A 72,089-nucleotide genomic window follows, 5' to 3' on the forward strand; every position below is an offset into this window, starting at 1 on the left:
GATCGAGCCACAACCGAAGCAAGGCGTATACAGGAGGGAGCTTTTTTAAAGTGATCCATTAAGCGTGATGATGTGATGGTGTGCTTGAAAAGTGACCAACAAATGTTGAAAAAAAAATCGAAAATTTTGTTAAAATGAAATGGTGAAAATGTTAAAATTTACTGCAATAATTTTTCCACAAAATAGTTTTACTGTTAAAATTATTTAAATTAAAAATTAATTTATAAGAGAATATTGCGATCGCCTTATTATATATGGTGGATTAAACCAAACAGTAATATTTAATTTAATTCTGTTAAAAACACCTGTGCACATATTATGCCTGGTCACTTTTAGAGCAACCGTTCTGTCCCCATCGCAAACGATTCCAGCAGGAAGATCAGTTTAGCTCGTGTACCGGCCCATTTTCATGGCGGTGTGATTTTCTGCTCAAAGATGATAGTGTTGATAGGGCGCAACCGTCCTCAGCTCCACAACAACCACCCCCGTCTTCCGCCCTTCCCTATTCACCGATCCAGCTGGCAGATGTGAAAGGCGACTGAGCCAACAACGACGCGTCTCTCAGTCACGGTCGAGGTCGAGGATGCGATGCAAGCGAGGACTGTGCTTCTGTTTCGTGGACCGTTTCGTCGTTCACTGTCCGGTCACCCGGTTGACAGACGGCGAGAGGGTTGCGTAGGCGTAAGACGAGGCGAGTACGCTCATATGTATGGGGCAGGAAATCGAACGAACGGCAAATAAAAACGAACGCAACCCGTGTCGCGCTCCACGGAAACGGAAAGAATGAAGCATAATAATTCATAATATAAGTGTAAGTAGCAATAAATGAGCGAGCGTTGTATATTAATCGATGGCAGGTTTCATCCATTGTCCGGGATGGATAGGGAGGGTGGAGAGGGAGGTTAGTGGAGGTGTGGTGATGGTCTTTTGAAGCTCATTTGCAGGCGTTTGTATGGGGGCTGTACGGGAGTTGTATCGTACGTTAAGCTCATCTGCATGTGAAGAGGAATCATTCCGATGAGTAATGAGAGAAACGCTACACAAAACAATGCGATGCACTGTGTAGCAGATCAACCTTCGGGATGAGTTGAATGTAAGTAGTAAAAAAAATTGCACGAAGGTTTGTAACAACAAGATTCATAGTGTTTTTAATTAATTTTATAAGTTTCTTGTGTTCTTTCATAGTTCTTTGTAAATCATTGTACTAAAGATTATGTTTTTTTTCTTTGTTTGAAGTTTTGTTTTTATTTTGTCGACGAATTTTAGGTAATTTCATTGTTTTTTCCATAACTTTATTAACTTATACTGAAACACTTTTAGCAAGCTTAGAACACAGAATACAATATTGCACAATTTGAAAAACATTCTTCTTCAATTTACGCAAAACACAGCTTCTACTCTCAGCCGTCGGTAAACTCTCATGCGCACGGTAAAGACAAACTGCACCTTTCGAACCATCGCTTGCGTTCGTTCGCACTAGCGTCTGATCTCTTTCACACAGACACAAAAAACACACCCCAGCTCGGAGTTCTCATTTGCGCTCACAGAAGGGGGTGGGAGAAAATAATCAACCTCCACTTGCACCAAACTCCTCATGCACCCCCATGCAAAAGCTCAACAAACCAACCCCCTGCTAAAAAGGGGTTGCAGTCGACCGCATGCGTCCAATCACAAGCGCTCCCGTGCACGCTTTATGGCCACGTGGTCACCTTCGTGTGCTCTTTTGCGCCTGTGCCACACGGTTCGGTCTGTCTCGGTCGCTCCCTCAGGGTCGTACGGCCAACGTACCGGCATACCGCGGTCGGTTGGCTATTCCACTGTCCTCCATTTTCTGCTCCTACGCACACGCTAACGCAAACGACCGCAAAGAGCCGAAGCAGGTTTGAGCCCGTGCTCACGGGTGCTTGAGTTTGCTCAAACCTTTGGTGCTGCTCGTTTCCTGCTTAGCTTCAGCGTTCGTTTTCAGTCATTTCTCGATACCTGTACCGTCCGCATCCTACACGCGCGTTGGTTGTTTGTTTGTTTGTTTTTTTCTTCTGTCTGTCGGAATCGCTTAGTACGCGTTCGCTGCCCGTGTTGTTTCTGCTCGATGCGATGCGTGTTTTGTGATGTACGGTGTGTTGATCGTACAATGATCGAATGAAAAATAGAAGGTTCGTCACTTTGAGTCTTTCGTTAAGTGTGCAATTAAAAAGTGAGCAAGTGTGGCAAATGATATTACTGCATGTTCTTTAGCACAGTGAACTACAAAATAAAAACGTTCTTAAAAAGTGATACAGTGCGTGTGATAAAAAGCTCCTAACAAAATCTCTTTCCGAGGTTTTCTTGGGATGCTTTCAAAATAGGCAACTGTGATTAGAAAAAGCCTACCAAATGTGACAGTGGTGTGAAAAAAATTGTAACAAACATTTCCCACCCGGTGTTAGGGACACTTCCAACTGCTACATCTAAACCAGTTTATCACGACTACGACTACGAAACAAACATTGATGATCGGTGTATGTGTCGCTGAAGGTGTCACTAAATGCATCTGCTTACCGTCGGACGTGCAGAAGAAGTTATAATAAAAAAACAACCTTCATTAACCTAGTTACCAACGAGCATACCAGCTCACCAGCCTGGGGTGCTCTGTGGCATATACAGCACACAAACCTGCACACACGCAGCTGCGATGAAGTGTTCAACTCTCGTCAATACTGAGCTGCCCCATTTTCCGTTGCACCGTCCGATCGCGCGAAAGTCTAATTAATTAATTAATTATTTCTGGCTCGCAAAAATCGATCTCACACTAGCCGTACATTTTCCATTTCTCTCTCTCTCTCTCTACTGTGACTGGGACGTCATTTCTACTTCACCGGATGACACCTTATGTGATCGGTCCCAGGAGGGAAAACTAAAATGCGTCGTTGACCAATTAAGTACATCCCGGAACATTTCCAGAATCGTACGGCTGTTGATGAGATTCAAATGACACTTCGTTGAAGAGTGCAGTGTAGAAGAGAATGTGTGATGTGGAATTTCTGCTTCGCTTTGCAGTCAAGTTGTATCATCAAGTTTCGTGATCATCAAACAGTATTACATTTACTGAAACATTTAAAAACACATATTTTAATATCGTAAAGTATATGAGATATTAGAATGTGTGCTAATTTCATTTAAAGCTCTACGAAAGCTTCAAAAAGTGATTTGAAACGGAAATCAAGTGATTTTAATGTTCATTCGTCAACAATTCTAATTTTCCTCCCTTTAGATCTAATGCAAATAACGCAAATAAAGTATGAAATGAAAACAAAGTGAATGTGAGTGATTACAGGAAGAAATACCATTAGCTAAGAGACGCCAAAATCATAACAAACAATTTGCAATTCGTTGCACTCGTCGGCGGTGCCATCTAGTGCAATTCGCCCGAAGTATAATGTTGATAGGATCTGCGATCGGTAGTGAGTTCGCCCAATTACCGAGTGCCCCGTGGAGCATGGAACCTCCGAGGGCTCCACTGCCCGGTCAAGGATCGCTTCCTCCTCCGCCGCCGACGCTCCAGCTCTCACCAACCGGTAAGTGAATGGAATAAAAAAAGAAATTGTCCGAAATCCATTTTGCCGACGGCAAAATAGCAAACCTCCTTACCGATGGAGGAGCAGGGGGGAGGGGCTGATTGTGGCCTAAGTAATTAGAGAAAACATAAACATTAGTTAGTGGAAAAAAGGCCCCCTTTGTGGTGTTACATTTCCCTCTGCGGAATGCATTTTAAGGGTAATTATCATAAGCGCAAACTGGCTATCGAGGACGGGCTCATACCGCGCGGTATGCTCATGTTCAATGCACATATGCACTGCAGCAGCACATCCAGAACATGCAGCAAAAATACTTGACTCGTTCGTGGCTGGACTGATAAAACGGACCAACACACGGTCACCCGGTTGCCAGGTAGGCGAATGTTTCGAAAGCGCAGAAAAATTAGCCGATCGTTTCACCGGAACATGGTGCAGGAATGGAGCGTACCCGCATACGCAAGCCTGCCATGGGGAGGACTCCATGCATGCGTATGCCTTTGGGACGAGCATAAAAAATGCGCCGGACGGGATGACTGTTGGTTGTTTTTTCTTCATCTTCAAATTGATGATCAATTGTGTTCAATTGTGTAAAGGACTTGTCATCTTTCGTGTTGTAAACGAAACACAACAAAACGATGTACGATAGCGGGGAACCGAGCGAGAAAGAGAGAAAGAGAGAAAGCTGTATAAACATAAAATTAGCACTCATTTGCACGGGGCTGTCTGTCTTATCGTTTCGATCAGTTGTATGATACATTATCAAAATTAGCACTCAATTATGAAGGCCATATGAAGGAAAGACTTTTTATGATGAGTTGTTTAAAGTTTCTCTATTAAGAAGCTTACCAAAAAAAATGAATATATTGCCTAATATTCAAGTGTTTTCAATTTTATTTTTTTCTATGAATGAACATGCTGAAGTACTGTTCAGAAAGTCTTTAGACTTTAATATTAAATTTCATGTTGCAACCAAACTAAACGCATGCAGCCTGAGTCGGACCACTTTTACCAGAACAACTCACTGCAATAATATAAAATCAAGTTTCACAGCTTGTTTTATGTGAAGAAATCAATCATTCACCCAAAAAAACCGACCGCAACCAAAAGAGCATAAACATAACTGGGAACGATGAATGTGGAAGCAACAAAAAAACAACACCAAGCAAAACGCACAACAAACTTCACACAAAAAGATCGATTAAAATTCAGCACGAAATTGATTTCCGGCGCACAGGACGTGGAGAAGCGTAATCGGGCTGTTGAACAACCGAGGGTACAGAGATGGTAGCGACCACCGGCGCTGTTGACAGCAGCCCCAACATTAACCCCAGCGGGAGATTTCGCATCCTCGCAGAGGAGGAAAAATGCGTTGCATCTCTGCATCCGTAGCCGACATTGTGTCAAGTTTTGGGCAGTGAAACAACTTGTTAACGTCCAGTTGGGATTGGAGAGAGGTCTGCTATATAATAAATAAAAACGCAAATCATCCACATTTTTTTCCCTCTTTGTTACTCTTCTCAACATCGCGTAAGAATCTTTTCCATAAGGTGCTTTTCGATCGCTTCTCTTTATCATGCATGTGTGAACGACAAATTGATCATAAATATTGAACCACCGCGTACGCTTTTCACGCAAGTTTTCCACTTTCTTTTCGCACATTATGAGTCCCGATCTCGATCGTCACTTTTCCGGTACAAGTGTGTGTGTCTGTTTTTACATTTTATGTTCCGTTCCATGTCCATCCTGGCCTGGGATGGGAGTGTTTTTTTTGGGAAAACGTTTCACCCCATCGTACGAACCCTTGCACGAGCGTCTGCATTTCTCGTGCACATGCACTGTAAGCGATGTAAGTTTTAATTCGATGTGAAACGGCCCATCTTCGGAGCGCATCATAATGGTCAGCTTGTCAGCTTGACGACATGACATCCTCGTCTGCGAAACATTCCTCCAAACCCCACCGAACGCCCTTTCCATCCCGGGGAACCTTCGTGAAATTTCTTTTAATTAATTAATATTTATATATTCGCACAAAAAGGCATCCGCTGGTTGGTTCTGCTACCGAGTGGAACTTCTTCGCCACTGCAGACTGCAGGAGAAATGTTGCCCAACAAGGGACAAAGCTGGTCGAGAAGTTTTATGGATCCGTTCGATGGAGAAGTGTTGATGTGTTAAAGTGTAATGGTTGCACTTGTTGATTCGATATTATCAGTCCATTTCTTCTTCTGCCTTTTTCAACGCATGGAAGTACCGGGTTAAAGGGTTGACGGAGTTAATGAAAATTACTTGCAGGTCACATCTGTTAGTAGAATTCATTCAATTTTATGACTCCAAAGCATGCGGGAAAGGTTCTCAAATCCTTTTAAAAATGTTGAGAACTTCAAAATATTGCTGTTTAAACACGACTGGCGAGTAAACACAAAAAAGAAGGGAGAGACATTTAATGGGACAGCTACTGTCATTCCGTTCGCTGTTATTCATCCACACATTGAAGATCGTTGTGTCATTTTGTGGATTGTTTTTTTTTTTGTTTGAGGCAATTTTAAAATTCACAGCATCGCTCATAACTACCCAGCGTGCTCTTCTGCCCCAAAATCAACGAATAAACCTTCTCCCGCCGAGAAGTGTTAATGTCCTAACGACAATTGCCATTGACGGCAATCCAGGACTGGTCTCAATGTAATTGAATTTCACGTCACTTATGCACCCGCTCGAATGCATTTCACCCCATTCCCCGAGGGAACACCAATCGACGGAAGCCTCACGGTCGTGGTGCGTTTTGGGGCAGTTGTGAAAAATTTTAATTTCAAATTAATTTTAATTTTTCCCGCATTCTTTCGGCTGCGGTACCAGGATCGAAATGAAAAACAAAAAAAAACATGAAACAAGACGATAAAAAATTGTCAACAAAATTCGAACTCGTCTCGCATCGAGTGAGAAAATTGTCGACCAAGGGCGAGATCCGGCGAAAAACCGGGTTAATGAATTTAATGTGTCACCACTGGTCTCTCGTCTGGCCTGTGTGAGGATTCGGATGCTGGCGCTGTAGTAGCTCGTGGTCCATTTAATGGCACACCAAATGCTGCTGGCCAAATGTGTCTTCGGACCTGTTTTGATTGAAGTATAGGTAGAATACGTGCTCAAAAAAAAGCACATTCCTTTCGTACAACTAGAAGCTTGGAAAGAAGTTCCTAAACTTCGCCCGAAAGAGTTCATCGGGAATGTTGATTCTGATGAGCATTATGCTTTGCCATTTCATAAGTGCAATTCTTCATTCGATTGAACATGGGCATGATTTATGACAGCTTTGACGAACTTGGTCACAGTTCAAGCGCAAAAGGGTGCTCGGAGATAAAAAATAGTAGCACCATATTTGGAAGTATTTTACGGGTTTTTAATTAATTTCCATATTTAATGCAGTTGGAATTGTTTGGAAGCACATATTGAACATGTTGAATGAAGTTATTGAGTTCTTAATGCATCATATTTATTACTTTCCATCTTCCATGAACTGCAGATACTATGTTTATATACTTCAATTCATAATAAACAGTTCATGAATTCTTGTTTTTTTCATGTAAATGATTAGAAAAATGGATCTCTTCCTATCGATTTAATATGTGCCCTGGCTGACATCGTTCCCAGGCCAGTTATTAATTCCACAAAACGCACTGCTGTGGCGTCCTACGTCAATACATGCGTTATGAAATTCCGTTGATTAGCGGTGCTAGGCAATTAAAGAGCAACCACTCACATTCCCACCGTTCGAGCTCGATTGGAACTTTACCCATTCGTATCGATAGCATGCACCATGTTGAACCATTTTCACAAATTCATCCAAACACTTGCTGGTGTATGTAGTACGATTTCCTGCAGGTTTTTTTCCTATGAATTCCAACAGGAAACGTTAGCTATTGCCAACGTTGAAAGTCGCACAAAGTCGCACCAGCGGGTATGCCTCCATTACCAACATCGATGATTGATTCTAGACACCTCCCTTAGGCTGCCATAACTATGCCTCCGAACAGTACCTTATGGTACCATTACATCGACACCGACAAATTAATTACATACCGCCTTCCGTGAGTTTTCTGTATTTTTCCCCTACGCTTCCGAATACCTTTCCCGAAAATGGCGCACACAGTCACACACACGGAAGGTACAATTTCCACGCATCGGCCTCGGGATGGGAAAGAGTGCCCAAGTCGTGTGTCTACTCGGCGACGACAACGATTCGGGCGTAATTTTCTCCACAGCGTGCCAAATGGAGGGTCCCGCTGGATAATTACCATCGATCCAGCTCCATCATCGCTCGCACCCCGGTGGCACAATACCGTTCCGAACATGGTCCGCGTGCACGTACAGATAGATATCATCGTGCTCAGATCGTGCAAACAAAATGGCGTTCATCGCCATGCTTCCGCGCGCAATTATGAATTGACTATTTTCCAACCCGCGGCACCAGCTTTCTTCGGCGTTGCGGTTGTGGAGTTCGTGAGTTATTGCTTGGTGTAGGCCATTTTTTCTTCTTTCTTTATTATTTAGTTCAAGCCAAACAACGCCTCACGCACACGAAACTGGTCATGAAAAGCTGCAGGGTTTGATGTCGTATTATCGACAGAGTGATGGTTTCTTTTTTACCATCTCCTAGGGGAAGGATTTTCTCTATCATCTTGCGTTATCGATTTTGTGTGTGTGTAAAACTGGAGCATGACTGATACGTGGTCGTGGGAATCAAGAGTCATCGCCTTGAAAATCAGTATTATTTGATAGTATTCGAATGCTAGAATCGTCATATCCTTGCGTTAATCTAAACACCAAATAGTGCTCTACACATGTACAAAGTTTCAACGCGGAATGACACCTGCAAAAGGAATTTCATACTCTATCACCTTCATTCTGTTACGCACTGTAGATGTGTGAGTGTATGTTAAAGCTACATGAATCACAGCGAACGCAAAGGAGGCGCACAAGCCGAACCAAAATGGTAATTGTGGTCTAGCTGCAACCGGTAATACGATATCCGCCGCAGTATCAAACAGTCGCTGGGTGTGAGTTTTCCTACCGAGTTTTATCACTCTTCCCAATGGTTTCACACCAATTCAAAAACGGTAACGCCCTGGAGGGATTCACCGGCTATCTTTTAGGCTCGGGCGTCGCGTAAACCTATGATCAATTTCATTGCCTTTTTACACCCCACCACGGGGGGGGGGGGGGGGGGAAGTTACGCTACCGTCGCTTCCCAATTGAGCCAAGCTTAATCTGATTATCGCGCCTTGATTCCACGTGTTGGAAATGTGTTGGAATAGGGGTAGATAGAGTGTCAAGGATTGGTTGGGATTTTCACCCGGTGCGATTAACGGTCATACAAATAGAAACTCGAAGCTGTAGCTGAAGGGAGCTTCTACGCAAAGGCTATTCAATTACCAACCTTGGTGTGCGTTATCGTCCTTTTGGGCAGGCTTAAAAAAATTCGCTAAACAAACAGCAAGCACTAATTAACGGTGATACTTAATCCAATAGAATTAGAAACACGTAGGAAGGAGCACTATTTTGTACGGCCAGAAGGAAAATTTTTTTTGGAATTTTTTAGAACTGTGGCAGAGCTGTCCTTTATAGATCGGAATTTAGCTGTTTAGTAATTGTGGTAATTTAAATTGTTTTTTTTAAACATTACATCATTTCCTATAACAACAAACAAAGAAGACGTTCATGATTCTCGTTAGAAATTTATTTCTCATGTATTTATAGAACGAGCTGTATGATTTTCAACAGTACAATGTACACATCACACGTTACGTTACAGTCGCTACCACAACCAAACGCTTCTGGAAGCATTCACGATCGTAGCTCACTTTGTCGCGCATCGTGTTACATTTCATGCGCATGTTCACACGTTCCTGTGGCTTATTAGAGCCGGCGATCACACTCGGCAAAACGCACCACCTGAATGCCACCGGCATCGGAAACAATGGTCTCTCTAACCAGTGTCTGGGAATTGAAATATGGAATTCCATAATTGAAGAGTAAGCCATCATAACGACAGCAATCAACCAGCTCGGTTCCGGTGGGACGTGTCTCTATTTTGGCAAATGGTAGCAAAGAGAGCAAAAAACCAACATAACAGTCCGCGCCAAGCGCCAATGTGCCCTTTTGCGCTTCATTACACGGCCCGCCCGACAACGGTGTTGATGATTGACCGTTTGTTCGATCGCTACCGAAAGATAGCCCTGCAAAACGCGAAGTACGCGTTTTGCGATTACGCACCGTGAAGGGCCGATACGTCGCCGGTGGGCTTGAAGGAAAAGCGAACAAAAAGGGCGCTACGTGGTAATTTTTGTAGCGCATCCTGCATAGCCGACGATCATTCCAGTGCATATTCGGGCAAGGCATTACTACGAAAGACATCAACGACCGCCGACAAGCGACGAACCCGCGCGTGGGAGCAGTGTTGCAGACGGAATCGTTCCACATTGAAGCGGGATGGAAAGTAAAAAAAAATCGTCATCACCAGTGCAAACTGTTTGCATTTCATTCCTTTAGGAAGCACAAACAAAACGCCATCCGCCCAAAAACTGCTGTTTTGCGCTGATCGATATACTGACGCGACATGATTGTTGTTGATGCGAGGAAGTTGATAACGCGTCATACACTCCGCCACACCGGGCCCGGGAGCCACACACAACGCATTGTGCAGAAAGCGTTCGGGGTCGGATCTCATTTAACAAATACGACGCCACACAAACCACCGACCACCGGCGTATCGGGGAAGGATTTTTGTGTTTTCCCTTTTGTTATGCTGCATTGCGCTTTTGTAACATTCAAGCGCACCGCGATCGATTCGCTGAACGATTCGGATCGGATTCCGGCAGATTCCGCGTGCAGCGTCGAGCTTTGATGGAATTGTGGTGCGTAGCACTGTTTTTGGCCAAGCGAGACATTCCGTCCGTCTCGTACGATTCGTTTCTCACATTGGTCTCTGTCATCCCCGCACGCAAGCTCTTTTTCGCCGAGCGGACGAACGATTGATTTTGATGCGCGATAGCTCCCGTGTTTCGGTTTTCGAAGCGCTCGTCAAACCGTCTGCCGCCCTGTTGGTGGAAACGGGTTTTTCGGATGAAATCTAACAAATTAATGATGCCCCTTCTATGTCTCCGTTGGTGATTCGTACGTATGTCGCCCGTTTACTGGTCTCCACAACGGACATACAATTTTCCTTCCCCGGGTTGTTCTCCACACTTTAGATCGTTTCTCAACCTGCTCACTCCACTTGATCGACAAGCTTACGATGGAGAGCAGTTGTCTTTTTTTTATGCCACAGATCTACAGCGGAAAGAGACATCTGTTTGATGAGCAATCGGATGAACTGGACTGGTTCGAACAATCAATGTCACACAGAGGTACGCTACATCCCCGTAAAAGGGATGCGACTGGGTGAGATAGTTTTGTGTGTGCGTACATTTGGGACACATTATTATTATTTGGTTGATAATTAAACAGGTCCATAAACTCAGTTTCCTTTTGCTGTTGGAATCATTTAGAAAAATCTTCTTTTTTTCCCCCCAGACCGTGTGTCTACTTTGCTTAAAGCAAGCCACCAAAAATCATGTGTCCGCAAGCAACAATTTCATTCGCGTTTGGAAAACGAGTCGCACGCATTGTGGCCCGCATCGGGCCCGCAACAGCTCCTTACGGCGATGCAAATCGCACACACTACTTGCGTACGGCATTTATTATCATAAATTATTGTTCGCCTTATCGCGATAACGATCTTTATGATGTAATTTACGGCAAATTAGTCACATTACTGTAGCGCAAGTGCTACCACCGAGTGCTAGGTTGCTGTTGTCACATCCATCAGCGCTACTTACCGTAAACGGAACCCAACCGGACAGGGAACGCGTTTCGTTCGTACGGTTGTTGTGGATGTTTGTTGATTTTTTGATCGTTGGTCACTAAATAAACATGAGCAAACGGAAGAGGCACGTACGCACGTTAGCGCCTGTAAAGGGGAGGAAGAAAAGGTAGCAACAACAACAACAAAAAATGAGATGATAATCGGACGATTTTGAAACCGAACACTCTTGGGGAGATTGGTCGGTTCATCGCCAACCACCGAGCAACCATCGAAGTCTTTCGTTTTCGTTGCGATCGTTTCTTCTTTTTTTCGGTTCTCTTTAAAAAATAAAGAAAGAAAATGAAGGTGTTTCGCTCATAAACCCTCGTCCTCGAGGTAGGAATAATTTACCATCGAATCTTAACCATCGATCGCATCGATTAGCGCCTTATCGGAGATGTTACCGTTCCTATAGGCCGTCTCCACAAACTCGAATGCTCGATGACAGCACGGTGACAGTGGTGGTGAAGATTCCGACAAAAATTATGACTAATTACCGGCACGGCAGGACACCCAATCAGTGACACCGCAGGCGTTTAAATGACGGCAGCACGGCACGATACCCGGGGATGGGGAAATAATTTAATTTTTTCCGATCTGTGATAAAAAGCACCCAAAGAATGAAGTGATGATAAGTGTCACTGGGCACACGGTTTGGGAGGCAGTACGATCGCACAATGATCACAAAACCCCATCGCCAGCCCTCGGCGGGGAGTCGAGCAGCGCGCTACTTTTCATCAGCGGCGCGACAAACCGCGACCCGCGATTGTCGCGCATTCAGCCGAGATCCGTTCGTCCAGTTTCGCCTCCCCAAAATGAACCAATCGTCACCTGTGGTGCGCCCCACCACCCATCATAGCTGGTCAAACACGCCTGGCTGGTGGCTGTAAACAGTGAAAATTATGTGCCGACTCCCGGGTGCGCATCGGGTGATTCGCTGATTGTAAAACCCGTCGGCATGCTCATGTTTTCGGCTTTCTTTTCGCTTCGCTTCGATTAGAGTGTGTGGTGGTGTTGTTGCTGTTGTTTTGTTTAAATATTCCATCACAGCTTCGAAGCATTCCGAAGCAATGTTTTGCTAATCAACGCTAATGTTGTGAACTCGTGCGAGATGCGTTAGACTCCATGTCTAACTGAGGGAAAGGCATTATATTGTAAGCATTTTGATAGAGTTTTATCATCTCTTTGTGGTGATGCTTATACAAGCTTGTTGACAGATTTTATACGCTATTATTGTGCACTAAGCATTCCTCAAAGTGTTTCGATATTTGAGAAATTTGATACATGGATCATGGAAATGGTACTGAAACTAAGAGTAAAAATACATAAAAATATTTGGATGAATCATACGATCACTTTTTCCAATAATCAGCTTGAGATAACATATCATCCGATAAATCTTCCAAAAACTTAAATTAAAGCTTTCCGATTGAATTCTGATGAAAAGATGTACCGGTCCTTATTCCCAACAAAACGAATAATTGTGTTTCAATTTCGTCAACGAAATTCCCTAAAGTGATGCTTTTCCCCATAAGTGAGCAATTAATGCCATTTTCCGGTGCCATCCTACCACTGATAACGTGTCCTTGCTTTGACAGTTCTCTCATCCTTCTGCAACAAAGCAGCAACCTTTTTCGCCCCAAAATGCACTCTCCACACACACACAAACCCAGCTTGACCGTACACCCACCAATGGTATGCCCATATGCGTGTCTATGTGCGTTCGCAAACTCCCCAGAGGCTCATTCCTGAACGATGCCTCTCGGCCACGTCAAACTGGTCGCCTGTTTTGAGGTTTCGCACTTACTTCTAAAGGAGCCCCCTTCTTGCTCATGAGCAACGATTTTTGTTGCGTGCGCAACATAAATTATTCTCAATCTTTCGTCCCCCATTCCCTCGGTGTCTTCCAGCTTCTTCAAGAACGGCACCCCGAAGCGTGCGCTTGCGGTGGAATATTTCGCAAAATAGTGTAAATGGACCAACTCACTCACCCAACCTTTCGGATGCCATTCCGATCAGGGTGGGAGTTTTGGTCTGCTTCGCCCGGTAGACGGTGGGAAAACGAACAACTTTCGACAGAACGGTGTGCAGTGCAGAGGAGATGATGGGAAGATGAGAAGAACTGGACAATGTACGGATGTTGGTTCCCGAGTCTGGTGTCCGGTTTTTCGAGGCCACCGGTTCTCCGGTTTCGGTTCGAAAAAATTCCAGGAAATCTCCATACCGGGTAGATTACTCCGTAGAAGTCCCACTCCGCGGTTGTAAAGTTGCCTTCGGTTGGGTTGGGTTTTGTCTCGCACGAAGCGTCCCTGGGGATGCATATTATTATTGGTACACATCCGTACCAAGACGCCAGCAAGGGAGTGAAACCTTCCCCGACAACAGTGGAGCTAATTCTACCACAAGGAGCAGTCCGAGTTGCGCACCGGTCGCGCTTAATATGAAGTTAATCATTGTCCACGGCAAACTGTAGGCGCGCTTTCAATTGTTCCCCTTTATTGTCTTCCGCATCGGCAGGCTGCTCCTACAGCCCATGCGAAAATCATATTAGACTCTACAGTTCCTCCACTCATGAGAGCCGTTTCACTCATGTTTGTTCTTATTCAATGCTCCAAAACGCGTGCAATTCATCAGCAACAATCCAGCATCACATCATTAACCATGATGCAATTCATTCCTCTCTCCGTTACCACGTTCCTCTTCCCCCACCATCCCCATTTCCCCTTCTGTCTACTGATGTATCGTAAATGCATTAAAAATGTAGTTTTGCGACATAGCCCCTCCATACCATCCCCATTTTCCGACCTCTCTTCTTCTACCACCGCTTAATTCTTCTCAGGATGCACATTTGTGCATTTTCTTCGTCGCCTGCTTCTTCTCATCGCGGTTTGCCATTACTATTTTCTTCATCCTTTCTCTTTCTTACGTTGGATAACATTCCTCTCCGCTTCTCTTTGCTCCATCCTCAATAAGCTTGAAATAAGTAATACAAAAAAATGCGATATGTGGGCACAAATTATGCACTTTCGAAGACCCCATGCAACTCGTGCACCCACCCAAATGCCCTTCAAACTTCTTCCCTTCCCTTCCCATATCCTTTCGCTCGCTCCCACCAGCTGGGTCGGACGCGATCGTGATCGTTGCGTCGAGGGCAGTCATCATAATTATTATAAATAAATTAAAATGCGATTAACCTAACGTTTGCGCACGGTAATTCGCAAACGATCGCCGCTCCATCGAATGCACCCATGCACATCTCCTCCACTCCGTATGTCTTCTCGGTATGGAAGGTATGAAATGGGATCAATCACAACGCAGTAACCGAACGGAATAAGACCGTAAGAGCATGCTAACGTTTGATTTATTGGTTATTGTTTTTGAAAATATTTTTCTTTACGTGTTGTAAGTGTATTAAAAAAAATGAAAAAAATACAATTAACAACTTTAAAACAAATTCTGGTGTAACATAAAGGAAGAGACGACAAATATTAATCAAGCTGCAATAATTAAAATTATTAACTTTCTAATTGTCTTCTATTCGAATTTCATAGTTATGGCTACTGTCGTATATCACTCAAATTATGATCTTATTTACTACACTGTACAAAGTTAGGGACAATAACTTCGCCAACACACTCGTGGTCACCTCAACCGAAGCTGTTACTAAATGAGTTTAAGCTTTAAATTAAACTAGCTATGCGCATTCGGTGTTCGATGTAATCCTATTTGATGTTCAAGGAAAAATGTGTCCCCCAGGACCGACCGCCCAAAGTGCCCTTTTTTCCCCATTCCATTTTAAGCATGCGACAAAACGGGAAAACTCGCTACGAACGACAAGTGTGCTGTAAGTCTCTTAAGGGGTAAGTTCCAAGAAATTGCGGTACATGTAAATGGCACATACGGCGGCCATTAGGTAAAGCAACCTTAAAGAAAATCTAGTTAGCTAGCAACTTGCTCGCTTTTGCTTTGAAGGTACGGTAGAAGAGATTAAGCCCGATGTACGGGCAAAGGTATTTAGAGTTGAGCTTTAAAAACAAATTCAAAGGAAAAACCCACACTTCGTTTAGCTCTCTTCCGCGACAAAGGAAACGGCAAACATTGGTGAAGGTAGTAAATGGATAGCAATTTCCATACGGATAGCAGAGGTATCTAATTTTTGTATCAATAATGCACCGAATGCTAAAAGAAAAGGCAATCCATTCGATTGGGGTATGGTTTCCATCCCTCCCATTTGATATGTACATGTTTGCATATTGCATGCTTATTTGCTACTACTACTACTACTACTATTACAAGGACGCTTACCGCTTACCGTGCCTAAAGGTCGATTAAAGACGAATGGAATTAAAGATTATCCCATCACGTGTATCATCAATCATGCTGCGCTAGACAACATCAATGATGGGATGTGTGGGTGTGTTGCTACTAAATAAACCCACCCAATCAAGCATTATCAGTAAATAAAACCAACCTACACCTTTTCGGGTGGGAAAGCGTTACCAATACGCATTCTCTTCATCGGGAAAAGGGTCGGGAAATCCCAACAGTGCATTGCGTAAAAGTATTTCACCAAGGGAGAAGGAAAGAGCTGTTGGAGTGGGAAAAAAGGGTGGGCTTTTCTGTTCTTTTTCGCACAGTACACCCGCTTTACCGGTATAGTCGAACGTACGAGGTGTGAAAATCATTTAATCGATAAAGCTTAAGGTGCGCTTTCGAGCTGGGAATGGGATGGAAAGAAAAGGCAATGCGCGTTCATCGACAGTGAGAAAAGTTGCGTTGCTAAATAATACAACACGTAATAAACATATCGATCATCAGCAATCGGAAGCTTGCATTTACTGAAGAAAAAAAAAACTCCTCACACCAGCGGACGGGGGTTCGTGCAAACAAGTTATCAATCACTGGCGCAGGTTTTGTGTTCCAAAATTTTTCTGGCCAAATGTTTCGAAGCGAATAAAAGTTAAGCCTAATTTAAACTCCGATCAGTCATTCGTTCTCTCTTTCCCTCGTTCCGATTCATACGTTTCTCTATCTCTCTTCTTATTTCTCTCCTACATACGCTTTGACGTTGTCTCGTGGCCTTTTGCGTGGCTAACCATCACTTCACACTTCAGGGAACACCTTGGGCAGCCGTATTGAGTTGCGACCGAATATGCTCCCGAGTCTCCGGTCTCGGGTTTTAGGCGCGTTTTTTTCCCCCATTTTCTTCCTCTGTTCCAAACAAAACAACCACACAAACCACACCAACCAGGAGAAGTGTGTGTGTGTGGATCGTTTGCATGCGTTCATTATGAGGTTCAGCATGTAGAAGGGTAACAGTTGTAAGGATGTTTCTCGGAACTGCGTCTCGACACCTGACCGCCCAGGGTGGACCGATACTCTTGGAGGGCTGCAATGTGTGTATTTAAAACACACATTGATTTCGAGGCATGCAGAAGCAAAATTTGACCCAGAACTGAAGATATTGATTATGTTCTCAACAATGTTTTCACAGATTAAAATGCCCAAAGCAGGTCAAGTTATATACATAAAGGTATCCGTCTGGAGTGGGATGAAATCAATTGTAATGATATTTTTTTTACTACATATTACTTTGGTACTTGAGATAATGTAAACTTCATCCCCTAGGCTTCAGGAAAAAAATGATTTCAGAATTGACATCGATCATAATTTTATGCAATAATTGATTTACGCTCAATCACTTACCCACTAACAAGCCTTCCGGCCGTAACCGTAGGTCTCATTATTTCCAAAACCCCTTGCTTAATGATACGACAAACATTAGAACTTCCTGTTTTGCCGGCGACATAAACACCGGATTCAAATAGCAGCAAGCAAACCGCAAGTGTAACGCATGTGCATATTTTGTACACCGTTGCGATGATCAATTATGCTGCGAAACCGTTTACTGCACGCGAAAAAAACAACGCAGCTCTTCGATCGTACAGCAAAAACCGAAGTGCCATTGTTGATCGTTTGATCTTATCCGCCGGCCAGAAACTCGCCGATGTTGCGATTGGATATGATTTACAATTCAAAATATGGCAAAACCGTTGGCAGCCTCGTTAGGCGCACCGTATCCACTCACCAAAAAGGTGCTTCCTGTTCGCCCAATTGCCCAAAACGGTTTCCGCAATTTCGTAATGAAGATGTCGGGTCGGTCGAGTGACACCGTGAGCGCGTTTTTTTTTTTGCTGCTGAACCAAACCATTCGAAATAAGAACTGAATGCGACAGTTGTTCCCTTTTTCTGCCCTTAAGCTTATCTTTACCACTGTGGGCACCGGGGGGTGGGGGTTGCTTTATCGAAACCGCGTTCTAATAAATATAAATAATCGTCATGGAAAGCTGAATGTTGAATGGGGAAACCAAGGCAGGCAGTAATCCCTTGGCATCATCCTGTTGTCTGTGCGCCAGCCAGTATCGCCGTTCCAGGGAACCATGATGATTGTTCATTCAGTTGTCAATAAATTTAATAAAAATATTACACAAATATAAATATTAAAACAATTGTACTCGATCAATCCAAATCGGAGCGGAACGTTTCGACGGAACCCAGACACACACACACGCACATATACATCCACCCTGGTGGATGAGAATTAAAACCGACTCACAGCCACAACTCCGGTTGTGGCATCCGGTAGCATGCGTTTATTTGCCGTTCGTTCTTTTTCCTTCGCTTTTGAAAGATCGATTCCCCGTTTTGCTCGCGATTATGTATTGCTCATTGATAGGATAGTATATTTTATTGATCAGCGCCGTTTTGGATGCGTTCGTACGTAGCCTGTCCGCCTGTCCGCCTGTCCAGGAAATGCTTCCCTAGCAGTCCAAGGAAAACAACAGCAACAAAAACACCATTCCTTTCTTCCAAGTTCCCAGCCTTCTTATGCGAGAAAAAAAGGGAAGCATAAATTCTATACGGTTCCGCTTTTAAGGGAAGCGAATGTCCAACTGGTCGTAACAGTGCTGCTTCCCAGAGCACGGGCAAAAGGTTCATTCAAGCCTGCCTTCAAAATGTCTCTGTTTAGCGAGACACTGTGTCGTGTTTGCGGTGGACACTGAGCACTGTTAGGTTCGCACCAACAAACAAAAAAAAAGAATGAATCCAACGCCACTGTCCACCCGGAGTTGGTTATAATAAATTTTTGACATTGCATATTGCGGTGCTTGTCCTATGTTCTCAGCACTCCCTCTCTCGTGGAGTTTGTCCAGTACTGCGTTTTTTTTTTCAGAATAAGAAGTTAGGCTCACGGGTTCGTCGCGTGAGGAACTACCGCGTTGGCTTTTGGTTGGAGTTTATAAAATTCAAACGATGCCCGCCGACTGCTATCACAATCCAATTCAAAGTTGCTCACTTGTGTACAAATTCCACAACCGACTGCCAGAAGAACATGGTGGCGGTATACTAAATAAAAAACGCAAAAAACAAAAAACACACCCTGCAACGCTGCTACAAGGATATACGATTCTATTGTTTTCGCCAGTGACTTCTGTTTGAATTACGCGCGCGCGCCCTTCTTTCTGGAGGTGTGTGTGTGTGTATGGAAGAGTGTTTTTTTGCCGCTTCAGCACTCCCTTACAAGCGGCGCCATACGGTAACACTTTGAAAGGTGTTCGATTTCGTGCCGACATTCATGTTCATGCTGTGGCGAACCTGGTGACTGGTTGGTGGTGGTGACCGGGCGAAGAATCGGGCGTTTGTAATTTGATGAAGAAAAATGCATTTTATGCGCTACTGTATTTGTACGGTGCGGACATTTCTCTACCCCTTTTCCCCCTTTCATATCTTCATGCTTTACTGCAGCATGAGAAACCAAGCCCTAGACGGAGTTTGCAACGGTGACTTAAGTTATTGCCTGAGCTTGAGCGGCAGTGGAGGGTTCGTTTTTCGAGTCAAGTTGTTTCTAGCCATTGCAGTCGTGATCTTTGATCGATTGAGCTCATCAAATCTAATTTCATCACAACATAAGCGGAACCGGACAATAGAATGTATGGGTCAATTTCGTAGAAGACATATTTATTATGATGGGCTTAAATCATTTCAAATTTCCATTTGATTTGCTTACAAAGCTATTGTAGAATTGAAACGATTATATAAAACGATTTTTTAAAAATATTACAGAATACATAATACATCATACATAAACATATCTTTTGTTGCCCATTTGTTCTTATCGTTAAGAGTTAACAATTGCATTTGTTATATAAAATACAATTTTCAACAACTTTTTTTTATTTCTTTATCCACAGTCGGCCTCTCACCTAACCTCCCTTCGCCCGGCTCCGTTCAGCCCACGACGAACTTGTTCGGTGCCGCGGCGGCTGCTGCAGCAGCCGGAGCAGCTGGAACCGCCAACGCACACGCCCTGGCCGGTCTGGTGTCGCAACACCGGCTGCTAGAGCTGTCCCGCTTCGGTCTGCGTGGCTACGATCTGGCACAGCATATGCTCACCCAGCAAGGGGCCGTATCGAAGTTGTTGGGTAAGTGTCTTCATCCCAAACGGTCCGAGTTTTTCCCTCCAACTGTCTTCTCCATTTTTTACATCGCGCACGATCAATATCCCAGCACAAAGCAATCCGTCAAAATGATCATGAAAAAAAACCCTTACTCCCTTACCAGATAAAGACGCACAATTGACACATTCATGCGGTCAGCATCTGGTCTGCCGCGGTTTACGGGCCGTGAATGTCACGGAGCATCGTGTTTACTGTTCAAAAAACAGCAGCCCATCCATCCGATCGCTCCACCCTGCCGCTTACAAAACCGATAATAACACTTCATTATCGTCATAAGTCATTTGCCGCCCCAATACGGGAAAGCGGGAACTCGCAATGCAGCAAACGCCAAAATTATAGTATTTAAACTGAACGCTCCATTTCAAATGGTACCCTCCTCCGGAGGGTTTTTTTTAATGCTATTTTTATTTTCCTCCGTGTTTCAAAAGCACCTTTCTTCGGCTTCTGTTACTGCTGTTTGCCGCTCCACACCTTGAGCCCGTGTGCCGAAACCAACATCAAACGACTTATTTGTTTCCTAGCGCTTGCATGTTTTTTTCTTCGTTTTCCTCCATCAAAATAATAAACATTATCCTATTCCACCCAGTAACCGAACCATCAAAAGCCCTGCGCAACCAAATAAAACCCATCATTACTCTCAGCGGCTCGAAGTCCTCGCCGGGGAATGATCTGATGCGACTGGAACACATTTGTATCCTGGTCACGGCACCACACGGCACGCTGAAAGCACTCGAAACGGAAACGAACCGATAGTCGGATGTTCAGGACTGCTCACGTGCCTTTATGTCGCGCTCTTTTTTTTTGCAATAGATTTTACTTGCCTTTTTTTAGTACGTTTGTTACAACGGAATTGATGCATAATACAAGGGATCACTTGGTAGCCGCCATCGCTTTTGTTCGTTGCCGGCATGAACTGGTTATTAATTTATGACTGTAATAATGCAATTTGCCAGACGGTTTGGAACCACCGAAAACACCAATGACTAGTCCGTACGTATTTATATATGTTTGGAAGAAAATTCGGTAATGTCTGTTCGGGTTTAGTGGAACTAGAATCTAAAAGAACCTCGCTTAGGACTCTCTGCGCAATACACGAAAACGGTAGAGAAGTTTTGTACGAACTGTGACACAATTTACATATTTTTGGCAAATCGGTCCACCGTTTCCGTGCTTCCGGAAGCTTACTGAAAGCTTCCTTCCAGTGTTTGTGCTCACTAATTTTATTAAGTGTTTGAATTTATGTGCTCTTTCGCCTGTATTTGAAGCGAGCGTCCCAAAAATTTGAATAACAAATTCTACTAACGAAATGCACCGGTCCTACAAACACTCATAAATTGTCTCAACCCAATGTTTATGCTAATACCAACGGTGTGAGTGCAATTCTTGATGTTTATAATTAAAAAAACTAATTATCAGCTATTAAGAGCTTAGCTTGATGTCGATCAAACATCATTTATTGTTGGTAACCTCGAACGAAAACAAAACATATTTATTATAATTCTTTGTTCTTTATTTATCTGACCACACGACGTGATGGAACCATTTCCAATTTTTCCATGCAATGCTCCCATCCATAAAGCGTTTTAATTTCCTCCCGAACCCTATCATTAATTACCGAAACTTACACCTTTTTTCCTGGTGGCATCCTCGACCAACACCTATTACCGGACGGATTACACTGGATCGCTCCCGTTATCGGATCGATCTAATCTTCCTTTACACGATCTTCTAGCGCCAAGTTTGTTTTACACCTGGGTTGAGTACGTTCTCTTCCCGCACGAATGAAAAAAAAACGCTGGTGCATTGCTGCCAGATAATGCCCCACACTATCAACTACCATCATATTTTTCACCACAATTAACCACACCCTGTGCCTGTGCGTGTGTTTGTTTTGTTTCCTCACCCATGTATGCGGGATAGAATTTATGCATAGGTAAATATTTACGTGCAACATTAATTTTTCTAAATTAACACACATCACGCCTGCCTGGTTCTGGTTCAACACAATTCTGCCACGAGACAGCGCAGAGTCAGCAAACGAAAGACTGCAACGCGTGTAAAAGAAACGAACCCCGGTTCCTTCCCCATTCTTGTTGCGAAACGATGCACGGTCGACGTATGCTTCCCTCTGTTTGTCTGTTTCAGCTTCTTAGGATCATTCGCAGACAAACAGTTTTGTTCTGTCGATTTGTAGACAACCGGTAAACATGCATTTCTCCCTTTTGCGTTCTCCCCGGTTTATGCACCCGTCTGATTGAGCATAAAACGATGGGTACCATTGGGTACCGTCCGATGAATGAACGCACCAAGCCACCAAACGGTACAGAAGGGTTCCCATTCGAGTGTCCGGTAGCAGTGTGCTGAGAACTGCAAAACAGGCAAGCAATTGAACCGTAGCACATGCACTGTAGGGTTTGTGTGCATGTCGTTCCGATTTTCACCTTCGAATCGTCCCCCCGTGCAGAATGGGTAATGTTTTATGCATGAACGAAATGAAATTATTCCGCTTTGCAAACCGTTTTGTTACGGTCACACTTTCAGCCGGTGGTTGATGGTGGTGTGCGCTAAATCACTGGTCTTCAACAGCATTCCCATACGCTAAATGTAGCGCAGAACCATTGGTGACCATTTTCGTGTGTTGCACACGGTGTCTCAAGACACAATAGAATAATAATTTTATTAGAACCGCTACTCTAATTTGTCTAAAAGTTTCCCCCGAAAGTGGCTGCTGCTGGACGGTGCCTTATTGAGCTTAAAAATGTGCTCAATTTGCAGCGGTAATGTAGCCCGAAAACCATATCACACAACTACAAGCGCATTGTGTGTTGCATAAAATTTAAATCACGGTCATGCATGCACCGTACACCGTAAAAGGTCACCACCGTGTCAACCGTGTGCTGCATTGTGAGGGTTAATAGAGATTCTATCGAAATGTATGCAAACAGACAATTTAACAAACCCGGTAAAGTGCGATGTAAATCCAATTTCCTCCGGTAGTTCACTTCGTCACCATCGTTGCGTTAATTGTTTTCCCGCCATTTTAATCTTCACTACGTTGCGCTCGCATCCGTGGTTGATCGTAATCGATTTTTAAAATACTGCAATTGTTGTGCCCAGTGGCACTGGTTGTACCGTGCAGCATCTCACACATTTACGTCAACCGATCGTAACGCCGTGATACGGTATTAATGTTATGGTCGGCCATGAGAAAATGGCCAACAAAATGTGTGATGCTGTTTTATCTGATAAAGAAAACACATGTAGGTAGGCCTTTTTTATTGTACACTTACCCGTTTCTTTTCTTCCCCACTGTGCTTGTTAATGCACTAAACAAATGTGTCCACCTTTCATCGACATATGTGAACACGATTTATGATGGGATAAAGCAAACCCGAAACAGACAAAAACTACTTTTTATGATGTTTACTATAACACTCTATCATTAGTGATCGCACGGTGCACCTATTTTAATGGCACCTTGTAAATATTTCCAAACCGTTCAAGAGCAGCCGTATTTTATTCGGCTGCTTTTCTTGGAAGAAAGCCCAGAACTGTCGGGCATTGTTGGCCTCGCGCCCAATTTTGATGCAAAAGGGTGCAATTTTTTTTTACAAAACACCCATTTCCAACTGAGGGTCCCAAATTATAACTATCAAACCGGAGCGCCGGAAAACGAGCGACTCATTTGGCGTTTGCTTTGGTACAACTCCTCCCACCGAGCAGCCGCTACGGTGCTGCTGTGCGCGAGCTAATTTGCATCCCCAGATCAACGATCGACGATCGGATCGGACCCCGATTGGAAATCGATACACTCGTGCCGCCACCTAATGGTTGGATTTATTTGGTTTGTTTTACACCACAAAGGCACAACGGGAGCAACAACAAAAAATCGGACCGGGTGGGTTGAGTTTGGAAGATAATTAAACGTTTGCTCTCGCGCAAAAAGGAGATAAGGGGATGATTTCATCTGTTTTCTGTTTTCTGTTTGTTTGCTTTGGCATTTTTTGGCACAAAAACTGGGGGTTGGATAAACAAATTTCATCTCGTCCCGTTGCCTTAACTCCTGTACCAGACGCGAGCATAGGAGTTTTCGGTTAGCTTTTGTTTGTTTTTGTGCCTGCCGGTGGATAACAATTATCGATGTGTGGCACTGCGATCAACGTGTCGTAGAGCCACGTACGCAAGGGAAAAAAGTTTTGCAACATTGCGCAGCTAATTAGCATATCGGTTGCAGTGACTAGGGTTGTAGTAAAATTGTAACAAAAAAAAATATAATGAAAGAGTTATAGCATATTATTCAAACTAGTCATTAGCTAAACATTCACCGTTTAAATGTGAAGCTGTTTCGGTGGCACATGCCACCAAGTGTCTACCACCTGCTTTACAAACCCCTATCGACACGATCATGATCTGAGAACGCTCACCGAATAGCATTTTCATCATAATTTGCTTCCATTCCGCCCCATCAGTCGCGAACTTCGTTTTGCTTTTTCGACCCGCAAAAAAACACAAACCCCTGTCCAGATGGTCTTTCGAAGGGGCGGCTTCATAAATAAACCTGTTTATGCCGTCGCTACTCGCCGCCATCAAACCGAAGACGAAAAACTGTCACTTTTACTTCACTCATTAGCATCGTTTATGGGGTGAATACTGTTCACCGGATTCGATCGATATATTGCTTTTTGGGAGGTTAAAAGCCCTGCAGGATTGTTGTCATTTACGATCCGCTTTCTGCTGTTGTATTGATCATCGGATAAACTGCCGTGTATCGTTGTACGAAGCGAGGCAACAATTCAACACATTGTGAGGGCCTCATTTTAATCGACACATTTTAGCTTCCTTTTAGTGGGAGGTGAAAATACACCCTAAAGCAATATACCACCCTCATTGCAAAAAATGTACTTCCCGCCAACAGTGCCGAAAATAATTGCACACTACAATTGAAAAATTATAACACAATTAATTAGATAGCGATCGATCTCGTTTCGGTACGTTTGCACGATCAAGTACGCCATTCAAAATGTTTAGCAGCAGCATGAGTCGTGTACGCCCATCGGTTAATATCTGATGGCGGAACTGGTACGACAAAAAAATAAGACCGAAATGCATCCCTGGAAGAGGAAGGAAAAATGCACCTGACACTGAACAGAGGAAGAATTGAATGAGAAGAAACCACGAGTTGAGTGTGTTTGAAACAATAATACCTTCAAGTACCGATTGTTAATGGTAATTTATTCACACCTTACTTCCATTTAGCTTTCGGGTTTTTGGGTGTTGGATCAGGTTTTTGGTTTTATTCTTTCTGAATGTGTTGTTTTTTGTCTTGACACGATGCGGTTTGTGGTTTGCATCTACTGCAGGTTCGTCCTTTTTTCTTACATTTATCTTCTTGTTAACCAAAAAGTTTATCCGTTTTTTTTCTTGTTTTAATGCTGAAAACAACGATATAGATACACATCTTTTGTACGTGAAGCAAAAAAAGGGAACAGTAATTTGTAACAAACTGTAACGAGAATTTTAATTGAATTATACATTTGCGATCATATCGCTGCCGTTCGATTAAATGGGAAGCAAACATATGAAGGAACACTTAACTATTCGTCCACAAAACAGGGTGGGAAAGAAGTAAAAAAAAGATCGGTTAAGCTTCACGCTGTTGGGAATGATTTCCACTTACAATGGGATGTCACCACAATGGGTACAGATGTCAAATACACCTGCAAACACGAACATACTCCCAAGACAGATGGCATTTTGATGTCAAGCGCTGCCGAAACTTCCCGCTAACTGGGCAGAATGAGCCGACCCATAAGCGCTGACTAATTGGCAAACTGTCTCCCCCACCCTAGAGGAAATCCTTACACAGGGGTTAAGCAGCAGTAGAGACGAACAGAAGATAGTGCTTATTATATCATGCTGAGACAACCACCCGGGTCGTGTCCACGATCGGTTAACATCTTCATTAGTAATCACCCAGAGCCCGCGTGTGTGTGTGAACGACGGAACAGTAGCGTTCCGATGTGTGTTGTCCAGCACATTTTCCCATGATGACAACCGCCACTTCCATGCGTCCATCAGATTGAGATGGGCGAGAGAGAAAAAAAACACACACAAATGCATGCTAACATGCTAAAAGGCAGCAGTCGCGCGCGATCGTTTTCGGATTCGGATCGGTGCACATTGTATGCAAATGGTCGCGGTTCCGTCGCGGAGTTTCGGAAAGCTGTCGTAATGCAACACCACCGGTCTCATCATGATCACTCAGCCCGGCCGGACCGGCACATCAACAGCAGCAGCATCGGTTTGATTGATTCGAAACCGTAAATCAAACCGGAACGCGGGTGACATCGCATCTGCTGGGCCTCGCATAAAGGGAACTGGGACGGGAGCGGCTTCTAATAAATATTCATAGACCACTTGTGTGATAACTGATATGTAATTCGGACATCACGAACCGTTCGGACAAGTTCCGCTGTGAGAATGATGGAATGACCACCCCGAAACCTCAATTCATCATGTTACTTTTTATTGAATGAAACTATGTAGTAAACACAACTGAGAGAGAAAGACGAAAAAAAATCCAAGCTTGATGGTAATGTGCGGTTTCACTGGACAAACCGCACACGAACGTAATTGTACGCATTTCGCCGAACCAAGGCAGAGACAAAGAGATCACTGTATATCAAGTATAAATAACCATCCATTATGAAACGTATGGAAAAATTAAGCCGTCCACTGTTTCACCTATCCATGAAATGCCACAAAACGCACATCCGGCCATGAATCGGGCGCCGCCACGCATCTCCTGTTCTCATGGATCTATCGGAAACGGATTCGAGAGAAAAAAACAGTCCCTCCAAACCAAAATAATAACCACAAAAAACAAAACAAAACATTATTAAAAATAAAATAACTTCCAACACCCGTTGATTAAAGTACGGTACGTACGGGAATGAACGATGGTTTTCTCCTTTCGAAATTAATGCCCACGGTTGACTACCGTTGCGATCCTCACGCGACACGCAATGATCGAACAACCGTGCGCTCACAATTTGCGTGTTACACATCCAAACAAAACCAAAAAATAATAACAAAAATCCATCAAAAAACCCTCCAGCAATTCAGAGTGTTTTGCTTTGCTCGGGATGGGTGTAATTAATAGAATGAAAGGGGAGGCTTTATTAGACCAATTCTGAGAGACGCTTAGCTTATAATTTGTTTCAATCAAACAAAAGTGCCGCATCGGACCCAAAACTCGAAATCAAAATCTCGACGGTCTCGTTCAAATTATTTGGACAAAAAAATGGGAATAATGCTCGCCGATGGCAACAGAACTCTGGCAGTGACTCAACTGCTTAGCTAAGTTTCCAAAACGAATTGGAACCCATCTCAAATTAATGGCATTTTCTTCCAATAGCATTATCCCCATCAAAGACTTCCGACTGTCGGCTTCTGGCATAAGAAACGGTCTTGCACGGCTGGGTTTGATTTTTTGCAATCCAGCTCCACTTCCGGCGGTGGCAGGATAAATCCACCCGTCGTTAGATCCGGATGTGGATGAATCTAATGTCCCGTACGTCCCGGCGGTGTTCTCTCTTTTGGCGGTGTCTTTTTAACAAAAACCACCATCCCAGTCACGGTAGCGCACCTCCTGTTGAGTTAACAACCGCGCGTGCTTACCCGCGTGCTAGTCTACACCTGCATCCAGCAGGTGGACCAGAACGTCAAAACCGTATTTCCCCGTGATTTTTTTTTCGCTCAATTCCGACCGACAATACTCACCGATCGATTACTGCGCTCGTTGATCTGCACCCCGGTGAGTTTGACGCAATTTGTCCATTCGTTTCGCGCGCGAGAATTTGTAAGATCGATGCCGGTGGTCCCGGACGCACATCGGGTCGGCAGTTTGGCGTGAGCTTGTTCGCCATTCAACGACCTCTCGCCGGGAGTCGAAAGCATCCCGCAGCCTTCAGGAGGGGGACCGAGATCGAACGCGAGATCCCCAGTTGGGTTGAGTGTTAAGATTAAAAATGGTACCGTTTGTACCGCCCTCCTGCCGATTGCTGTTGCTGCTGGTACGGTTCCAAGGGTTTATTTTGTACGGGTACAAATTGGTTTGGAGAGGTCTAGGAAAGTGTATGAAGCTCATGGATAAGCTGCATCACACCACACGGCACAGACTACAAGCTTTGAAAGTTGTACGTGAAAGAAGAAGGAAGTGCAAAAGACACACAAACTCCTTCGGGATATTAAAATGCTATAAATCATCATTTTATGCCACATTATGTGCGGGTCCGGGACATCGCTACACCTCTTTCAGAATCCACCGTTCCTTCACTTGCAGCGTAGACCACAACGAGAAGCAACCACGTAGTCAATTAATTAGATTAAACTTTCCAGTTGCACAGCCATTGTAGGATGGAGTGAAGAAAAAACAGGAGTAACAAAAAAAAAACACTGAGCGTGGAACAAAAAAACCAGCGGAAATTGAAGACGACAAACAGTTTTCGCAAGGCTTATAAATATGTAAGCGAATGTGTATGCGTTGTGCCGCTGGAGGAGAAAAATTTCAATGCATAAAGCAAGCAAACGAACCGAGAGTGGATGCGAGTGTAGTCGCCCTAGACCTGCATCAACTTGATATCGATCGTTCTCTGCAAAGACTACCAGATCTTGAAGCGATCGCCGTGCGTAGCACAAGCGAGACGCATGTTATCTAACGATGAAGATCATCGTCGTCTATCGCATGCCGGTATACGATGTAAACCAGCGTGGAGATTCCTCGTTCTCTATCACTGCGTTCGTCATGATCTTCAACGATGATCCGTGCACATCACCACGAACAAACGGCGTACCGAGCAACCAACCGATTAGCTGCTACACGATACTGGTGGCTGAAGAATAAACACAGGAAGCCGGAAGGCATATATTTTCCCAATTCCCATCCGCGGACGTCTAGCTACAACCCGACCTCGTCTGAGCAGCGGCATTTCGGTGTCCGTTTCGTACATTCGAACGATCCCTGTGGCAATCGACCGATTCGTCCCGCCACTGATCGAATAGCGTTGATAACAGTGGTGCACCACACTGACCACCCGCGAGCAGAACACTTTCAAGCTGGACGCGAACCAGCCCCCAAAAGATCCTATTTATGGGCACACATCATCACATCTGGCCACCCGCAAGGCTCTAACCAAGGGATCATTCCTAAGTAATCGGCAAAATACGTACGATTGGTGGTGAAATTATATGTCATCGGAAGCAATCCGTAACCGCCCTCCATTTTATTTGCAGTATATTCGATGCATGTCCACGTCGCGAAAATTATAAGCTACTCCTCAAGAAGTGCTAGTGAGGTCCGCCGTGTATGTGCGTTGGGTCGAAAATGCTCCCCTAAGGGAGGTAATACGGAGCAGTTGAAATCGCAGATCGTAATTAATTACGAGCATGAATGTCTGAGCAGAAACTTTGCGAACCATGGTGGCCTCCTTCTTTAGCGTCTGCAGTTAAGGTTAAAATTATGTTTCACGTGTTATAATTCATCGACGCAAATGGTGCTGATTTAGAGTCAATGCGTACCTCCCGAGGGTTTCCGGTGCAGATGCGGCGAAGATCGTGAGTGAGAAATTCAAGAACTCACTGTGGGTAGAACGCACTTGAGAAGGTGCCTTTCATGAGCTGAAAGGTTGGGAAATAATGGCTGTGAAGGGGTTGAAGTAACGTAACTGATTTGATCTAGATCACTTAATGTCAACTTCAAAAGTCAAGCCCAGTCGACTTCTGAAAATTTGGAATCAATGTTGACTTTTAGTTTTCAATCAAGACTCAAGACAAATCCATTCAAACGCACCGAGTCAATATTTCTTTCCCATCTCTGCCTTTCTAGAGCTACGAATGCTAATCATGTTTACCAAGCGAGCTGTACTGTCTGGCCAATCATAAACATACTTCACCTTCTATCTCTCTTACAGGCACTCTAAGGCCACCGGGTCTGATTGGTGGTTCCAAACCGAAGGTAGCTACACCGGCCGTCGTTTCCAAGATCGAACAGTACAAGCGGGAAAATCCGACCATCTTCGCGTGGGAAATCCGGGAGCGCCTCATCTCGGAAGGTAAGTGCAATGAAACACGTGAAATCGATCCTGGATCTGAGCCCTGCATACTGCGTGTGTGGGCCTATCCGCACATAATACATTGTACAATGCAAAACGCCACTTCCGGAAAGCCGGTCCGATTTGATCCTATCCGTCTACTGCATCGTCTAATCAAGCTCAATCAATCTCGTTCCACTCGCGAAATGAGACAATAAATATTCAAACGCTCCCCAAAAGCTCTCTCAAAGTTGCGTCTCCACTGAAGACAGTGAGCAGGCTGGGGTTTAATCATCCTTCAATCATGCGGCGAGTCCCGGCGACAAAATTGAACATTGTTTGGCCTATGTCTGATGTCGATTGGGTTCAACATTCAAGAGCCCCTTCCATGAGAACGCCACGCAGGATGAAAACGCCAAGCGCGGAATGATATGCAAATCTTGAGCTATCGAAGCCCGCCCGACTCTGAGCAAAGATGCACAGACCGATTCGAGTTGATGACGGTAAATGATGCGCTGTAGAGACTGTTTTGAGTTGAAACTGCAGCGCTTCTCGCGCATTACCCCGCAGAACCTTCGTGCTCCAAAGATATTCAACCCTCCCCAAAAGGATGCATGATTACGATCGGCAACGGTCATCGGGATGTTAACCACACACGGTGTCTCGTTCCAAAAGTGAAGCACCGTCCGCTTCCACCCACCTTGAACCCATTAACCTGGGCCTCTGATCGAGACGTAATGATAAACGATTGATTTATTGAATGAGTACGGGTTTGATTTAACACATTTCTCCCAGGTGCTGGGCCGGTGTTTCTTCTTGCCGCCGCTAGATGACCGATAAGCGAACTGCGAGCGGCTGGTTTGCAAGAAACCCCTTTACGCTTCAGGTGCAACCGGCGGTAGGATGTGGCAGTGGACCTGACTCAAAAGTAATTATGGCACAGAAGAAAGACTAAAAGGCCACCGGTTTCTGAAGAACTGGTGAATTGTTGATGATCACCCGATTGCGCGTTTTCCAATGTTAAGAAGGTGATGTTAGCGCGATTTGGTATCGGGGCAAGTAATTTGTCTTGCGCTTTGAAACCATCGCTTCAATATGAGCGATTTTTGAAAAGTGATCAATAAAAGATTCCGCCCGGGATGTTAACCCAACCCGACATAGTTCATGAAGCGGTTCATACACTGCATGTTTTGCAACAATAAGCTATGTCCGATTCGGATGATTTATTGCTGCAGAATGAACACGATCTTATGAGTATTGATAAAATCGGTCGAAAACATGCAGTATGCAGAAGAAGTGGTGTTCAACCACATTTATTTTTGATGTCGTTCTGCTCACCATACGCGATAAAATGAATGTTCACGGACTAACATTCACCTGTTGCTTTCTAGCGCACCTAATTAAAAGACAATCGGTTACCCAAACGTCACAACCAGGTGAATTATGTCCCTGAGCTTGTGATTACGATCGCACTACTTCCTTGCCCATAGCGCACCGGGGTAGATATCTATTTGAACGAAACACCGGTGGTGTAACTGATGATGATGATGCATGGGCTGTGTGCCAACTGATTACATTGGTGTGGAATCATAAATATCTTTCGCACGCTCTCAAACGCTGTACGTACAGAACGAGAACATCCAACGCTCCAAAAACGGGTCTGCTTCTCCCCTGTCTGATTAGCTCGGTCGACTGGAGACAGCAGGCGACGTACGGGTCCTTCTGCCCGAAATGGAACTGCACCGCAGTGAAAACGAAAAAGGGTAATCTTATCCAATGAAACCATGTCCATGCATTCAGCGCGTACGGTGAGAGGAATGGCGCCGTTGTTGTCGTTGTTGTTGGGACATTAATTTATTCGTCTTAGACTCTTCTCCACTTCACCCATGAGGTTACTGTGAAGCTGTTAATGTTGAATATCGACCTTTTTTTATTTGTGCACAACACACACACACAACAAAAAAAGACGAGTACTCACCTGAACTCCAGTACAAGTCCACTGAATGATCTATTTTTAATCTTCAAGGAGCCAGTTTAGCTTGCCCTGGCTCAAGCTTAAGTAAACATCACCTTCTTAAGGGGTGCGCAATTGACCCGATACCACTTGAAGGGGTTCCACTTGAGCTCGAATCCAGTGCACACTCCCGGTCCCCAAACACCGAACACGATCACGTTCGAAAGATCCCAAGTAGCGTCGAACGGAACGCATCCCTTCAGTCACACTTCTGCCCTCGAGTGTTCGGTGAGCTCAGCTGAAACTGACTTCCTTTCGGCTGTAAAAACTCAAATCAAAATCAAAATACGTTCCAAAATCGCCTCCCGTCGAACAGCACGATCAGCTCAATCTGATTGAGAGTCTCTGGGTCTGTCTAGTTTTCAAACTCCTCAGTCTTGGACTATAGCCTTTCTGATACAACCGAGTGGCGATACTGGATTACAGCGTTATTACGCGATCGATATATTACAATACACCTTTGCCTGAGTGTTTGCGTTTGGGGCTTTTCTTTCCTTTTGCTCTCGAAAAACAACAGACATGATGTGTCCAAGATAAGTCCCGAAAATAATACCCATGCGCAAGAAATCGGAGAGTGCCAAATAATTACGAATGGATCGCGAAGAAGTTATGTTTTTTATTGCTATTATATTAATCGATCCATCCTGCTAGTGAAAACGGATCAACAATTCCATCACTTCGCACTTTGCTGATCGATTATTGTTTGCTCTCCAACAAATATGATGCCCGTGGAATGGTGGCAACGGCACGACTTGTTTCAGAAGTGTTTCAGAAGGAATGTCTCTGTTAACTCGTTGGTAATAATGTTAAATGATCAACTGTTGAACTGGAATTATTATATCAAACGAGTAGATTGTTAAACTCTCCAACAATCTAAAGGAATTTTGTTATTATCTCTTGTTTAATAGAGTTATAAAACCACTAGAACCTTTTTGCTCAAGTAGCATAACTCGTGCAGAAAAGAAATCTCGCTCCATTCGTGCGAAATAGTACATGTTTAATGCCATCAATCTACATACGATACTGAAGCTCACGCCATCCTCCAATGATTATCCTAATCTCCCTCGAGCGCCTCTTGATTTCCGTTCTTTCCACCAGGTCGACGAAGATTTGCCATTAATCTGGCAGTGAAATCTTCGCACGCTATATAGCGTAGCTTACCCACATGACACGTCACGTTGCACGTAGTTGTCCCGAACCAGTCGCGCGACGCCACGGTGCGGATATGGATGTTCCTGTTCCGTCTCTCGAACGACGTACACGTTTACGTATATACCGTTTTGTTTCTAATGCTACTATCCCACCATATACACCGAAGCAAGCCCGTTTATTATAATGAGGTTTAATTCTCACATTTGTCACAATTTTACATGCATTAGCGCAATACATCCACACACACAGAGTCTCGCGCGCGCGCGTATGTGGCTGTCGGTGTGGGAAAAATCTTCATCGCAATCCCACGGAATGGGTGGATTTTTCACTGTGCAACGACTAATCTCGACCCGCCATCAACGTCGTCGGCACCGGAGGCGACAACGTGGGCAAGATAAAACAGCGACCCAAAACGCAGCTTCCCAGGCACGTTTTGCAGACCACTGTTCGTGGTGCGATTTATGCGACGCGGGAGCTGGTTTATCGAACATCGATTACTGGTGCGTCGGATTGAACGGGACCGGTGGGTAATATTTCTTAGCCGGTAAAATTGTGCCCTACAATCGAAGCTCTTTTTCTGCTTTTTGTAACAAAAAAAAAATCAAAACACATCGGTTGCGGATGATGATTTTGACAGCTGCCTGACAGTCCGCAGGCAACAAGCATCAATCCCGCAGCTATGATCCATATTTCTGGCGGATCAATCGCATTGAAGAGCTGGTCTCTTTTCCACAGTGCACAGCAGGTAGCACGGAGCCCAGCTTTATCATACATCGCAAATCGGTGTGATTTATTGTAATGAAGGAGGTGTATCGGTGGCAGATGGGACATAATTTGAGCTTCCGCTTGGAGCCAGATATGGTTGCTTTTTGGGAGGATGAATTACGATGACTTGCTATGACTGATGAGCTCATTTTTTAATACAAACCCGGTTTTTTTGTTATCCCAGTACGCTTCGGGGCAGAATTTGACGAGAGAACATCAATTGTTGACTTCGTTTTAAAGATGAAGGTTTCGGTACCGTACAAAGCGCATATGCACAATATTTTTGTACACAATTGCTTGCTAAAAACGTTAAGGCGTGTCGATAATCGTTAAAAATCATTTTTTGATTATCGCTTGACTTAAACGCACCCGCCAATACCCCTTATCCATACACTATCTATATCAATCAGTGTCATAAAAATCGGGCAACCAGCGCCAAAGTGTTCGCCACAAACAAAACCTCATACCAAAAAGGAACTCCAACTCAATTGTAGCGATCTTTGGATCCAACACCAGGATCATTACTCACTGCAACGAGTTCTTCCATTTTGTATCAATTCATCTGGAACGATACTTCGCCCTCCTAGTGAGCACGGACGCTCTGAAGTAGAGGTGTGGAAAATGTGGTAATTGAAATGCTCCGACCGATCGACTAAAAAGACGGTACATCTCGTCGAAAGAACGCCCATGAACGTAGAGATAGAGAACATACATATTTTTTATGACCTGTTTCAAAGACATTCAAAGTGGAAAAGAGTGAAAAGAAGCTCGTTTTGCTACCCCTACGACGATGTAATTGAAATCCGTGCACCACTCGGAAGTGTGCCTTCCGACAAAAGACTCCCGCTGGTCCGGTGCGGTAGAGTGGTTTCCTTGCGGTGGTTTAATTTTATTAACCAAATTCTTCTACCCACCAGTGCATCTCTTGCAGAGAGATCTAGGCACGCCGGGAAGTATAGGGTTGACCACGTGGGGAACCATAATTTAAGCCAAACTCCAATTATTACTCCAGGATCAATGTTGCGCGGTGAATTTACTTAAACTTTGATCGATTTTCTTTCTTCAGCTGAAACTATAAGGGGCTGCGAGATAATTTCCCGTTGTTTTGATAATAATCTACCTTCGAGTCAAATTAAAAACACGCAAGCGCTTGTTCGAGTTTAAGAACCGCCGAAAAATAATTTAGCTTGTGGCACGCGGTGGTTTGAAATTAGTCCCTTTATTTCTTTCTCGAGCTATTTATTTCGAGTGATTTTTTTTTCTTCCATGATAACCTACGGTTGTAGTTGAACGTAATTGCGCATGATTTAATATCTTGCAGCATGATCAATGTCTTGCTGCGGCGATTTAGTGCTAGAAGTGGATAGAACGAACCGCGCCGATGGAACCAATCCGTTGGCAGCTTTTCGCTTCTCCAGCTCTAAAAACACACACGTACTCGAGGCTCCGTGTCAAAGCGAACGGGTTATAGCCGGTCCGGTGTCGCTACCGAACGAAGTGCCACGTAAAAGTGGTTCCATCAAATTTCATATATGGCATACAGCATGGCACCGTTGTGTCGTTGCCGTTTTAATGCCCGATTGCTCAACTGTCATTTCAAGCCCACCCCATTGCCTAGTTTGTGCGATGGTGGGCGAGTTTGAATTTACATTTCTAATTTCACCTGCCGTGGACGGACACTAGCGCGGACATTAATGAGCGCCGGGCGACAGGCAATATCAATTAAAGGAAATCACAAATGGTGCCCCCGGAGTGCACGCGTGCACATGGTGTAGGATGTGTTGGTTTCAAGTGCAAGTTTTGGTTGGATTAAGATACAACGCATTTGAAAGGAATAAATCAACCAAACACCGGGTGGTTCTAATGTGCAATTGCGCAAGTACTCAGCGTTGCCTTTGTGCGAACGCAAACACATGCCAAAGTGAAATAAGTGGAGTGAACTTTGTGGAGTTGAAGCTTAACTGAGTGCATGTTCTGTTTTCTTTTAATAATAAACACATAACTTACGGCTTGATTAATAGACGCCATACGCGGTGTTTGTATGCTAGAAATGCGTCCAAAATCCTCCTAAATTTTCCTAGAGCAAAAGTCCCTTAATTGAGGATTATCTCTTTAACCTGGGGAAAGAAATGTGAAGAATAACTATTGGAATATATTACTTCTGTCTCATGTTTACAGTAAATATTTTCGGGCGAATATGTCACGTTATCAAGTTTCAACTTTTAAATATTTTTCCTTATCTAAATTCATGTTTAATTCAAAATATCCAAAGTCATTAATTGCTAACTAGAAACGTATTTTACTCGGTTTGACACAACGCTATCATAATCATTAAGAGTCGCAGTTCAAACTGCGGCTGTGTTTTCCTCCCAATAAAAGCAAACCTTCTGACTGTCAGTGTCAGCTACTAAAACGGGAAATTTGATGACATCGATCAATCCCAAATTGATCATCAAATTAACCCCGCTTCTAGCGTTTGGCGCTGCTGAGGAAGCCAAACAAAGCGGAACGCTATCGTTCACTTCACTGCCAATAGTGGCATCCTTCGGGCGAATTTTTGCCGCCGATGCAGAGTAAGCTATTAAAATACAAACTATCCCTATCAATCGATAGCATGCGAAAGTCGTGCTCCCACGTGATGAGGTGACAATATTCATAAGGAAAGGCGGTGAGCCGAATAGTTCCCTAATTAGCGAGCAGCGACCAGGCATCTAAACGATCCGTTGATGGCTCTATCCAGCGCCGTGTGCCTTTGCCATTCGATTCTAAATGACCCCGTGAGAGCAGGAAGACTCATTATCCGACGCTGGATACGGGTACGATGGTCGATACGATGCACGGATGCTGAGCGGGAAAATGTATGCAAAAAACACACACCCTGATGATAAAATGGAGTCTAGCCCGATCGTTGTGTCTTCCCAACGTCGGCAGAAACGAATCGAAACGCTATCGAGATCACTATCGCCGTACGGTCGCCGGACACGGCTGATGGTTTTGCACAGCCAGGAGAAAGATTTATTGCTGCAACGTCGGCATGAAATGGCACTGGAATGGTTCTACGGTTCGGTTTCGGACATGTGAAATTGTTCAACTAGTTTGCTTCTTGACATAGAACGAGATTGCAATTGTACGATCGCAGACGATACGCTTCTCACGACTGTCCATCGAAGCATCGTGAGCCTTGTACTGGAACGGGACCAATCAGCAATACTGTACAGGATTAATATTGGAGCATCAAGCAACTGGTTGGCAACAGCTCGCACACCACCAGGGACGAATGACCGTCCGGATTCGGCATTCTATTTCTTGCTCGTAAAACCGTAACATTTTACCCCAAAAATCTTTCCATAGCATCATCATTTGGATAATGGAGTTTTGTGGTCGTAAAAATACTAGTGTCAGAAATCAGAAATTTCATCCGGTAATGTCCGGCCCGGCAGTGGAATGTTTTTCGACCGCTCTAAGCTCAACGAACAGGGACTTTTGGGTCATAAAAATGCTGGCGTTTGGCTGATGGCGCATTCCTCACCCAAATGATTGTTAACTTTTGAATAAAAAAAACAGCTATGGTATTGGAACCAAACAATGAAAAAGGTTTGAGATTTGATTAAAATGGGAACATGATTGTGTATTAGCTCAAAGAACATTATGAATCTTTTATTCTCCAAAACCAAACTTGAGCTTTATGCTTGTGTCGTAAAAAAAGAACAGGAACAAGTTCTAAAGCTTGTTAAACCGTCGGTCGATCCTTGAACTATTTTTTTGTTCATCTGCTTAGTCGAAGCAAATTTCCTTAGAAAACCGCTGTAAAAATTGGGGATTTTTAACGTCCTGCCTATAGGCTTCCCCGCTTTGATCATCACGCCCAAACTGGCGTACCTGCCAAAAACCAACTCCAACCCGCCTGTTTTTGACTATTTTGTGTCAATCGATTTAAAACGGCCCAAAAACCCAACACCGAGAGCACCAGAGATGACAAGCTCGGGATCGCAAGTGGCGTGGCCCAACTCAAGGCGATCTCAAAAACAGCAACCAAAAAGACAACCAAAAATCACCCGACAAACGGACATTGGAATGCCCTCGGCCAGCACAAAAATCGATCGCAAACCCGATCGTAAAAGTTTCAAATTTTACGACCACTCGATCCATAAAATCTCTAATAAAGCACTGAATTAATTACGGCACGGTATATATGGACCACTTAGCTCGTGTTGGAGCAAAAAGACGGTTTTGCTCCCTCTGGTGGATGAGTTTGGAAGCCCGCCGAAGGAAGTCCGGTGTCGTGTTGTTTTTTTTTTGCTCGATCAGCGTCTGTGTTATTGAACTGCGACCGGAAAATTGATTAACACTCGTGCCTTTACAAATGTTCGGATGCCGTTGTATTTTGAATGGTTTGGCAACACTGTTTCGAGTGTTTGCCCGAACGAGTTCCATCACCCACGGTCATGCAAATAAATTCATTATTAAATGGCTTTATTGCGCTGGTTGATCGATTTTAATGCAATGCTCGAGGATCACGAATAGGTAGTTTAAGTCACATTTAAAACTGCTCCAATACGTTTCATTTATGCATTTTCTTTGTTTATACATAACTATTGTAAAAATTTATAAATAAAAACACAAATAACAAACATGAATTAAACGCTTTTTGTTGCTACGATGATATCTTTACAATCGGATCACGATACTGCTAAACTTTAATACATCGAGAGATAATTATCCATTACAACCAAAAAATGTTCAATATTGAACATTCAATATTGATTCATTGATTCAAAACGAAACGATCCTAGGAAAGCAAAAAAAAGCGCCAGATCTACCGCCACAGAAGCCTTACGCAGCTAGAGAAATAGTTCGTGCCCAAGCTAAAGGTGGAATGAAAAAAAAAAAGAAATTCTACCAAGTCGGTGAAACTCAGCTGTCAGTTATCATCATGCGTACCGTCATAGAAACCACCGAAAAAGCCAACCCATCGAAGGTGAGTTTTTGATTTCGAGCGCATTATTACTCCCGCACGCAACAAACACACGGAAGGCAGGCGGACCGCCAAAGGTTTCATCGCCTCCGGTGCTCCGCAAACCATTCTACGATTATTTGGAAATGGATTAATTACACATTTTCGATATAAACGGTTCGTCTCCACCAGTGCCCGCTACTGCTGGGACGATCTTCGTCAACCCGTCAACCGCCCTATTGGGAAACATTCAACAGCGGCTACAGGGGAAAAAAAAGAAATGAAATAAACCGTTCACTCCGTTCCGAATTCAATAGTCACAATGGCCAAAAGAAACCCCCGGACGGGGTTGGCTCTCCTCTAGACGCACCCGGGTGAACAAAACGGGCGCAACGGAATTATGGGAGGCAAAACACAACACAAACGAGCTGGGAATCGGGCTTGGGATGGGTTCGGTTTCGTGCTCACTGGATTTCTTTTTCCTCCCTGGTCGCTCATGTTGTTCGGTCTCGAAGCAACGGTAGAAAGAAGAGAAAACTTAATCAATAACACAACAATAACAATATTTTGATGATAATACTTCCACTTCAGTACAGATAAACTATTATTACGCGATCGCTCGACCGTTCAAGCTGGCTGTTTCTGTCCAGACGGGTTGGCTCTGTGCTGGTCTCCGGCTATGCCTGCGGCGGGTGCGAAACTCCCAAATGATTGATGGTTAAATGTTGGCCCGCGCTACGATTAGTGTGTTCGAAATATTCACCGAATATCGGCCGTACTCTTTCGCGCACCTATACCGTGCCCATCGACTGCGTGAGGTATGCTGCCAGCCCTTTCCCCTACGAAAGGCGTCAATTGCTCAGCCAACACATTCCGGTGTAGCTCCTGCGTGGCGGCGACTCTGCATGCGTTTTGCTACCATTCTGTTTTGTTTGGATCTCCGCGTCGACTCCCTCGGTCTTGGAGGGGTGCCGGTAAGGGCCGTTGCCTGTCTCGTACCTAGGAATAACTGCGCCCCGGTTATACGTGACTCAGCACGCTTCGGTTCGGAAGGCTTCGAAAACTCGAGGATTATACATGTTTTTAGATCAGCGGCTCAAGCGGTTAGATGGTATCGGCGGCAATGACGGACTGCCGAGACTGCTGCTGACCGATCGAACGGGTGAATATGCTTAGCAACAATCTCGCAAATCATCTCCACTGGGTAAGCGATCCTCTTGCCTGGGTGCCGGGAATAGCTGGCGGCAAAGCGCACACAGCAGGTCTTGTCCGTTCGTTGAACGGGTATTAATTGGACGATGAAATAGGTTGATAAAAATGATACGAACGAGCCTGCTCGATGGTATTATGCTGTGGTAGTAGGTGTCTTCTAGACGGGATCATATTGATCCGAATGTGCGGCCGACAAATTGTAACTCTTTTGTAAAGTTTAAAAAAAGGAGTAGTTCCAATCAGCTATTTTTTATGAATTCATACTTCAAAATCGTTCAGCTGGACAAACGAGTGCTCCAATTCTGAGTCGTTCCCAACAATTCCAGCTTTGATGAATACCTTACAATAAAGCCGGAATACAGCTCATTTTACGCTCCCACAGCAGTAACTTTAAGGATTAGTTCGCTATCACGATGTGCTCCACAAAAAGTGTGCTCCACCAATTCGACATAACCACAACCACAAGCACGGAAGTTTGCGGCCAAGTATGCGAAACCTGCAAAAGCGAAACAAAAGAATGTGTTAAAAGTGTCATATTAAAATCACGTGCCCAGTGGTTCGGATAATACTTAGAAAAATATCTTAATGCCACCGAGGCCCTCTATGGTTTACGTGTTTGCCACAACGGGAAAGGCTTCTCTTTCCCGGGAGAGCTGGTTCGCAGGGCGAAGTTGATCTTAACGGACCCAATCGAACCTGCAAGAATCGGGTCCGTTGGCTCGATTGGTAAAAGAGCGCTATTTAAATATCTTTCACTTGCCGAGAAGCAGCTTCGAAGCAGCAGCTGACCTTTTGCTTATATGTATCAGCAACGTATTAATGTTGGCGCATCAACACTACAACGATTCTTCGAAATCTGCATCCAACCGAACGGACCTCCGGAATCCCTAATTTGGTGTGTAAAAATTCTTGTTTACACTCGGATCTACTCGACTACACTCGTCCATATCGTTGAGCGTCCCGTGGAGTTTGTGCGTTTGGTTCCGTTCTTCTCTTTGCGCACCCTTTTCCAGGCATCGTGTGCCTTCATTGGTAAATTGTTGACGGTTTTCTGATTGAAGGGCATTTAAGCTGATCTCTTCTCTTTCTCCTGCCTCCACTTGCACTCGTCCGTGTAAGTCAAGCATCGACAGGGCTTCCTGCGGTGCAGTAGCCGGAGACGTTCGGGATTTCTCGGAGGATTTCATTTTCCTGCCTGTCCGTTCCGATAATCGCTGTCAAGCGACGAAGCCTCGGACCACCAATCAAACCGCCCAACATAAACACGCACTCCGAGGCATCGCTGGAATGATTGGAACGGTGTGTTACGCCTGTGTTACGGATGCGTATTGTATCCGTATTTTTTGGAAGGTTATGATACGCAACTGTCACTGCCTTTAGATGAAGTCTTCAAGCTAAAGGGATAACCTTCCAAAATACAGTCCTACCAAATGGGGTGACGAACCGGGTCTGCTTTGCCAGTGACTGTGAAATCGATCTTCAGCCGCGGTTGCCCGACGGGAGATAAATTCTTAAGCCCCATTTCTCGGTAACTTGCGGGTCCAAATTGAAATCTCAACGACCACTTGACAGGGCTCACTTCAAACCAGGAAGATGGTTCGAAATTCTCTTACCGTGCGCGGGTAAATGTGCGGAATGTTAACGCAGCAAAGCCGTAACTAACGTGGCCGGTAGCTTGCCACGCTATTCCTGCTTTGCTACAACCAGCCAAAAATAGACCATCTGACAGCACTTTGACAAGTGGTTTTGACTTCCGCCATAAAGGACCTTATGTTAAGATTCGGGAGAAGCTGCCTGAAAGCTGCTCATCAAACGAAGACATCAACTGTTGTTGAACGTGTCCCTGTTTTCTTTCTCGTCCCTCTTTCGTCCATGTTCTCTTTTTCGTGCTACCATCACTCCTAGGTGTTTGTACGAATGCGACTGCTCCATCGGTGTCCTCCATCAATAGAATCCTGCGTAACCGGGCTGCAGAAAGGGCGGCAGCCGAGTTTGCTCGGGCGGCTGGCTATGGTCTCTATCCACCACCACCGTACGGTGGATTTCCTTGGCCAACTCCCACCCATCTGTGGTCTCCTGGACAAGGACTACCCAACATGTCGCAGCCTGGTGGAAGTACTACCCCCGGGACGATTGGATCACCTGGTTCCGGTTCGCATGAGACACTTGGTTCGCCTGATGGCAATCGATTAATCGGTAAGCATTTATTCAAGGCTAGTGGTAAAGTTTACGAGACCTTCTTAGTAGCTTCCAATTGGTTATAAACTTCTCCTATCCTTCTTCATCTTTTTCGATAATAGACATTGAAGGCGAAGACTCCAACAGCCTCGACGGCGATCAACCAAAGTTTAGACGTAACCGAACCACCTTCAGCCCGGAACAGCTCGAGGAGCTGGAGAAGGAGTTCGACAAGTCGCACTATCCCTGCGTCAGTACCCGTGAACGTCTCGCGTCCCGTACCTCCCTCAGTGAAGCGCGCGTACAGGTAACTATCATGCCGTGGGATGGAAAAATTTCCTTCGCTTTCTTGGAACCCAAAACTGTGCAACGGTTGATCCGGTGCGAGCAAGCTGGTTTCCACTTTAATTCCCCATTTCCTCGCCCATCTTGCTAACCTAGAACGGCCGCTTGCTCGAAACCTAATCCGAAACAGATGAGGAAATTTTTCGCGCTTAGTTATAAGTGTTTGAGCTAATATACTTATAACTTGAACTACTAGGTTTGGTTTTCCAACAGACGGGCGAAATGGCGACGTCATCAAAGAATGAATCTTTTAAAAAGGTCCACCTCGCCGAGCACGCGGGCTGCGGCGGTAGCGGGAACGGCAAGTTCCGCTTTCACCCCTGGCTCCCCGCCGCCGCCGCCGCCGCTGCAGCAGCAGCAGCAACAGCCGCCGCCAACCGGATCACAGCCGGCGGCGTCGGGTTCAACGGTACCGTCGGCCCTGGCGGCCCATTCCCAGCACCCTTCCTCCGGTTCGCCGGGAGCGGGCCCTCCCCTGCCCGGTCACCACCATCTTCCCCATCATCTTCCGGGGGCGGCGGGACTGCATCATCCGCACCATCCGCACCATCATCTCACCCACCCGCACCATCATGCGCTTCATCCGCACCACTTTCACCAGCAGCCGGCGGCCCCGGGGTCGGCGGCTGTTTCGCATCAGCCGGGAGGCTCAGGGTCCTCCCAGTTGCCACCCCATCACCACCATCACGCGGCCCATCTGCATCCCAACCCGTCCACCTCGCCGGCGGCACAGGCGGCCCAGGCAGCGGCCGCCCTGGGAGCCCAGGCAGCAGCGGCAGTAGCAGCGGCCCAGGCAGCGCAATCATTAGTCACAGCATCAACTCCATTATTAATGGGCGGTGAGCACAGTGCGTTCCGGTCGCTCGTACCAACGTCGGCGGCGGCCCTTTTCGCGGGCTTGTCGCGCTCGTACGCCGCCACTACCGGTTCCTCCAATCTGGACTCAGCCAGTCCGGCACCGAGCGACGATACGGACGAGGAAATCAACGTGCACGACGATGACTCAAACGATGAAGCGCTGGAAACGAGCGGTAATGGTCGTCCCACGAATGGTGGCGGTACGCGTCATCGCCGTCGACGTCGCTCCAGTTCTGTCACCGCCTTTACCGACTCCTCCTCCGGTCCCTCCGGTCCCTTGCAGCTTACCAAACACGAACGCACACCGCAACAGTGAAGCCTTATTGCGGGAAAAAAGCAGCCATGTTTACCCAGGCCACCATTTCACGCACCCACGGCCGAAGGACGAACAGAACAGGGTGTCGATTACACACTCTGCCACGAAAGGAAAATGGCGTAATGCAGGGTGTACAGAGACAGCCAGCTGCATCGGGTTCCCCTTTATTTGCTGCTGGAAGCCCTTCGTAAAATGGAACTCATGGCTGGAACCCTGTGCAAACGGGGCAAGAGAATTGAACCAATGCAACACGTGTTTAAAATACCCCACCCTCTCGAAAAGGGTCAGCAAAAGGACGGCATAATGGCGTGGAAGGTGTTACCATTTTCATGGCGGTTTTGTGCAAATGCAAATTAATCAATGTTCGCTCAAAACAAGCATGTAACCGTAACCCCGAAAGACGAATGACCGTGCGACATAAAAGTAATACGATAATCAATTTCCACCCACACACACACACCCTTTCCCCCGACCAGGACTTCAAGGTGAATCAGTGCAGCAGGCTGGTGTAGATTATTTTCATTTGACCCACTCTGCTGCTTCAATTCATTATTCAATTATATATCGAGGCTTCTTATATAACCAGACGACCATTGCCAACAAGCGTTGCGATCGTTCTCGGTGACAAAAGAACGAAAAGGACTGTGAGCGAGAGAGTAGCTAAAACTGGTGAAGGAAGAAGTATGAAAATGATACTTTACTGTGTAAAATATGGTTCAAAACAAGAAATTTTCTTTTAAAAATGTGGATAAATAAACAGCTAAGGTAGATAGAACTACCTATACGATGTTGTCTTTTTCCTTTATTTTACGATCCTTTCAACACCGGTACGATCAAAAAGTGTAATACGATAGATAGCAAAAAACAAGTTAAATGATACGTATGTTAGCTAATTATGTTGCACTGAAACAGTTATGCAATCGATGTAAAACTGGTACGAAGCGCCAACAATAGGGGCAGGATTTAGTTGGGAGATTAGCTGGATGGGATGGCAAAAGTCCACAAGACAAAATACCTGTTATGTGATTAGGTGTGCATGGGAACGTGACTTTTGCTAGATTTGTAGTGCGTGTATGAGTGCGGTATGTATTAAGTACGATTTGACTACTATAGCTGCTACATTATTAGGAAAGTAATTTAAATCAATTTCTGATCCTTCTGACATTCCTGTGCACCAGTGCACCTTCTTGTTGTGTATGTATTTCCTACTAAACGCTTCACATTAGGCAAAATAGATGTGTAGAACCACCAACGTGGTCGAAAGTAATGTTACAGGTAGAACACGTAGGGCAACGTATTGATTTTAAGGCACGTGCTAATTTATGACTAGTTTTAAGCTGAAAAATGCTGGAAAATGTTCCCAAGAATGGCAATTGATTTTGAAAATTCAAAAATATTGAAAATAATAACTAAAAATGCGTCTCTTGTTTATTTGCGTATTAATTATTCTTGTCCAACGATGACACTAGACTATTTTTGCTACAAAAATTATCACCCGTGACCCGTCTTGCAATCGAACAAATTCTTTTAAAAGTATCTGTTCTGATTACCCGGTAATCATGGCGCTCGTAATAGCGACAATCAAACGTACAATAAAACTCCCAAACAAATGAGCCCAAATTAGCTTGGCACCCAACCGATCGAAAGGCAAACTGCAAACCCGTTTGACCGGTGGCAACAAAATGCATCGAACTAAAAATCGAAAACAAGCCTTTAAAGTGAACAAAAAAAAACACACTTCAGACCTTTTAAAAGGTATTGAAAATTCTTCTTTCCATTCGTGGTTGTCAAATACAGCAGCCAAAATCATTGCCGCCATATTCGGCCAGCGTTGCAGAAGCAAAAACCCTCCCAGTGTGTCCCGTTGGGCTGTTTGTCTCTTTTACTCGTTTCTTTTTTTTTTCTTTTTCGATGACATTTGCATAATATACCCATCATTGCATTACTGCAACCGGGGCGTGATTGCAATCGACAGCAGCACTGCTGCTACAACCCATTTTTGTTCAAACCATTTCAAATTCCAGTGATATTCTTCCATTTACCATCACTACGCACTACGCAAACTAATGATCATGTCCACCTATCAACACCTTTCCAAAAAGGTTCGTCGCTTACTGTAGGTAAGGTAAATACAGTTTTTGGTGGCATATTGGTACGATCGTTTTGTAGTCTTTTTTGGGCTGTAGTTTTTTTTTTATTTGCTTGCTTATATCCGTTAAAGTCTGATATCCAATGCAACAGGGACCACTCAAAGGCGTAAGCTGGTACTAATGCTTTATCAGCCACACGTACACAAATGCGGGCACAAATCCGATCATCAAGGAAAGAATTGAGTTTTTTATTGTCTCTTTTTCCCTACTAACTGAACCCACCAAAGCCGACAAAGTGTTGTTAGTGCTTTTTTTTGTTCATTTTTTTATTCCTTCTCTTACTAAATATTCCGCTCATACTTTGAAGCCAGCTGTGGTTAAGTGCTCGTAATTTCTGCCAATTTATGACATCAATTAGACCGTGTCCGAAACGAGGTGACAAACGCATCGGGTTAAATCCCACAAAATTGCTCCCGAAAAAAGAACACGCTGCTTGCGCGCTTTTTTTTAAACACATTTTTATCACCCTAGCTGCTTTCATCCACCGTGGATGAGTGGTGGATGCGAGTGCGCAAGAAAATGCTAAGTAACTGTGCATAAAAATGTGTGAAAATACCTATCAAAACAAAATCCCTTTTCTGATATGCAGCGGTTTTGTTTTTCTTCATCCACCTCCTAATTAACCATGTTCAGTTCTAAACGATTTATATTCTTCCTTCTTGCAACAGCAAATTGAAAAAAAGGCAAAGAACAGAAATTATTTTCACCCCGAAACAAAACCCAAATGGACCATTTCGGTCACAAATCCCTAAAAATGGGCTCATTAATTCATGGATTTGGCGCCTGCCGCAAGTCATGAACTTGGTGTGTTAATGAGCTTCAAAGTTTGCTGATAATTACTTCCTTACCATTGCCTTGCTCTGTCTTGCTTGTTAAATGTCCCGACACAGACTTCAATTAATGATTTTATTTTAATAAATTGGATTACCGGCTCATTTTCTTATCATGCTTCAGTGTTAATCTACATCCGAACATCAGAGATGCATTTCAGAATAAGTTTAATTAGACTCCATAAATGACAGTTTAATTCCAATAATAACTACGCGGTAAATTCTATATGAAAGAAACGCCATGAAGAAGTTTTCTGATGAAATAAAATAACGGCATATCCGAACAGCAGATATTTAGGCAAGTAAAACTATTTTTTTACATACTTTTGAGCACACTTTACCGAAATGAAAATAAAATTATATATTCCCATTTCAATTGCACCTGTTTTGGACAAACAAATTCCCAAACTTTCTTAAGGCAATTTGACGATCACCTCTTTTCGGGGCTAATTTCACTAAACATCAAACTAATGATGATCGTTTTGGATCATATCACGCAACATATACAGACGCAACTCACCCGATTACATCGCTGCCCAGAGCTCGATAGTCTTTATCGTAAACCGCGACAAGAGAATTTAACATTCGGCCGATCAAACAACCTTGTCTCGTTGAAACACAAGCAGCACATTTTATGTCCCCAGGCGAAACTGCGCGTAGATTATGCTAATGCCAAACAGACGTAACATACTGCTTAGAATCTGCACAAGGCCTGCGTTAGGAAGGTTTGAATTGTTGGATGGATTTGATCTAAATCGATAAAACGCCACCGGCAAACGGGCGACCGAATGGCACGAGCTTCTCTTGTCAAGTAAAGCAGCTGGTTTCGGTACAACATGGGTTGCTAATAAAAATAAAATATTAATTTACCATCTAAACTACACCTGTAAATAATGCCCCGTTTAAGCAGCAGCAAGAGTCGAGCATGAATCGAATATTCATTCAATCGTCTCAACCGAATATGCCCGGGATAAGGCAAAGTACAAGGAGGAAATGCCTTGTGCAAATTTTGCACTGTTTAGCCTTTTGAGGCTGACAATACGGCTAAATGCCGTAATAATTAATTGTAAAAAAAATTCATTCAATCGTTTCGAACGATTAATGAATTTAGATTTTTGTTATAACAAAAATAAAAGTTTACTATGACAATTTTTTCGGATAAAATGATCGAAGACCTTCAAAAACTTGATCATCAATTCGATACCCACAAAAAAAACATACAAACATCTTCCGAAACCGACAGGTGACTCGATTCGATCGCTCCGGTCACACATAAACATCGTCATAATCATTCGACCCGTGATCATAATGTCATCGGCCGCTTCTTTATGCCCATCCTTGATCATCATTTCTTGTTTTTTGCTGCCAGCTCAACCATTTAGGTATTAGACTTAGACAGCGGACCTGACTTTATTGAACGTCGACAACAAACAAAAAAAAACCCTCCTAACCAGTATCACTCGGAGGACGATCAGATATCAGCGGTGGGTGAACATTGGGCCTGATGCTTGCTCACGATGCTCACAAACTTACCCATTCCGATGTCTTTCAACCTGCCCGTTAGCCTTACGCTAACGGGCATGCGCTTGATAACAAAAATATGCCATAAATACATTTTGAAGCGACCCCAACACGGAGCGGATGTATGAGAGGCAGCCGAAAATCGCCCCAGAAAAGAATAAAATAACCATAAATTTGCTCCAAAATCTGACAGCTAGCGTACCGGAGGTGGACACACCAAGCGACGAACCTCGCTTAACACCGTGCAACTTTCGCTCTCGGGCCATCTCGATCGGATGTGTGTGGAATCGTACAGAAGTTTGGTGTGTGTGTGTATTTTTTTCACTTCACTTTCGATTGTTCCTTAAGGTGTAGAACGTTTGCAAACTCAGCACAGCTTCTACGGCATTCCCTCGAGGAGTCCTGCCCAGGGTGTGACGAAAAAGGCGCGAACAAAACCATAATGCCTTTGTGAGCTCATGTAAAGAATGAAAAATTAATGTGCGCACATTCTCCGCTCGCTCGCCTTCTTGGCATTGCTGAAAGTGATCGAGTTCCTTGACTGCGCCACAATATAACGTACCCAAAAGAGAAAAAAAATGGCAAACGGAGGATAACAAACGATGCCGGGAAACTGTAATGGATGGGCAGCCTTATGGGAAGCTTTTGTGTGAGGAAACCGGATAATTTACGATGTATTTTTCTACCTTCACGTAATTAAATTAGGATTACGCTGTAGCCCGCGCAGTTTGCGTGGAGCGCATGAGAGCGCGATGGTGGCAGAGGTGTTAATGAAGAGGGAACCAGAGCGCTGGTAGCGATTGCTAACACACTCACTCATGCCGTCGGTCCTAATTTGGGCGACACTACACACCATCGGAATTGAAGCTTCTGTTAAGCCTACCGAAAAAGGCTCCCGGGACAGGTCGGTAACTTGCTGTCCGTTGTTGTACCGTTGTGCAAACAGTGTTCAAACATTGTACCCCGTTTCCGAAATGAAGTGATTCGTAGCCTCACACCATACATCAACCCCCCGGGGCAAAGGGTGGGCTAGGGGGGTTTTTTCGCTTCCCCTTTTTTCGCTAAACCCGGGTAAGTGTTCATTTGTTTTTCCACCCGTTTTTGGGTATGCTTTCAATAAAACTGACACCTCGATGGAGCGAAGTGGACGATTATTGGTTTTTGGTCTATCGACCGGGTGATTTCGGTCGATGGCCTTACACACAAGCGGCCAACAAAGCTGGGTTCGGTAAGCCAAAATCGATCAAACTTGAAACGGTTGCGTTGATCGAAATGGACACCCGTTTACTTTGCTAAAGTTCAGCAAATTACGCCGTGCAAAACAATGGACGAACCAGCTTTACCAGTTTGGTCGATGAAGAGCCTATTATTTTATTGAAATTCCTAACCCCACCCGTTTTTGGGGGCAAGTGATTGTGACGCCTTTGAAGTGATTTACTTCCAGTACCATACAGCACAACGCGGCCGGCAGGGCAGGTTGAGCGGACGCTTGTTGCTTGAGTGCCTAATTTAATAATCGAATCAAACAAAGAAAAGCGGAAAATACTTCCATTTCTATTCGTGCGCTTTCGAGTGGCCAATTGGTTCGCTATTTATGATGGAACCGGTTTGGTGGATTATTGTGTATGCTTTATGCAAAACTTCACGGTGAGTTAAGTTCATCAAATGATAACAGTTTATCCAAAGTGAACACCGATTCGGGCATTAAGATATTCAGAAAATACGGTTGTGTAGCAACTGTCATTTTGAAATTAATACGTGATAAATTGGGTTTTTTGTTTTAAGAAAGTTACACCTATCGAGACTGACTGAGTGGCGACGTTGATGTATTCTCCAGTAAGGGCGGGATATTGGAATGACAGAAGATCATTCAAGTGCTCGATTATTCAAAAGTGATGTAGATATCTTCTGCAGGAGACGAAGGAAATGGGCATATTTTTAAACAAACAACAAAAATATTTCCCAACCGAGTATGCCCGGGATAAGGCAAAGTACAAGGAGGAAATGCCTTGTGCAAATTGTACACATCGGCCTTTTTGAGGCTAAGAATACGGCTAAATGCCGTAATAATTAAACACTAAAATCCTCTTTTTGTAGTCGATTTGGCACAACATTCTTCTGTTCCACTTCCATTCAAACGCCGCTTTCTTCACTAAATTTATTGCCTACTAGCAGTTCACGAGTGATTCAAACCTAAACAAACAATCGTGACAACATTACGTTAATGTGTAACCATTCCGCCGAAACAGTCGATGCGTTATCGCATTTATCAATCTGCCATTACATCTCCATTCTTACAAACAACAGTTACATCTCAATCTCCTCCAGTTTCGTTTGCCATCTCAATCCACCGACACGCATCGTTCGTGTCTTAACCTCATCGCACACCCATAACGTCTCACCGCAATCACAACCGCCATCGAATGCAATTTTCCCTCACGGTTGTCTACCCCGAAAACCGGTCAGGCTTATCGCTTAACAGAATCACGCTTGATTAGGACTGAAAAATTGCACCATTCGTCGCACCGTTTAGTCGACCGATGGGTTAGAGGAATGGAACCTGAACTAACGGCTAATTAATATTGATCACCACGGCATACGGTCGAACCCATAGTGAACCGCGTGCCTGTTTCCCATGGGTATGAGCCAACGGGTAAAATGGGTCGTGTTTAACGCCCTGCCAGAATGTCAGCCCCACCCGTTTGCGATCGAAAAAATCTCGCTCCGGTTCGGGTGAAAAATGGTGAAATCGTACCGATCGTACGTAGCTGGGTGACACCGAAATCGACCGTGTCTGACCGGCCGTTCGGGATGGGGCGCTGAGTGTGAAAATGGTGAAGATCCATCCATACTCATTGAAGAGCTCGTGCAAATCAATTTCGTTCTGTTCTTTCAATTTTAATTAGTACGCCTCGTTTTAGAACACTTTTTTGTTGTTGTTGTTAGATGATGCTGCTACCATCGCTCTCTGACCGCATGGGGAAGCCTCACCGTTCTAAGGCGCGGTTCTCACGAATGAAATTTGGGAAGGTGAATTCAATTTACGTGAGGCAAAAGGGTGCATCGAATCGATGAAAGGTGAAATCAAAGTACGCTCGAGGTACGGCGTAATTGAAGCAGGGTGAAAATTGAATTAACGCTAAGCAGCGCAACGACGACTGGGAAGGAAATCAATTCTGTCCGCAAGTCCACGTTTGTCGATTGTCGTTTGGACGCGTGAGGAAGACTGCGAGGAGTACGTTGCTCACTAGGTGTACTTTTTGTAAGCTTTCGTATCAGCTGGAGAATTTAAATCTAGAAATTTAAGCGTTGATATATTTGATGTTAGGTTTAATATAAGAATAGTAATGTATAAAAGAGTATTTATATATTTCAGAAACGAGTTAGTTTACCAAATTTAATCTTTATTTGCATTTAATGATTAGGTTTTTCATGCTTGTTAAACATTTCCATTAAGGACTTGCTTAGCAAGAATTCCTCCCACCAAAAATACTCGTGGGCAAATGCCAGCTTCAGAGTGTGACATCGTTTCACATTTCACATTTTTACTGCCACCGTAAGCTGACCATTTTCCAGCGATAAAATGCTCCCGCTTCGATCTCTTCAACTTGGACGGCGGTGTAGTAAAAATTTAAAATCAATTCCACCACTTCGCGTTACCGACTAGCCGAGCGCATAATGTCCTGAAAAGGCCTGAATCGCGGGTCACCGAAAATGAGTGAATCTTATGGCTGCAGTTCCCTTATCAAACGGGGCGGATCGTAAAATACATGAAGGTAACATTTCCAGCAATACACCACGGCTGGCGACACAGTTGAGCTGGAAGCTTTCCAAAAAAACCGCCCGAAATGCGTGAACGATAGGAAAATGGGCAACGAGAATGAAACAAGAAAACAAACAAAACCAAAACAGCGATACGGGGACGGACGGTTATTAGCGTGCAGAACGCATCGTAAAAGTGGAAGGCAGCCTCCACTATCTGCCCGGTCGATTATTCTAATTTATTTAAATTTTACCTCCATAATGTCTCTTTTTTTTGTTTCAGCGCTCGTAAAGGAAGGGAAGGTGCATTATCGATCGTTCCGATCGTTTGGAATTCGATACCGAAAATGCTGATCCACATCGCACTGATCGCTTACTCGCACCGCACCTTATTCCTTTCTTTTGGGAGTTGCCCACAAACGCCGGTTAGAAACATTGGAGAAGAATTGAGAACCGAAAAAAGGAGGCCCCAAAAACCGTGACGATAAAAACAAACCTGCTCGATTATGTTGTTGAAAAGATCGATAAATGCGTACGTGTGTTTGTAGTATGGGTGATTCTGGGGACGAAGAGACAGAGCACCTAATTTGTTAATAAATTTTGAATTAAATAGCATCTCGAAGTGGCCGAATGGCACCGAAGCAGTTCGGAACGATCCTGAGCGGTACCTTTTAGTGGTGTTATAAACGATCTTCGATTCTCGATCTGAATGTTCCGTTTTTTTCCCCTCTGCCTGCTCTTCGTTTTCTTCATTTTTCCGCAAACTCGTTCCACGCCAACCCGTTACGGGATAAATCTCTCAATCAGTGCAACGATTTTATGCTTATGCTTGTGCACAGAATAAACAACACAGGACGCAAGAAAGTGTCCCAAACCGTGGTCAAAAAACGCGGTACGAAATGCTCCGAAATCATCAAAAATAGTGGCTTAGGTTTCTAGCTCCCGGCTCGTTGGAATCTATTAAGAGATCACCGCGTACAGCGGATTGACTTCTTAATGGGTTTGGCACGTCGGGGAAAGAAGCATCGAAAGCGCTCTGATCTGCCCATACTCGAACTCGCATTAGGTTTCCATATGTTTTCTATAGTCCCCCGGGGGGACTGTGCGCCGACGGGTGTGACGGTGCGGTAATTTATGGCACAAAACATTCTTTCCACTCGTGACATATTAACGAATGGACACGCTGTGGACCATCATCGGCTGTGCTTGTTGATTATTTGATTAAGCTTTTGTTTATGTTCGGCCATAAAATACAGAAATTTTCTAACAACATGCCAGTGTGCGAGACCGTTTTTCCTTTTTTTATGGTGATAAGAAGCAACAATGAAAGTATAAAGGTGGATTTCTGTTAAGGTAGTTCAATAAAAGCTTTTAGATTTAAATTTTGTTATTCTCTTGTTGATTGGGTTAATTCATGAAGTTTTTTTTTCTTGACCGTTTGAAATGATTCATTTTTGATTTTCATTATAAGATTAAGCTAGTTTAAAAACAGAAGAGTCTCGAGGAAAGTGGAGAGAAAAATTATCCTTTGTTTTATCCTGAACAGAGGCCATTACGCAAAATAATCTTTTTCCTCCTTTTTTTGCAATGATTAGAACAGTCTTTTACTGTTGATAAGCGAATGTAAAATGGAACAAACGTTTAACTGCTACCCGATAGGTCAATCAGGCCAACCTTGCCTGGATGCCGGATCGACGATGAACCGTGTTTGAATTAATTTTCGATTTTATTTCACCTTATCGTAACCCCGTTCCGTTGCGACCGTGCCGAATCTGATCAAGCCATTTCAATCTCCGGCTGGAAAGAAATGTGTGTCGCAGCATGTTGCCTTATTTTATGGTATTCTACCGTGCTCGAAACTGTAGCATTTTCACACAATACAGACACACACAAAAAAACGCATTCAGCATTCCAATCGTAAATGCAGCCGGGGCCAGACACGATGGTACCGCATCGTCGATGCGTGAAGTATAAAAATCAAACCAATTACCAACCGATTCCGATCGGTGCCGAATGTTTCGATTGCTGTTGGATATTAAGATCGATTTTTGTTTTTTTTTCCTGTGTTTTTTTTTGTTTTTGTTGGAGAAAATAAAGCAACAAAAAATAAACACACACCGACAAGGTGCTTTGGGTCCCTGACCAGAAGCTAATGAAGCGTTTTGGAGGTTGAAGGCTATTAGGCTTCTGCCCGCTAGACACCACTCTGTCGGTGTTACGGATCTTATTAGTTCGGGTTTGCCAGTGAACAAGATAAGCAGTCCGATCCATTTCTACGACCGAACCGGTCACGTGATAAAATCTACTTCGAAATAAATTTACTCTTCGTTTTACTCAGACGACACAAAAAAAGGAAACAGTTCAAATTGTTAACCTTGCAGCAAATTAAAACCTCATTCGCCGCACCCCAAAAACACTATCCCAGCGGTAATGTCATTTTTTACGGGAACCGTTCTCACTCCCAATGGGTCACAATCAACGTGGACGACCGACGGGTACTAATCGGTGAGCGAGTAAAAGATTGCAACATTGCATGCAGCGATGCATTTTCGTCACCTTTTTCACACGTATTCAAACTAATTTTACCAGCGACAATCTGGTGGATTCGGGGGTTGTAAAAGGTGACGCGAAATCGGTCCGGCAGCGACCGGCACGACAACATTTCGCACAAACTTATTCAAATTTATTCGCTGTCGAACAATCTTATTAAAATGTTAAACAATTTTCCCGGTTCCACCGCGTTCGCATGGTGGTGCCACCACCTTCCCGAAGGTGTTAATTCGATTATCTGCCACAAAGCGATGGAAGCCATCCCTGCGCAGTGGCAAAGCCAACCATGGAAGGATTGAGGCGATTGTATGGGAAAGATTAAGCACCACATGCACCAAAGCTCCCAAAGGTGAAACATTTACAGAACCTCTTTCTGGTGGAATTCGTCCTCCCGGATACGTTCAACCTCATAAATGGGTCAGCTTTGAGTCACCCGAGCTCGAAGTTAAACTCATCTATATAAATCTTGCGCTTAAAAGGTTTAAGCGTACTAGACGCGTCACATAGAGCGAAGACATTAAAACAAGGTGTTTAGTTTTAACGCACCACAAATTAAGACATCAACGCTCAGCTTGCCCAACGATAGTCATTACTCCATTTAACGTCCACGTGTGCTGCTTTAAGTGTGCGCGTTTCACGTTTGATAAAAACCAAACATCACAATAACCATAACGAGATGAGAGAGAGAAAAAAAACGAAATGAGCCAAAAAAGCGGAAAACTCTATCAAGTGTAAAACGAGTATGTCCGACCTTTCTTACACTTGATCTATTTTTGGTTTAAAATGGATGATGAGCAAAGTGCACCCTAAAGTACAACTAATCCACGGTTTACCCGTTTACTCCATCGTTTAAGTCTTTTGTAGCTGAATGCTGTTTCTGCCTTCTGACACTTTCTACTCTTTTTATTGCATTTCTATTCCGTTTCTTTTTCTCTTGTTCTCTATCTCTCTCTTTCTTCTTCTTTCTCTTTTTCTCTCTTTCCTTCTTCCACTCTCTTGCCGTCTCGCTTCCATCCAACATCATAGCTTCTCAACGCGACAAAAGTAAAACAAATTAATCCATTAGTGTTTTATTCTTCTTTAATAATCGCGCTGCGAGTAATCGTAAAGTGTACGACAATCGTTTACACACATTGACCGTTTTCTTGTTCCTCTTATGCTTTCTTTCATCGTTTTGAGATGGTTGAAGTGAATATATAAAACCGCTTTTTTCTTCAGTCTCCTTCACTACCGCATTTTTATGTGTGGCTGTTTTCATTTTTCCATCACGCTGTATCTTATTTCTGTTCGGATTTAAACCATTTTGTGGGGAAAAGAAGATATTCCACGAATGGTTTAGGTGACTGAGTTTTGGTAGCTGTACCCTAATGCTTCCTTTCTTTTGGAAGCTCTGCCTGTTTTCTATTCTCTTTGCTGATAAAGTCAAACTATGTGGAAAACAAAATTCTTACACTTCACAGCTTGATGATCCGGCCAAAAGCAAAATTTTTCGAAATTTTTACACTCAAAACAATGCTTATAAAAATTATAGAAAATTTATCTCTATTAGAATTTTGACTTAAAAGTTCATCGTAATTGTTTTATGTATTTTCTGTCCAAAACATCTAAAAGGCAAAATACTACATTTGCATACTACATTTCGAACAAAATAAAATACATTTCTGAAAGTACTTCACTCCAATATTCCAAATGTTGATCGTCTACATTAAACGGTCGATCCGATTACAACGACTCGCTCGTGTTCCTCACGTTTTATGACACTCGCATCATAAAAACCATTCACTCAACAAACGCAATCATTTCGATCGGAACCAAACAACACTTCGGTTTCGGGCCGTCATCGATGCCGCCCATTTCGAGCCACCAAAAAACCCATCCTTCGCCACTGCACGGAACAAATCATTCCCTTGTTCGTACGACATCTCGTACGACGAACTGCAAAACGGAAAAAAGGCCAGTCAAGCCCACGGTACACAAATTAAAACTTATACGACGATGATTATCAAACACTCCACAAACTAGCAACATTATAATTTGGCCATATTAAGTTATAAAAGCGCTCGTAAACGGCCGCCCTGGCAAGGCAGTCGTAAAGTGGCCGCAAACAGAAACAGAGCCGCAGAAATTAATCACATATCACGGGCTACCCCTTTCGGAGGTGCAGTGGAGCAGTGTGGTGTGGCGCGGTATTTGGTGGCCGTTTTTTTATCAACCTTTAAAGCTTTCGAGTTTAGTCGAGTGCATGATTTTGGCGCAAAATTGGACTTGTTACTTTCATTCTCCTTTTGGACGATTTGTTTCGCAAACGTTCCGCAAACTGGTTGGGTGGATTAAAATGCATTTAATTTGAAATTGCAATCAAATATCCCATGTTGGGTGTTCCGTTTTATATAAACAAAGTAGGAAGAAGTAAATAAAAATATTTAAACAATATTATTTACTCTAAACCCGAGAAGAAAACACCGATTAGTAAATTATTTTACCAAGCAGATCATTTTCATATCTCCAATCGGTGTCATTAGCGTATCAGCTGCTTATGATCGCAGCCCATCATCACCTTTTATTTGTCATTTCCATCCAGATTAACAATGATCGCCATCCAATACGCATTCTAGCACCTTTTGTAATCATCTTTCCCATCTCTTTCACCCCTCCCAAAATGTTGAAATCTGATTGTTTTCGCACTTTTCATCCCCGAAAATTTCTTGCTCCTCCGTTTGCGATCATGTTGAACGTTTGCAGCGAGTTAGTTAATCGACTTGCTTAATAATCGTTTTGTGCCTTTCGCCTAGAAACGGACCAGCCCTTACTGTCAGCACCGCATCATCAAACCATCATCTGAAGGTCCTATCACATTCGTATTCTTTCCTTGGTCGAGTGTATTCGAACCTACAAGATAACAAATGAATGCTTATAATCGGTTTTACAGCATAAATACATACACGCGAACATCGGTGCGCCGGACGTCCCGCGCACCATCTCTCCCATCGATGCTCCTGCCAGCAATGAGCAAGCAGAAATGGGTGAGAGAATTATCAAAATCCATTCGTCCCGTGTTTTTCCCCTCGCAGCATTCGTCCTTCAACCTTCTTCCGTTGCCCCACCAGCAACCGTACAGCCACCTACCTTTAGAGGCCGATGGAGCGGAGATTCTCCGCCGGAGTTGCGCTTTGGTAGCGAATCGGTAACAATAATATCATGAAATATTGCTGCTACCTCACGAGTTCTCCATTTTTTCTGCCCTTCCCTGTACACCGTCCCACGAAGCTAGGGGCGGGGTGGGCGAGGGACGTACCAAACGCACCGAAGAAAGCTGCCGAATCATTGATTAATCATAATTCATCGGTGTAAATCGATAAATATCGTATCGCATCGATCAGTACGGGGTCGGGACCGGCTGTTTTGCCGGTGCTGCCGAGGTGTATACATGTACATGTAGGTTTTGTGTTTTTTTGCTCCAAACCGCACAGAACGGCGCTGGAGGAGGCTATATCTTGATAGCGGTACACATGAGTAGAATCGATTTTGAAAGTTGCTCAAACTGTACAGGCCGACCTTACAAACAACGGCTACACTGCAAAACTGCGTGTCCTACAGCCACTCAACAACCATCAACTCGGCACCATCAACATCGGCTCTTCATTGCTGTCTTACACCATTTGCCACTCAAATCATCATAAAATAACCATTGACCTCTGTACAACAAGCGCGAGCGGGTAAATGAATTTAACGCACTTGGCTCTTTTTTTCTTCACCAACCAGCCGCGTGGCCGTTGGCTCTACGCCGGCAGTGCTAATAAGCGAATAATACGTTTGCCTATTTCATTTGCCTAGGCACCGTAAAGTATCCCCAACGCACGGCCCAATCTGTCGCCAATTAGTGCTAACCGGGGTGTAAAATGTCATCTGCAACCGTTGCCCGACACTTCCGCGGCGTAAATTGTACGATTAAAGCTATCTACTTAATTCAATGCTCATTGGATTTGCCACCCTCTCAACCACTCGTCGGTTCCTTACACGTCCTCCCAGACGTTGGGCATGGGCAGGAGGGAGAATGAGTTTTTGATTTTGGTTTTATTTTTTTGATTCAGTGCTACCACTCGAACGAATGTTCCGGTTGATCGGCGAACAGCCCGATCCAGTAGCACAGGTGCTGATTTCATGTCGGTTGACGCTCAACTTAGCACGGGTTAAGCTTTCGAATCATGTATCGGAGCGACAAATCTACAGATGCACTCGATGCACTGTGCCTATCGTCAACATCTTTATATTTCCTGTTTTATTTCAAATCAAGTGATCAGAAAGGAGGAGGACGAGGAAGAAATTATTACGACTGGCTGGATGGAGGGTGTTGAGATCATGTATTAAATGTGAAATAATGCAACGAATGAGGGAATGAGGTATTAAATTAAATTTTTATATGCATTTCTTTAATGCAAGACGAACAAGCTAAACGCATTCGGCTTGATCTTCTTTCAAAGCGTAACTTTGTTGATTAAATAGACTATAAAATTTATATTATTTTAATTATGTAATTTAAACATTTTTTATAATAATATTCAAAGTTTAACATAAGTTAGAAAGTTTATAAGCCTCCCAATTGGCACAAGTTTACACAACAAACTACAACTTAACATCTGACAACAATAAGAAACAAAACACAAATAAAACATGTTGCAGCACACAATTCACAAATGACACGATTAACGGAACTGTTTGCTAGACGATGACTAACACCTTTCGATCGACACGTTTCGATGCGCGATCGGTACATTCATCTCAACAACGGCAGAACACAGCAACAAAATACACCGATGGAAAAAAAGGGAACCACCAAACACCAAAAACAAGAGAAACACAACCGGGCACCCAATTTACGTTCTAAATAGTGTGAAATTTTTATTTAGAAAAATTACCTATTTAACAGAATGAATGATGATGAGGTAACGCCCCGACGCAACGCGCCACAAAGCAACACGAGCAACGCGAGAAACAATAGATTTCAATGCGTGATTAAGCAACGAGAACCTCCGAGAACGCTCCCGTTGTACCCTGTGTGGGATGTAGCGCACGGAACGCAAGGTCAGGAGTGAGCGGATCATTCGATTCGAATCGTTTTTTTTCGTCTTCTTATTTTCCACTGCTTCTTATACCGTGCTTTCCCCTTGGGCAGACCGTTGTTGGCTATGGTAGACAAGTGAGACGATACCGATTCGTTGCGTCTTGTTTCCAATGCACGAAAATTGCTGAAAATCAGATGAACGAGCACGATGAGTTTACAGAATTGAATCGAACACCTTTTCGGGTACAGGGTCCTCCTTTCGAACTGTGGTAGCAATTTACCACCGGTTGACGAGGCATTAATGGGGTGTAGTTCTATTCTCACTCGAGCCCCTTTTCTTCGACTTCTTGTATCTTGCCCCTCCCGAAGGCTCCACTCAGAAGGATCGTGTTATTTTCACCAATCAATCGTTTCTAGCAAACTTCTTTGTGTGAATGATATCTACCCGGTGCTCGGCAAACCGAAAGACGGGAGGATGAAACCGAATAAATCGAAAACTAATAACAACAAACATCAACGGACACTGATGCGCTGGGTGTAGATAAGGACGATCGACAACGGCGTGCGGCGGCGAACGCGATCACCGATCAAGATGGGTGCTGATCGATCGATCATGGTGTGGTGAGTTCCCATGTTTCGAGGCGATGACGGGCGGACTCATTACGCGTACCCATCACGGATGATAATTAATTGGATTTTATCGCCAGTCAGTGTGCGGATGGTACCAATCGAAAAGGATACGAAAAGAAGAAAATCCTTTGATGGTACAGTGTTACATTTATTGTGAATAGTTTCAACGATACGGACAGCAAAATTAAAACTATGTTTTATTACCACCAGCCATGCAGTATTTGCAACAATTGTGTGTTTCGGTGGGGGAGATATTTAAAAAAAATCATTTAAACAATAAACCTTTTTCTTGAGTGTTATGAATTGTTTGCAACTTCGATTGCACTTGTTAAACGGTAACTATTCATCGTAATAACAATTACAGCAATTAAAATGCTTCCTTTTTTGCCACATAAGCTCCATTTGCTGACCGTTTTTAAGTGCGAATAGGTGCTAACGGGTGTTTGCAACACCATCAACTTCACACCTTTGCCTTAATCTGCATGACGTAAATTAGAAAACAGCTTGCAAACAGTGCACACAGGATCGCACAAGAATTCCGACGTGTAGCAAACGAAACCCTCGACTAGACACCGGTCAGGCTCGAGCACGAATCTCACACGCCGCGAACAGAACCCTATTGGGCTTAATTGATTAGAATGTGAACCTCGCGGGGAATTAATTAATTGAGTTAGCGAGAAATTAACATAAAAATGTAATGAAAACTGTCCGCGCGACTGATCGTACCGATGTTTGTTGCCGGTGTGAAGCGCATTCCACCCGTTTGCTAGATAATCTGTTAGCCCTCGATCGGGTTGCTTTTTCCGACCGGTTAGCGGGATGTAAAGTGAGCATAGCAACGCACCTCGAACCCGACGCTTCCAAACTTCCGACGTTTAGAGCAACTTTATTTGTTTTCAGTGAATTATTGCCTCCGAAATGGATGAGGGTAGGTTCGATGTAAGGGTACGGGAGGGGCTCGATTAGTTGCCTTCCCAGATGTTGTTATTTTCCTACACCCTACTCACACACACACACACGGAATCTGGTCCGTACGATTTGTGTCGCCGATGAACGTTTCACAGCAAGCGAGAAGGTTCGTGTCTAATAGAGCACGCAAATCTTTCCACACTGCCCGAGATCAAACTATACCCGGAATCCTTTCGGGGCTTTCGGCAACGGTGGAAATGCGGCCGGACGGCAGGACACGAAACGACGAAAATGAGAACAGAAAACAGATAAGAGAACCGTTGAGCTTTCAGTAACTGCGCTGCAGCACGCTTTCCTTCGACAGCATGCGGAGACTTCGGCGAGCGTCCCCGCGACGAACCTCGCAACTGGACCCCGAGACTGATTATGGCTGTTTTATTTCTTAATTTGTTGATTTGGTTTGTCTTGTGGCTTAAGCTTGGCAGCGGCGACTGCTGCCGATGGTTGGCAGCTATTTGTCTCTCTCTTTCTCTCTTTCTCCTTCTCTTCCGCCGTTCTCATTGCTCGATCCAACCGCATCCAGACTCCGGTGGTGAGACTGTTTTAATGTCCAACTGTCTTCACCGTGCCGGCTGCGTTGTGGTGTGCTTATAAATCTGAAATAAATAATTAAGAAGTTAAATTTCAACACCTTTATAATATCGTCTTTAACCAGTGACCGGGAGTGTTCGCTTCGCACAACAAGATGAAGTGTTGCGATACGAAATGTTGCGTTTCCGTGGAAATGCTTTTTACCACACTCATACCACTGGTTTTTGGCTGCCCCTCAAAAGCAGCCAAGGGGGGCAAACTAATTTGAACATCGAATCAAATTAAAGCGCTTCACTCGCGCTGGATTGTTTCACGGAAAGCACATTAAAAACACCTAAATACGAAAGCGCTACATACGGGCTCGGCCTAACTGGCCAGGCCCTAACTATCGGTGCAAGCTAACGCGCGATCGCTCGTGAAAACAATCACCATTAAACTATGGCAAGGCGCAAATTAGCAGCCCTGCAAATCAACGATGAAGAAGCATCAACCCGTACATGGGTGGATTTGATCGGCAAATGCGACACTTTGTATCTCACATCCTTGGGCAGGGGGAAATTAATGAAATCGAATGGGAAGGGGAGGGGTGAAGGGGAAAAGTAGAAGCAACAGGCTGTGAATGTGGTGAATCATTCCTACCTGCGCTTAAATTAAACATCTTCACTCCACCGGAGGAAACCGATCCAGATCCAGTTTGAGAAGAGGGAAAAAATCCATTGGCACCTCTTCGGGAATGCTCAAACGGCTTCTATCAACCCTGCCGTTCCCGTCGCCATGATCCCCTTCCAACAACGGTGCGTTTTTTTTATTTATTTAGATGCTGATAAAGTTTGCTTGTTCAACATGTGGCATGTAACCATGGTGGAAACGGAATGAATATGGTCACTTTTTACGATCGCCTTCCGTCTCGTGAGGTGGACGTTTCGGGCTTTTCGTCTCGGAACCGTTTTCGTTAGTACGAAACACACATTCACGTGGCGTACATATAGCGAGACGGGGTTGCTGTTCGATGGCTGACACAGTGAGCGAAACCCACGGTGATAGGACAAGAGTGAATTATTTGCTGCTCATCACCATACAAAACACGCGATAGTTATCGATTTGATAATCTATTTACTTTCTTCTCTTGTTATTTGGTATAATTTAGAGAAAGATTTAAATCTTTATTCATTGTTTGAATTTTGCCTTCTGATACTGCTGATATAACGAGCTAGTATTACAAAAACAATAATGGTAACAAATTCACCTATTCTCACTGTTGACCACAAGGAACATCGACTATTAACACTGTGCATCGAATGGAGGCGCCCCATTTGGTCATCGTCAGGCTTTCAGAAGCGACAGTGCTACTACCCCTTCACATCATCCACCATCAACGCTACCGATCTCTCGCACCCCATCGCTCCTTGGAACTTCGAACGAACGAGGAGAACTATTAAAAATTAAGAAATAAAAATAAAATCCAAACCTAAAGCCACGCTAAGACCATTTCGATGAGTCCTGTACATTTATTCTCCACTCCGTTTTTTATCCTTCTTCCATTTTCACTCTTTACACCCTGTGTTTGTGGATGCGTTCCGTTGTGCTTTTGCCGTTTGGTGTTTTATTATTATTGTTTTCGCCTCATTGCACGTCACTCGGCCTTTGATCGCCTTTCGTTTTATGTACGCCCAGCGTGTGTGTGTGTGTGCGTACGAGTTTTCGTTGACTCACAAAAATGCGCACACGTACAGCCTCCCACTCGCAAAGGGTGAAATTAAATCGCACCCAATTTCTTAGTACCCTGAAAAGACATAAATTCTTCACTCATCAGTCTCCTGTCCAGGGCAGCATCTAGCCAACTCCCAGAAAAGACCAAAACAAGATTCCGAGCATGAGCAACTTCCCAAAACTCCAATCTGAAACGACCGCTTTTCAGGGGAAACTCTTACCTTCCTTACCCATGATCCGTGGTCAACTTTCTAGTGAACATACAGTTTATCTTTTACCATCCTCTTCGCCACCCTGGGCTAATGAGTTCATAAAAATTCTATTAGTCTGGTTAATAATCTTAAATCGTGTTCAGGAAAAAAACGGTTGTTGTTTGGTTATTTCGAGGAGCAGTTTTCTCCTTGTCTCACCTTCTCGTGAAGAAGGTTGAAAGGTTGCCACAATAGCTCGAGGCCCTCGCTCGATCACCCTCAAAGCCTTTTGGCTTTTGACTAACCTTGTCGGCGAAATTGTTCCGTTGGGACCCATTGCACTCGGCTACCCGTGGAGAGATTATTTTACAGCCATCCCAAATCACCAATCACCTTGGTTAAACACCGCCCAACCGAAATGTTGTGTTATATGACAAACGGATATCTTCTTCGCGGGTTCACTACTTACGGGATCCATCGTAAGGATTCCAAACATTGGTTTAAACAACGTGTTTGCAAATTTGCTGCACAAAATCATTAACGAAATCGTTTCGCACGATTTGCAAAACACAGCGAGTTCCCAAACCCAGCGGACGGAAGTTTTACGATACGGAGTCTTTTCTCCTTTTTTTGTTTGTTTTACGACTCGGGATAACAAGACGATGCTCGTAAAGTCATACGAAAGGCATCTGCGAAAAGGGAACTGTTCCCACAGAACGGTTGAGGGATAAAGTTTCATCAAAGGTGAAGCTATTTTTTGTCAATGAACTTTAAAATTGATCAAAAAGACGCCTATTTCTAGGAAATTGGGTCAGGTTTCCGAATTCTAGACTAGGTTTGGTACTAACAGGCTGTTCAATAACATCCAAAGGACTTGGCACAGGGTGACACATATTTGGCTATTTGTCGCCAGAATTACTTGAATTATTTATTTCAATTAGACATCATTAAAACAATATTAATCTCATTTAAGTTCAAGTTATTACTGACAATTTTTAATTTTAATTTCAAAAACAAACTCATTCCAAAACTAGTAAACTAGAACCAACTACGATGTACAGGAATGTCCTTCAATAGACTATAGCTGGTCTTGACCTTGAAACGCTTTCCAAGAAATTGGAACCGGTCCTATTTCAAGAACTTTAACAAAAAAACGTTGTACATTCGTGCGTTAGTGCGTTAGTTACTTGCCGTATCCTTTCTCATAATTCTCCCTTTTCTTCCGACAATATTCAATAACCCAAGCAAAACGCCATACTCCACTCTAGACATTTGGCCACGCTCACCCGTATCTCCTTCGCTCGTCCATCGACTATATGCACCCCAAAAATTGTGCGACGGTGATTAATTAATGTCAGTATAAACATGTGCTTGCGCAACGTTCGCTAATTTTGGCACTTTTAAGGGAGGCAACCCGCTCACTCTCTCTCTCTCTCTTTCACTCTTCAACTGACATCACATCACAGACGGAACTGAACCAAAACTTGGACAACTTGGTAGGGAAGTTGGATTTTTTGTTTTGTTTTCCTTTTTTTGGCAATGAAGCCCACCAAAGGCCCTTCTCGGAGCGTATGATGATTTGATGCGTTCCGGGGAGAAACGACGTCAGCTGAAGCACGGAACAGATGATCTGTGTGAGTGCGCAGGGAAGCAGGCAAAAAGGAGTTCAAATTTCAAACCGCGAAATCTTGCGGGTTCCCTTCGTATCGATTATTGTATATTGCTGACGTGCCTTTCTATTGCTCCCATTCCCCCTTTGGGGGAGAACCGAATGGTTGCGCTTAACATTTTTAACACCCTTTTCGTTCGTTTCGGTGAAAATCTGACGCCTGTTTTGATTTATGAAACCGGCTATATAGGTACCGGGGTTGGAATACTGCTGGAAACGATTGTTTCCACTATAGGCGAGATATCGAGTAACACCACAACGCCAAAGAGGTGCATGCCTGCCCCATATTGGAGTGCATTTGAACATGAATGCTAGTGACCTGAAGCTGACGTTTGATGAGTCGTAGGTACGAAAAAAAGAGAAGAAAAAAATCTTTACACGAGCATGAGCTTCCTTTCTGCTTGTCAAGAGATGATGGGTGTTTCAAATGTATATCATATAGGCCATATGTACAGCATCATGGAAATGATACATTTCTCAAGGATCCATGAGCTCATCCAGGAGTTGATCGTTGATCGTCGTCAATTGGTTAAAGGTACTGAATCTCTATGAACAGGAGCTTAATTCTTTAAATGAAATCATCTACTCTGCAACTAAGCCCAACGACATGTACTATGCATAATCGGCGCGATGATGTGGTCAGCGTACATTCACCAAACCTTCACATCTGACAAAACTCCAATTGACTGCGAGTTTGCGCTTGTACCCGGATCGATCGGATTCCTGCGGCGCACGCACAACCATTACAATCAACATTCCAAACTGTTGCGCAGAAATGTCCGAAACACGCTACCGAAAACTGCTGTGTCCGCCGCGTACACCTACGCTTCACGCGTGCGTCCTACGCGGACGCGCGCGCTCACACACAATCGCACACGAAACAACCTATTATTGCGCCCCCGGACCCGGTCTGGATGGCTCATTTTCTTATTCTTTGCCCTTTTATTTTTGCATCACCGTTTGTCAGAGATTCGGATGAGTTGGCAACATTTCACTAAATCTGTGTAATCATATCCAATCGGAATTGGAGGGAAAATATGTTTTCAACACAGCTCATATCGATTAGTTGCGGCGCGTTTGTTCCGCGATCGTGGCGTGATTCCGTGATTTTTGTTGTTGTTCCATTCCTTTTCCAATAATCATTACTGCTGCTTTCTTTGCGCATTTCATACTTCGCTCCATTTCACTGGACGGGGGGTTTTGTTTCGTTCGTCCAAAATGAAACGGATCCGTGCACGTGGTGAGATTAATTTATTACACGCTCATTGTCCGCTGTCAACGCAATGCTCCTAACGGTTTTTTGGAATATTTAATCCATCTTGAGTTTGAACTTTTATTATTATTTGAAATTAACTAGCTAATAAGACTGTTATTTGCTATTTATTTTAACATTTAATTCGCATTTATTTTTTAATAAAAAAAACACTAAAATTTCCATCTTTTTCGAATCACATAACAAGTCACTGGATCGAGTCTACCGATGATTAATTGAAAAAAATAATTGATTTATTATTTGTATGCTAACAAAGCTTTCATCATACCAGTTTTTAGATTTTGTTTAGGGAAACATTAAATAAGAGGAAAAGTTTCAATAAAACAAAAACACCCTCTACTCATTCACCGAAATCTAAAGCAGTTAGTACGAACGATAACCACCAGTTCTTCTGTATACGATCACATAACTTACTTCAAAACCACCGGTTCCGAAGCGAGCCAATAATTTGTAGATCAATCCTTCTGGTATCCTAAAGTTTACTCAATAGATAAGCATTAGCCCTGAGGATCCACTGAATCGGTTCCCTGCTCCCATAATCGGAAAAAACCCATAATTCCTGCATCCTCAGCGTGCCCATTTTCGTTTGTTGGTGTTGCTGTTACTGTGTGCCTCTAATTTGGTGTTTGTTTTATCTTCCGCCTGCCATTGTGTGTTTTCCTCTGCCATGCTTAACCGGGCCCGATCCGAAGGCACCCAAAGCCGCCTAATTAAATTGATAACGTTCCTCTTTTTTTCTTCTTCCCCATTCTCGTCCTGTGTCTTTTCTTTCCCTCGTTTTCCTTTCTTTAACAACAATAATAACAAACATCCAACACAATCCTGGTGACATTTAATGTGTCATAAATTACGAGATTTCTCATGCATATTCACACTCTCATCTTATCCACCCTTTCTTGCCTTGTCGGGGAACAATTTTTTTTTGTTTTGGTTTTGTTTTCGAGACCACTTCATCCGCAACCGGTCAATGCTCATAGACCGTTTTCCAAAACGAGCACACAAATCGTGTCCGCGCGATGTACCCTGGCTCTGGCTCGTATGCGTAGGCGAACCCAATCCTCGATCGATTCCACTGGTCCACCGATCGGAATGTGTTTCGAGGCGCGATCGGTTGCCTAAAAGGTCTTTTCGATAACGCTTGAATCTGCATGTCGTGTGACAACCAGCCGTGTCAACTCGGCACCGAACGAAATAGAGTCATCATCAGTTAGAGGTCCACTTCGATCCACACCGGATCGGGTACGGATGATAATGGGCACCGTTTCTAACCGTGCTGATAAGACACCTAGCGTGGCACCGTACGTTAAGCGGTTACCAATTGGTTGGAAAATGGTGGAAACACTGACACTCGCCTAGCGTGGATGGCTCAATCAAGCGGTTGGCGCTAGAAAACAAGAGCCACAGTCGTTTCGCGGCTGATAAATCGACCGACAGTAGGCAGCGATTAGTTTCGGGTAGTGCTCCGAAATTGGAACTTAATGCCTTTCGTTGTCGGGGTGTTCAAAAGAAGCAGCTTAAGTGCATTGTCTAAGCATAATTTATCTTCAAAGAATATTATTGCGTTACAGAACAGACATAAACGTAAGAAGGACACCATAAGATATGATTTTTAAATATGAGATCATCATCTAGTGTCTAGTGCCCATGTTTTAATGCTTTTCTTTCAAAATTTGACCCAGAAATCTTAGCTTCTTGGCTATATAGAGTGATTTGTGAGGTAGAATGAGAGATCAGTCACTATCAAAACCAAGATCAAGAGAAAATGGTTGTCATAACCTTGAAGGACCTTTTAGGCCAAGAAGCAAAAAAGTTTAAAAAGTAACAAAAAATACTTGATAAGATGCATCCAAAAGCAAACACTTATGATTCATCGACTAAAATCCCGCAAAAGAAAAAGACACCAAAAACACTGGTAACGCCGCAAGGCTAAAGCGCACAAACGCAAACTTCACTGTATGAAGTGTCAACGAGCTGTGACGGTTGAGTTGGCCAGTTTTGCAACTCATTTTCACGCGATCCACCGACACGGCGGAAGCGGATCATCACGCATCCAAATCGATCCCGATACGTATGATCCGACGGGCGACACACATTAGCTCACCTGATAGCATTGGCCAGCATTAAGGTGCAAGAGACCGAAAGCAACGAAAAACAGCGAAACAAGAAAAACATTCCGCAAAAGTGAACGCAAATCGGCCACAAACAAATGTCCCCTAATTTAGGCATAAATTTCCTGGCCTAATGTTTGACTGCAGTGACTCTGCGATTTTTTTTTGATACTTCACCACGTCTGTATCACTTTAACAACAATTTCGCGGATGCGACAAACGAGACGATCTCGGTGGCTTTTATTTCTTTTTCTTCTACTTCTGCGAACGGCTTCAGAGTGCACACCGGGATCAAGTGAAGAGGAACACATTTGCATAATTTGCCCGTTAGCGTACGTTTGCCGGTTCGAATCCCGAGCCAAACGCCGTAAGCTGTCTGTGGTTGGAGTGCGGTTTTCCACTCGACCGATAGAGTAGCAATAGTGATCGTCAGCTTTTTTTCTTCACGCTTACCGTACCAGTTAACATATCAGCAACGGTAACGGAAAGGATCATCTGATAATCCGGCCGAGATTGGTGAGCGGATTAGTGTGATTTTGGAGCAATTTTCACGCTTCCAACGCACGGATGACATCTGATAGGTAAGCGACAAAATGTTGCGGAGCAGATAATGGCGATGATTGCTTCCAGCGAGATTAGCTCAGGTGACTTTCACTAGATCCACTCCTGACGCGTAAATGATCGCGTAAAAATGGATGATTTGTCGCGATCGTGTCTCGCGAGGGAATTCAGGAAATTCAGGTGGATAACCAAAAAAAAGGCACGCGGCTTTTCTATCAAAATGATCGTAACACAACACAACTCCACAACGTACGAGACTAGTCAAACGCTGCAAGTGTTTGCTGAGTCCTCCGCGCCAATGTTTGAACGCTCTACGTCTAATTTATTAATGGGCAGAGATAATCAACCGGTGACCATTAATGGCTGTTCGTTCGGTGATAAATTTCAACTTCACACAAATTTCGGTGCCGTGCATCACTGGTTCTCGTGTCTATATTCTTATATATTGAGCTTAGACTGGCATCGTAGCGGTTAGAATTTTCTTTTGTTGAAAGCAAAACCCGAAAAAAAGCCGACACAAAACCCAACAAAACCACATTTGAGGTTCGTCGCTTATAAATTTCATCCAACTTCTTCATCAAATGTTTAACTCAAAGAGAAGAAAGTAGGTGAGACTCATCTCCGAGCATAGTAAGCATAAATTAGGCTGCCGGAGATTAATTCTGAAAGTTAACGAACGTTCCGAAGTAACTAAATAAACGATACGCCAAGCAAATAAACTAGCATTAATAATGTTGGTACAGTAGTATCGGCAAGTTTTCGCACGCTTGTCGCGACAATCTGGTTTACCCGGATGTGATAATTAAACGTTAATTAAACGTTTGCAAATTAATAACTCATGATCGTGAATGATCTTAAATTTTGGGATTTAGACGAATCAATTAGCAGAATAGGCAACTATTATCCACACAAAAAGTGTTCCTCAAAGTTAGCACCGTTCCACCGTTGAAGACAAAACATTAGCTCCACGTGTCACTAAATCAGGTACTAAACGAGCTAGTTGACAACCGCGCATGAAGTGAAGATCCACAAGATAAACAACCACAACTCGCACCGTGTAATGAGCATAATTTATCCACAAAGGACGCGTAATTTATTCACGGTTGTCACCAACTTCCAAGCTTTAGTTTTGCTGCTCGAACCAGCCGGAATGGCCAGCTTCTTATCGCACGGGAAAAAAACATCTCAATAATCAGTGTTCTCTCGTGCTCTTTCCACATGGAAGCGCGCTATCGTTACGATTCCATTAATTCATAAAACATAATTTATTTCCCATCATCATGGACCTGGCAGCAGTGAAGCCGATTGGGAGCCGATTTTTGCGCCTGCTCTCAGTCAACCATTTTAACACGAGTGGAAGACTTTGAGTAGCATACCAGCGGGAACACCATGGCAAGCGCTTCTGAAGGTGTTAAAATTAGTGTGCCGACAGTGTTCACCCTGTACCCGAAAGGATTCCAACCAGAAATCGATCGTGATTCCGTACGCCTGCGTTCACATTATACGCGTGCGCCTTAATGCTCTGACCGGCTGCGTATGTGCGCCCGGTAAGCTTGTGTCGTGTAATGTCATTTTTTATCTAGATTTATGAGAGTACGATTACGTGCGCACAACGCAAAAAGAGACATACAAAAAAAACCCCATCCTCCGATTTGCACATGATACCCTGTATTGAACATTGCTACATTGCAACCGGCCATCATCTCCATTCGTTTCTGGTTCGGAAAGGCAGGAAAGTAACGCGATCTTTAGCACACCAAAAACCAAAGTGGTGTTGATATTAAGAGAATTTCTTGGACTCGTTTGTGCATCGCAACCGAATCCGCAGGATATCCCGGAAACAAGATGCGCACAGCAGGGCGTCAGCTTCCGAACCTTCGTGAATGCGCCGGGCGTGAAGTTTGGTTTGTTGGTTTTTGTTGAGCGTTGTTTGAAAGCTTTACAAATTCCGGGAGCACCAAGCGTTTTTTTGTTGTTGTGCCCTTACGATCAACCACCCTCTGCGGTAGGAAGGAAGCGGCAATAAGATTAAAACCACGCTGCTTCCCATTCACGTACTTAGTAATGATTTAGTAACATCATCCTTTAGGGGAAATATGGCGACAAGATCGAACAAGCGTACAGATGGGCCCCGGGAACAGACAAAGGGTCTCACATTGGAGTGCGAAGTTAAGCTGCTCAAGGTGCGCATGACGTGTTAATTGACGATGAAACGAAGCGACATCGGATTTGGGGCTTCCAACAAGAATTGCAGAGTTATATCAATGGGTGGGTGGTGTGGGTCTTCATGAATAATTGGCGTTGGCAGTGGAGGCCCTAAGCGGCCTCCATGGTATTTGGGGACTCAAAACTAAAAATGGTCTGTGTTATTTTGCATTGGAGGGAGGGGGAATGTTTCTGATTTCAAAATTGCTGGCCGAATGGTGATTCTTTTTTAGAGACCCTAACTGCAACCCTTGGAACCGGGGGAAGAGGGTGGTCATGTGCAATGCTAGAATAAATACACTGCGGATTACTGATTTCTAAACTACTGAGCGGGTAGGGAGCATGTTTTGAAGGCCCCCGATAACAACTTTGAGGCTCTCTGGACTTTAGAAGTTACCCTGGTGCTCCTGAAATGCCCCTGTCGTAGCACATTTCTAAAATAAACTAAAGTTTTCTATGCTCTTCTCCTCGCGAGACCCTTAGGAGACGGTTACTGGGAAGGATGCTTATAGGAA

The 72,089-nt window shown here is 43.9% G+C and overlaps 1 protein-coding gene across 3 annotated transcripts; it reads left to right on the plus strand.

Annotated features, from left to right (window-relative positions):
* The first annotated feature begins 1,803 nt into the window (after window positions 1-1,803).
* On the plus strand, window positions 1,804-46,250 carry LOC125771783 (paired box protein Pax-6-like). 3 transcript variants are annotated; one of them, XM_049442833.1, is made up of 7 exons: window positions 1,804-2,557; window positions 3,251-3,554; window positions 19,701-19,931; window positions 29,939-30,079; window positions 42,061-42,351; window positions 42,456-42,640; window positions 42,875-46,250. In XM_049442833.1, the coding sequence occupies exons 2-7, from the start codon at window positions 3,416-3,418 to the stop codon at window positions 43,850-43,852; spliced, it is 1,965 nt and encodes a 654-aa protein (XP_049298790.1). In that variant the 5' UTR covers window positions 1,804-2,557; window positions 3,251-3,415; the 3' UTR covers window positions 43,853-46,250. The 3 variants fall into 3 exon arrangements, with proteins under 3 accessions (XP_049298790.1, XP_049298789.1, XP_049298791.1); XM_049442832.1 differs by having other exon boundaries at window positions 1,804-2,153; XM_049442834.1 differs by having other exon boundaries at window positions 1,804-2,153; window positions 42,892-43,617.
* Window positions 46,251-72,089: the final 25,839 nt, after the last annotated feature.

Source organism: Anopheles funestus, chromosome 3RL (assembly GCF_943734845.2).
Source record: "Anopheles funestus chromosome 3RL, idAnoFuneDA-416_04, whole genome shotgun sequence".
In the NCBI taxonomy this organism is placed as follows: Eukaryota; Metazoa; Arthropoda; class Insecta; order Diptera; family Culicidae; genus Anopheles; species Anopheles funestus.

Excerpts from the sequence above, each read along its gene's own strand:
- LOC125771783 (XM_049442833.1), top strand. The coding sequence starts at position 3,416 with ATGTTGATAGGATCTGCGATCGGTAGTGAGTTCGCCCAATTACCGAGT. Across the intron at positions 19,932-29,938 it reads GGCCGTATCGAAGTTGTTGG|GCACTCTAAGGCCACCGGGT; the intron begins GTAAGTGTCTTC and ends TCTCTCTTACAG. Across the intron at positions 42,352-42,455 it reads TGATGGCAATCGATTAATCG|ACATTGAAGGCGAAGACTCC; the intron begins GTAAGCATTTAT and ends TTTCGATAATAG.